We start from the raw sequence: 72,089 nt of genomic DNA on the forward strand, positions 1-72,089 counted from the left end.
CCCGGGGGCCATAGGTTTCACTAGTGGCTTCTCTCATGATAGCATGTACTACGGTGGGTGAACATATTACTGCCAAGCAATTGATAGAAAAGTGCATATTTATAAAGATACCTAAGGCAATGATCATGAATATAGGCATCACGTCTGTGCCAAGTAGATCGAAACGATTCTGCATCTACTACTATTACTCCACACATCGACCGCTATCCAGCATGCATCTAGAGTATTAAGTTCATAAGAACAGAGTACCGCTTTAAGCAAGATGACATGATGTAGAGGGATAAACTCAAGTAATATGATATAAACCCCATCTTTTTATCCTCGATGGAAACAATATAACACGTGCCTTGCTGCCCCTACTGTCACTTGGAAATGACACCGCCAGATTGAACCCAAAGCTAAGCACTTCTCCCATTGCAAGAAAGATCAATCTAGTAGGCCAAACTAAACCGATAATTCAAAGAGGCTTGCAAAGATATCAAATCATGCATATAAGAATTCAGAAAAGAACCAAATAATATTCATAGATAATCAAGTTCATAAACCCATAATTCATCGGATCTTGGCAAACACACCGCAAAAGAGTATTACATCGAATAGATCTCCAAGAATATTGAGGAGAACTTTGTATTGAAGATCAAAGAGAGAGAAGAAGCCATCTAGCTAATAACTATGGACCCGAAGGTCTGTGGTAAACTACTCACGCTTCATCGGAGAGGCTATGGTGTTGATGTAGAAGCCCTCCGTGATTGATTCCCCCTCCGGCAGATCACCGAAAAGGTCCCGAGATGAGATCTGACGGGTACACAAGGTTGCGGCGGTGGAGTAGTGGTTTTGTGGCTCCCCCTGATGTTTTTAGGGTATAAGAGTATATATAGGCGAAAGAAGCACGTCGGTGGAGCTCCGTGGGGCCCACGAGGGTGGGGGCACGCCTACCCCCTGGGCGCGCCTTCCTATCTCGTGGCCGCCTCACGGAGTTCCAGACTTCCACTCCAAGTCTCCTGGTTTGCTTTCGGTCCAAGAAAGATCATCGTGAAGGTTTCATTTCGTTTGGATTCTGTTTGGTATTCCTTTTCTGCGAAACATTGAAATAGGCAAAAAAAACTGGCACTGGGCCTCCGGTTTATAGGTTAGTCCCAAAAATAATATAAAAGAGCATATTAAAGCGCATTAATCATCCAAAATAGATAATATAATAGCATGGAACAATAAGAAATTATAGATACGTTGGAGACGTATCAAGCATCCCCAAGCTTAACCCCTGCTCGTCCTTGAGTAGGTAAATGATAAAAACAAAATTTTTGATGTGGAATGCTACTTAACATATTTATCAATGTAATTTTATTTAATATGGCATGAATGTTCATATCCGAAAGATTAAAGACAAAAGTTTATTGACATAAAAATAATAATACTTCAAGCATACTAACAAAGTAATTATATCGTCTCAAAATAACATGGCCAAAGAAAGCTCATCCCTACAAAATCATATAGTTTGGTCATGCCCCATCTTCGCCACACAAAATACTCAAATCATGCACAACCCCGATGACAAGCAAGCAATTGTTTCATACTTTAGTAATCTCAAACATTTTCAACTTTCACGCAATACATGAGCGTGAGCCATGGAATAGAGTGGTGGTTGTGGAGTGGACAAAAAGGAGGAAGATGGTCTCTCATCAACTAGGCGTATCAATGGGCTATGGATATGCCCATCAATAGATGTCAATGTGAGTGAGTAGGGATTTCCATGCAACGGATGCACTAGAGCTATAAATGTATGAAAGCTCAACAAAATAAACTAAGTGGGTGTGTGTAACATCCCAAAATTCTAAATTTTGGAATGTTGTATTAAATAGATAGTTTTGATTGTTCGTTTGATTGTGATGTGTGAAATTGATTGCAAATTGAAACTTTTTGAAAGTTAAATGAGAGGGAATGAAATGACTTTCCCAAACTTCCACCTTGCATTATGATCTCCATGAATTCAAATTCTTTTCATTACAAAACCCTCGAGAGAAGATAACATCACTTCTTCCATTTTTAAATAAATGAAAAAGGGGTTTTGAAAAGATTTGAATTTCATTTGGAAATATTTCAAATTCAGAAACTTTAAGCAACTCAATGATTTTCATGAGAGAAGATAAAATGACTTCTTCAAAACATATGAAATATGAGTTGGAACTTTAAAAAAATCAAATTTAAAGTCCCTTTGAAATTAATTTCCAATTTGGAGTTATTTGGTTTTTATTCAAATTATTTTTCTCCAAAAATAAAATATATGGAAAATAAGGTAAAATGATCCCTACATTAGAAAAATGGAGAGAAATAAATTTAAAATTATTTTGGTATTTTAAAATATTTTTATCTAGTTTTTAAATAAATTAGTGGCACCGTTTGCTTTATTTAAATTTTTGTGGATTTTATTTGATTCTAGAAAAATGGGCATGTTGTAGAAAATCTTTTTCTGAAAATTTTGATATATTATATGCCTATAGTATATTTTGTTTTTATTTCTCTTTGTTTTATTTCTTTGTTTGTCTGTTTTATAAAAAAAATCCTCCGCCGACTGGGCCGGCCCAGCTCCTCGCCCGCGTCGCCCCCGACCGCGAGGCGGTTTCCCGCCACTGCACGGCGGCCGCCGCCGACGCCGTGTCCGACCGGGACACGCGCCATCCCGTCGCCTTGCCCCCTCCTTCAAGGCCGCCGCACCTCCCCTGGCCCCCTTAAATATCGCGCCTGGCCTCTCTCTCCCCTTCGCATCGCATCGCCGCCGCCGCCGACGCCGACCATCGCAGTGCCTGGATCCGTCGTGCGCCGCTGCTGCTGCCTTGCCTAGTGTCGCGCCGCCTCGCAGCCGCCTTGCCCCGCGCCGCTCGCCTCCTCCCGCAGCCGCACACCGCATGCCAGAGCCGCCGCCGCCGTCCGCCGACTCGCCAGAATACGCCGACCTCGCCGGAGTATCGGTAAACCCTAGCCCCGACCCGTTTGTCGGATCGAGATCCGACGACGTTTACGCGTTTGCTGTTTTCCTAATCTAATGAACGTTCGTTTGTTAGTTCTGTTTAGCGAACTATTCGTTCGTTACGGCTCCATAGCGAGCGTTCGCTCGTTACACTTTTCATTTTTATTTTTATTTTCTGTCAGGGACCTATTTGTGAATAATTTATTCACAGATTAGCCCCTACCTTTCAAAACCCTCACAACTTTTTACTCACTTGTCCAAATACAACGAAACCAATGCCCACTTCTTTGTTATGATCTCCTTTATCCAGATAATCAACTTGAACATGTTTTTGAAAATTTAAAATTTGAATCCAAACAGTTTCGGATTTGAACTTCTTTTGTTCATAACTCGAGTTTTATAACTCTGATTCAGTTGATTCTTTTTGCAAATCGAAGCTCTTGACCTAAAATTTATGATAAGTACAAATTCACCCAATTTTGGTTATGTTAGAAAGTGTTTTCTGTTGCTAGAGTTAATTGCTTGTTTTCAAAGTTCTCCGAGATCTTTTCTTCGATTCTTTTGCATGATTGCTTATGTGTGGTTACTATTGCTTGCTTACGATAGATTGACCAGAGTGTGACGAGTAGAATTATCGGGAGTTATGAGTGTGAATCATCTTCATCAACAGTACAAGGCAAGTTCACACTTTGATCATACTTTTCATACCCAGTTTTTATGCATTAGTTTCAACCCTCAAACATTGCATGAGTAGGATTGGTACACAGCTGGGTATCGGGAAGTAGTTGATGAGGTAGAACATATTGTCTTGCATTCAAACCCTGGGTGTTGCTATGTTATGCTTATACTACTTTGCTATGCTCGTAGACGTGGATTGGTTTGTGAGATTCATAAAAGATGTGAGAGGTTTTAACTAAGAGAAACTTAAGGTGGTTACTTTAATACACATCTGGGTGGATTGGTTGGGGCACCCTGGAGAATCCAGTGGTTTGCCCAGGCACCTGGAGAACCCAGTGCTTGCCCAAGGGGATCCCGGAGTACCCGTGTGATCACCCTATGGAATGCCACCCAGGCTCAAAGAGATCATGAGATTATTCATGCTAGAAACTTCTGTGTGCAGCCACAAGCCATTATGGGCTCTGGCATAGTTGATTATGTTGTGTGACCTCTTTCAGTGGCAGGCTACCAGATGTAGGAGGAAAGTAGGTGGTACTGTCTACCCAGAGTAAAGAGTTAATGCTTCGGAAAGACTGTGTCTCAACCATCCGTTTCTCAAACAACATGTAGTGCGAGAAATTCAATGGAGGAGATCGAGTCTTGTGGGGAAAAGTGCGCAAACCTCTGCAGAGTGTACATACTAATCATGGTTAGCCGTGTCCTGGTTACGGACATCTTGAGTATCTGATACTTGAATTATTGGTTTGATCTCATCACTTTACTTAATAAACTTGTTGGGTTGTTACTGTTAACTTGGGATTGAATTGGAGGAACCTTCTCAATAATTTTTCAACCAACTTGGTAGTTAAATAAAAATATTCCTTTGTTGTAGGGAAAAATAGCTTTATGCAAATGTTAAACTTAGAGCCTCCACCAGCCAAATATGCATGTAGTGATAGCCATTTTTCAGCATTGCTCTATAGTGTGAGATTGCCAGTACATTCAATGTACTGACCTACATGGCTGCAACGTCTCATGTTGCAGGAATCTTACGACGAGTAAGTGATACGTTAGGGTTACGATATCTACACTCAACTTTGTCGTTGGTGTTGATGGGAAATCCACAACCTTGTTGTTACTTCCGTTATATGGATTGAGGTAATAGTATTTATGTTACTTTATACATGTGATTTACCTCTGTTATAAATCCTCGAGTACTGTGTGTGTCAGCATACCGATCCAGGGATGACACTTAATCACAGAGACTTCGATCCATTCGGGCCGGGTTGCTACAAGATGGTATCAGAGCACATGTTGACCGTAGGACGTGATCCCTAGAAACTGGCAAGCCCATAGGAAATATTTTCTCCAAAACTTATTTTTTTCAAAAGGATCTTTTACCTCTCTTCTCTTCTGAGATTTATCAGATATTCCCTTTTAGTTAGGCTATACCCCTTTTCTCTTTTGACCACACGAAGATTCGACTGATGAGACCAGTCCAAGAAGTATAAGATATCGGACAACTAAGACCACTTCGGAATGAAGAGGATTTTACCATGCATTATAATAATGGAAACTACAATAGTTGAAGACTTTCAAGACTAGGAGAATTTGAAGGCTCTAAAGAATTCCCTGAGTGAAGTAACTTGGAAGGATCTAAATAGGATCCACTTAAGTTATTCTCGTACCCTTCTGAATTTCTTTACTGAAGAACCCATGGCTTACATATTTTAGACGAAGAGCTTCACCCTGAACCAAAGACAACACTACGAAGACTTTTCCTATGATCCAACCTTATGGAATTTGTCAGACTGTTGAAGTTGCCGATAGCTGAGATGAAGGTGCGTTAAATACCGGAACATGGAGCGTTAAAACTCAAAGTTTTTGTCAAGAAAACCCCAAGACAGGAGATATCAACTATGTAATGATAGCTCATGACAGAGACATGGGCATAAACACGACTATCCATGATGTTATCGCCCGCTTATGCTATTGTCACCGTGCTAAGTTAAGCATACATTTCTTCGGAAGAATTGGATGACAAAAGGGCTAAAGGAGCACCTATCAGCAAAAGATGAAGTTTTAACCTTAGCTGGTGTATAGCCAGGATCTGGAGTATTACACCAAGAATTTTAAGATGGACCTTCAGGAAGCCATATTTGACAAGGAAGCATTTCATGAAGAACTTAGGAACTAGAAGCTAAAAGTAGCCAAGCTGGAGGATCAAAACCTCGAGATACAGGAGAGTCATCAGGAACTGAAGGACAGTCGGACCATGGTTCATGCCAAGGAAGTTGAAACCCAGAAGTTTGGAACGCAACTCCAGAAATATTAAAGGACGTCACGAGAAACTTCACGTCAACAGAGATGAACTGGCAAAAGAACTTGAGAAGGACAAGCACGACTGGAAGAAGCCATCAGAGACATAAACAAGACTTGAAGAGTTTGGCGACTTTGAAGATTTATTGACCTTTAGAAGACCAAACCCCTGTTATATACCTACGTTAGATGCGATGATTGTGAGCTATCATTTGTTTGATGTTTTTCTGGCATCCACAAAATAAAACTCTGTCTTTTCAAAACTATTGTTTGTATTGTGTGTACCCCTCTCTTTCTCTATTATCTCACCCCAAAACCCTTGGACCCAATAGAGGATGGATGGACATGAACTCATATCCGATGACTCAATTGGAGACGGACCGATGGATTCAGAACATGGAAGATCACATGAAGAATAACCCTATAGCCAGAAAGGATATGACCCAACATGCTCCTCAGTGCTTTGAAAGAGGTGCTGCTACTTGGTGGAGGATGTACCAAATCATCAATGGATGGCAAGGAGTAACCACTTGGGAAGAATTTAAGTTAACTCTGCTAAAGTCTCGTCTTGTGTCCCCGAGTTTGAAGCCTTATGGAAATGATATGAAGAAAGCTTGTGCATGCAAGCTCTATGGAGAAATAGGACACAACCATGAAGAACACAAGGATGAATGCTCTAATTGTGAAGAAAGTCACCCAACTGAAGAATGCCCAACTAGGCAGATTACTTATTTCTTATGTGAAGGGACTACCCACTACCCTGCTCAGTGTCACATTTACCCCATGGTACAAAGAACCATTCATTAGAAGAAAGAAGCAATGAAAGGAGCCCTCATGGAAATTTTAGAAGAACCTGTGATGAAGGAAGAGGTGGAGGACACACCCGAAGAAGACCCAATTAAACCCTGCACCAAGTCATGCTATTCATGTGGAGAAGAAGGACACCTTTTCCAAAATTGTCTGAATGGGTACCTAGTAGAATTACTGACAGAGGAAGTAGAGTATGACCCATAGGAAATAGAAGCCCTGATTGGAACGGAAAAATCCAGGAAGAGAAATAGATTGGATTTCAGGAAGGACCTGAGTCATATCACCTGTTTCAGGTGCAAGGACTCTCGGCACTACTTCAGCGGTTGCCCAAAAAGGAAGCCGAGGACCCAAGAAGGCTTTGAAATCACAAGGAAACCTCGAGACATGTTAGAAGTAATATGTTTCTGCTGTAATGAAGCAGAGCACTTTGCCAGAGATTGTCCCAATGAGGATTTGCGTGTTGAATAGTTGAGTCTGTGAGAAAGATAGTAGTAGTAGTGGGAACATTATTTTATATATTGAGGTGTTGAGTTGAGGCATGTAATGGAAATACAGGAGATTGTGATAATTTGAGAATCAATAAAGTTAGCATCATTGGTACTGATTTGGATTTTAAGAGTAGTTACTCTATGAAGAAAGATTTTAACTATTTTCGAGGATATGAGAAATATGGTCTATGGAAGATTTGTGCATTTTAAGGGTGGTAGTACCCTGTGAGGACACTTGACCCCTGGAAAGGATTATGATATTCCACGGAGTGGACTTTGGACACAATAAGTACGAGTTTTATCTCGATATGTGGGATATCCCAAGAGTATGAAGGGATGAAGTACTATTGGATATAAAGGAGGTATAATGTTGGTAATATGGAGCAAGTGTAACCCCACGATGAGTCTGAGTAATCACGTCTTAATTTGGTACAAATAGAAGGAAAGGAGACAGTACAATTGGATGGATTTAAGAATGCTAGGAAGCTGGATGTTGGGGTAATGATCAGTTGCCTCCAATGATGATTTCAAGGTTTGCAAGTGATGAGATGGGCCATAACCCACAGGCCCCAGGACCTGGCAAGAAGCAAGCACACTCTTGCTGAAGGAAAAAAAACCTGGAAGAGGATATGCCTTTATCAACAGACGATCTTATAGGAGTAACGCAAAACCTGAGAGTTGTGAAGGAACGATAGATGTTTGTTTGCCTTGCAGAATCCGTGGATTTATCCGAACTTAGTTCATCGACAAGAGAAATTCTGCAATGCTTGTGAGGATGACCGAGTGTTAGAATGCGAGATTCGCTAAACCATATACAGGGTAATGATTTGGGTGCGGGACGGATCGATCACCATACCGACTTACTCTTATTATTCGCCTTGCTATATGGGATGGTAACTCTGAGTGACTTACCCACAGTAGGGAGACGATGATCAAAACCTTGTTTAAACCTTAAAATGGTATGACAATTTTCCCCCTTGTACAAGGCAGATGTTGCCAACCGTAGGTCATACGGTGAGGTTCAACCTAGACCCGTTTTCTGCAGGGACCCAGTAAAAATGTTTGATAACCACCATGAGATATCAATAGTTGTTTAGTATTGGCGCCAGACCCGTCAGCTAAGAAGACCCAGTCATGGAATAACCTTGCCAAGATGAAGCGACAGGAGAACTGAGGAAAAGGTTATGCCACTACTGGAAGAGCCAGAGTAGGAATTTTCCCGAGAATCTGAGGAGACTGACACTGTCAAGAATAAGGATGTATGACCTGAGTTTTGATGGAACTGTAACCATGCTTCTAAGGGTGGTAGCACCCCAGACCCGTGTGACGATCGATGGATTTTGAGAAGACCCCCGAACCTAACCTATTTCTTGCTAGCCTCTCTGAATCTCGAGGACGAGATTCATTTTAAGGGTGGTAGGTTTGTAACATTCCAAAATTCTAAATTTTGGAATGTTATATTAAATAGATAGTTTTGATTGTTCGTTTGATTGTGATGTGTGAAATTGATCGCAAATTGAAACTTTTTGAAAGTTAAATGAGAGGGAATGAAATGACTTTCCCGAACTTTCACCTTGCATTATGATCTCCATGAATTCAAATTCTTTTCATCACAAAACCCTGGAGAGAAGATAACATGACTTCTTCCATTTTTAAATAAATGAAAAAGGGTTTTTTAGAAGATTTGAATTTCATTTGGAAATATTTCAAATTCAGAAACTTTAAGCAATTCAATGATTTTCATGAGAGAAGATAAAATGACTTCTTCAAAACATATGAAATACGAGTTGGAAGTTAAAAAAAAAAATCAAATTTAAAGTCCCTTTGAAATTATTTTCAAATTTGGAGTTATTTGGTTTTTATTCAAATTATTTTTCTCCAAAAATAAAATATATGGAAAATAGGGTAAAATGATTCCCTACATTAGAAAAATGGAGAGAAATAAATTTAAAATTATTTTGGTATTTTAAAATATTTTTATTTGGTTTTTAAATAAATCAGTGGCACTGTTTACTTTATCTAGATTTTTGTGTATTTTATTTGATGCTAGAAAAATGTACATGTTGTAGAAAATCTTTTTCTGGAAATTTTGATATATTATATGCCTATAGTATATTTTGTTTTTATTTCTATTTGTTTTATTTCTTTGTCTGTCTCTTTTATTAAAAAAAAACTCCTCCGCCGACTGGGTCAACCCAGCCCCAGCAGGCCGCGGCCCAGCTCCTCGCCCGCATCGCCCCCGATCGCGAGGCGGTCTCCCGCCGCCGCACGGCAGCCGCCGCCGACGCCGTGTCCGACCGAGACACGCGCCACCCCGCTGCCTTGCCCCCACCTCCAAGGCCGCCGCACCTTCCCTGGCCCCCTTAAATATCGCGCCCGGCTTCTCTCTCCCCTTCGCATCGCATCGCCGCCGCCGCTGCTTCTCCGCCGCCAATGACGCTGACCGCCGCCGTGCTTGGATCCGCCGTTCGCTGCCGCTGCTGCCTCGCCTAGTGTCGCGCCGCCTCGCTGCCGCCTTGCCCCGCGCCGCTCGCTGCCTCCCGCAGCCGCATGCCGCACGCCAGAGCCGCCACCGCCGTCCACCGACTCGCCGGAATACGCCGACCTCGCCGGAGTATTGGTAAACCCTAGCCCCGATCCCTCGATCCGATGACGTTTACGCATTCGCTGTTTTTCCTAATCTAACAAACGTTCATTTGTTAGTTCTGGTTAGCGAACAGTTCGTTCATTAGGGTTCCATAGCGAGCGTTCGCTCGTTAGACTTTTCGTTTTTATTTTATTTATTTTTCTGCTAGGGACCTGTTTGTGAATAATTTATTCACACATTAGCCCCTGCTTTTCAAACCCTCACAACTTTTTACTCAATTGTCCAAATCCAAGGAAACCAACACCCACTTCTTCGTTATGATCTGCTCTATCCAGATAATCAACTTGAACATGTTTTTGAAAATTTAAAATTTGAATTCAAACAGTTTTGGATTTGAACTTCTTTTGTTCATAACTCGAGTTTTATAACTCCGATTCAGTTGATTCTTTTTGCAAATCGAAGCTCTTGGCCTAGACTTTCTGATAAGACCAAATTCACCCAATTTTGGTACTGTTAGAAAGTGTTTTCTGTTGCTAGAGTAAATTGCTTGTTTTCGAAGTTTTCCGAGATCTTTTCTTCGATTCTTTTGCATGATTGCTTATGTGTGGTTACTATGGCTTGATTACGATAGATTGACCGGAGTGTGATGAGTAGAACTGTCAAGAGTTATGACCGCGAATAATCTTCATCAACAATACAAGGCAAGTTCACACTTTGACCATACTTTTCGTACCCAGTTTTTATGCATTAGTTTCAACCCTCAAACATTGCATGAGTAGGATTGGTACACAGGTGGGTATCGGGAAGTAGTTTATGAGGTAGAACCTATTATCTTGCATTCAAACCCTGGGTATTACTACGTTATGCTTATAATGCTTCGCTATGCTCGTAGACGTGGATTGGTTTGTGAGATTCATGAAAGATGTGAGAGGTTTTAACTAAGGGAAACTTAAGGTGCTTACTTTAATACACATCTGTGTGGATTGGCTGGGGAACCCTAGAGAACCCAGTGGTTTGCCCAAGCACCTGGAGAACCCAGTGCTTGCCCAAGGGGATCCCGGAGTACCCGTGTGATCACCCTATGGAATGCCTCCTAGGCTCAAAGGGATCATAAGATTATTCATGCTAGAAACTTCCGTGTGCAGCCACAAGCCATTATGGGCTTTGACATAGTTGAGTATGTTGTGTGACCTCTTCAAGTGGTAGGCTAGCAAATGTAGGAGGAAAGTAGATGGTACTGTCTACCCAGAGTAAAGAGTTAATGCTTCGGAAAGACTGTGTCTCGATCATCTGTTTCTCAAACAACATGTAGTGCGAGAAATTCAACGGACGAGATCGAGTCTTGTGGGGAAAAGTGCGTAAACCTCTATAGAGTGTACTAATCATGGTTAGCCATGTCCCCGGTTACGGACATCTTGAGTATCTGGTACTTGAATTATTGGTTTGATCTCATCACTTTACTTAATAAACTTGTTGGGTTGTTACTGTTAACTTGGGATTGAGTTGGAGGAACCTTCTCAATAATTTTTCAACCAACTTGGTAGTTAAATAAAAATATTCCTTTGTTGTAGGGAAAAAATAGCTTTATGCAAATGTTAAACTTAGAGCCTCCACCAGCCAAATATGCATGTAGTGATAGCCATTTTTCAGCATTGCTCTATAGTGTGAGATTGCCAGTACATTCAATGTACTGACCTACATGGCTGCAACGTCTCATGTTGCAGGAATCTTACGACGAGTAAGTGATACGTTAGGGTTACGATATCTACACTCAACTTTGTCGTTGGTGTTGATGGGAAATCCACAACCTTGTTGTTACTTCCGTTATATGGATTGAGGTAATAGTATTTATGTTACTTTATACATGTGATTTACCTCTGTTATAAATCCTCGAGTACTGTGTGTGTCAGCATACCGATCTAGGCATGACACTTAAGCACAGAGACTTCGATCCATTCGGGTCGGGTTGCTACAGTGTGCATCCAACTTGCTTGCTCACGAAGACCTAGGGCATTTGAGGATCCCCATCGTTGGAATATATAAGCCAAGTTCTATAATGAAAATTTCCCACTAGTATATGAAAGTGACAAAATAAGAGACTCTCTATCATGAAGATCATGGTGCTACTTTGAAGCACAAGTGTGGAAAAAGGATAGTAGCATTGTCCCTTGTCACTTTTTCTCTTTTTTGGGCCTTCCTTTTTTTATTTGTCCTTTCTCTTTTTTTCCTCACATGGGACAATGCTCTAATTACGATGATCATCACACTTCTATTTATTTACAACTCAAAGATTAAAACTCGATGCTTAGAACAAAAATATGATTATATGCGTGCCTCCGGCGGTGTACTGGGATGTGCAATGAATCAAGAGTGACATGTATAAAAAAATATGAACGATGGCTTTGCCACAAATACGATGTCAACTACATGATCATGCAAGGCAATATGACAATGATGGATCGTGTCATAATAAACGGAACGGTGGAAAGTTGCATGGCAATATATCTCGGATTGGCTATGGAAATGCCATAATAGGTAGGTATGGTGGCTGTTTTGAGGAAGGTAAATGGTGGGTTTATGATACCGGTGAAAGTTGCGTGGTACTAGAGAGGCTAGCAATGGTGGAAGGGTGAGAGTGCGTATAATCCATGGACTCAACATTAGTCATAAAGAACTCACATACTTATTGCAAAAATCTACAAGTCATCAAATACCAAGCACTACGCGCATGCTGCTAGGGGGATAGATTGGTAGGAAAATACCATCGCTCGTCCCCGACCGACACTCATAAGGAAGACAATCAAAGAAATACCTCACGCTTCAAATTTGTTACACAATGGCTACCATACGTGCATGCTACGAGACTTGCAAACCTCAACACAAGTATTTCTCAAATTCACAACTACTCAACTAGCATGACTCTATTATCACCATCCTCATGTCTCAAAACAATCATCAAGTATCAAACTTCTCCTACTATTCAACACATTTTATATGAAAGTTTTTATTATACCCATCTTGGATGCCGATCATATTAGGACTAGTTTTATAACCAAAGCAAATTACCATGCTGTTCTAAAATACTCTCAAAATAATATAAGTGAATCATGAGAGATCAATAATTTCTATAAAATAAAACCACCACCGTGCTCTAAAAAGATATAAGTGAAGCACTAGAGCAAAATCGTATAGCTCAAAAGATATAAGTGAAGCACATAGAGTATTCTAATAAATTCTGATTCATGCGTGTCTCTTCCAAAAGGTGTGTACAACAAGGATGATTGTGGTAAACTAAAAATCAAAGACTCAAATCATACAAGACGCTCCAAGCAAAACACATATCATGTGGTGAATAAAAATATAGCCTCAAGTAAAGTTATCGGTAGACGAAGATGAAAGAGGGGATGCCTTCCGGGACATCCCCAAGCTTAGGCCTTTGGTTGTCCTTGAATTTTACCTTGGGGTGCCTTGGGAATCCCCATGCTTAGGATCTTGCCACTCCTTGTTCCAAAATCCATCAAATCTTTACCCAAAACTTGAAAACTTCACAACACAAAACTCAACAGAAAATCTCATGAGCTCCGTTAGTATAAGAAAATAAACCACCACTTTAAGGTACTGTAATTAACTCATTATTTATTTATATTTATGTTAAACCTACTGTATTCCAACTTCTCTATGGTTCATACCCCCTGATACTAGCCATAGATGCATCAAAATAAGCAAACAACATGCGAAAAACAGAATCTGTCAAAAACAGAACAGTCTGTAGCAATCTGGATATTCCGAATACTTCTGTAACTCCAAACATTCTGAAAAATTAGGATGATCAGGACAGTTTGTATATTGATCTACTGCAGTTGGAATTGGTATTTTATTGCTCTCTAGTAAAAAATGAAAATTATTTTCGTGAGCGCATACTTTCTGTTTTTATCAGCAAGATCAAACAATAATCACCCAAGAAGATCCTAAAGGCTTTACTTGGCACAAATACTTATTTAAACATAAAAACACAATCATAACAGAGGCTAGATAAATTATTTATTACTAAACAGGAACAAAAGGTAAAGAACAAAAATAAAATTGGGTTGCCTCCCAACAAGCGCTATCGTTCAACGCCCCTAGCTAGGCATAAAAGCAAGAATAGATCTAGGTGTTGCCATCTTTGGTATTTATCTTTTTAATGGGGTTATGCTCAAATCCGGGAGGTTCCTTATGTTTCCCTTCATAGTTGGAGATTTTTAGATCTAGAGCATGCAACCGTTTATTGCAAAGAGTGATCAACATATTCATGCGGTTAAGGTTCCCACTAACATTTCTAAGAGGTTCAAGAGATTTTTTATATTTTGCAAAGTTTCTCAAAAACTTGGGTTCCTTCCTGAGTATGATGTAGTCCCTTTTGTGGGGGTAGTACTCCTACTATTCCCTCTATAATCTCATGTGCAATACTGGGATCAATTTCGATAAAATTCCCTTTGGCGGCAAAATCCAAGAGTTGTCTATGGGACATGGTTAGCCCAACATAAAAATTACAAAGTAAAATCTTGAAATCTCCCTCTATAGTGCAATTACGATAAGATCCTATCATCCTGTACCAAGCATCTTTTAGGTTTTCTCCTTGTCTTTGTTTGAAGTGAAGAACTTCAAAATCGGGAGACAAAGGAAGGCTAGCCGTGAGGGCAAACAAACGATCTAACACACAAGCACACAAGAAGCAGGAGAAAAGAGACAAATAGAAGAGGAAGAATAAAACGGCAAAGGTGAAGTGGGGGAGAGGAAAACGAGAGGCAAATGTGTAGGATCGAAAGTATGTCTAGAGGGGGGGTGATTAGACTACTTGACCAAATAAAAGCTTAACCTTTTCCCAATTTTAGTTCTTGGCAGATTTTAGCTATTTTAGGACAAGTCAAGCAATCATCACATAATTCAAGCAAGCATGCAAAGAGTATATAGGCAGCGGAAAGTAAAGCATGCAACTTGCAAGAATGTAAAGGGAAGGGTTTGGAGAATTCAAACGCAATTGGAGACACGAATGTTTTTCCCGTGGTTCGGATAGGTGGTGCTATCCTACATCCACGTTGATGGAGACTTCAACCCACGAAGGGTAACGGTTGCGCGAGTCCACACAGGGCTCCACCCAAGGGTAACGGTTGCGCGAGTCCACACAGGGCTCCACCCACGAAGGGTCCACGAAGAAGCAACCACCCACAAAGGGTCCACGAAGAAGCAACCTTGTCTATCCCACCATGGCCATCGCCCACACAGGACTTACCTCACTAGCGGTAGATCTTCACGAAGTAGGCGATCTCCTTGCCCTTACAAACTCCTTGGTTCAACTCCACAATCTTGTCGGAGGCTCCCAAGTGACACCTAGCCAATCTAGGAGACACCACTCTCCAAGAAGTAACAAATGGTGTGTAGGTAATGAACTCCTTGCTCTTGTGCTTCAAATGATAGTCTCCCCAACACTCAACTCTCTCTCATAGGATTTGGATTTAGTGAAAAGAAGATTTGAGTGGAAAGCAACTTGGGAAGGCTAGAGATAAAGATTCATATGGTAGGAATGGAATATCTTGGTCTCAACACATGAGTAGGTGGTTCTCTCTCAGAACATATGAGTTGGAATGGTGTGTGTGTTCTGATGGCTCTCTCACCGAATGAGAGGGAGGTGGAGGGATATATATAGCCTCCACACAAAATCCAACCGTTACACAGTTTCCCAATCTCGGTGGGACCGAATCAATAAACTCGGTCGGACCGAAAATGTAAACCTAGTGGCCGTTAGAGATTTTCGGTGGGACTGACATGCAACTCGGTAGGACCGATATGGTTAGGGTTTGGGCATAACATAATCTCGGTGAGACCGATTACACAAACTCGGTGAGACCGAATTTGGTAATTAGCTAACCAGAGAGTTGGTCAAACAAACTCGGTGGGACCGATTTGCTCTTTCGGTGAGACCGAAAAGTTACAAAGGGGAAACACTGAGTTTACATTGCAATCTCGGTGGGACCGATTCGCTCTTTCGGTGAGACCGAAAAGTTATGAAAGGGAAACAGAGAGTTTGCAACCTCATCTCGGTGAGACCGAGATCCCTATCGGTAGAACCGAATTGCTAGGGTTTGGCAGTGGCTAATGACGAGTGAAACTTGGTGGCGCCGGATAGGAAGAATCGGTAGGACCGAGTTTGGCTTAGGGTTTAGGTCATATGTGGATATGGGAAAGTAGTTGAGGGTTTTGGAGCATATCACTAAGCACATGGAGCAAGAGGCTCATTAAGCAACACCTCATCCCTCCTTGATAGTATTGGCTTTTCCTAAAGACTCAATGTGATCTTGGATCACTAAAATATAAAATGAAGAGTCTTGAGCTTTTGAGCTTGAGCCAATCCTTTGTCCTTAGCATTTTGAGGGTTCCACTTTCACATCCATGCCATGCCAATCATTGAGCTTTCCTGAAATAATCATCTTGGAATAGCATTAGCTCAATGAGCTATATGTTGTTATGAATTACCAAAACCACCTAGGGATAGTTGCACTTTCAATCTCCCCCTTTTTGGTAATTGATGACAACATATAGATCAAAGCTTCGACAAATGATAATAAGCATGAAATATATCGTCGCTTTGAGAAGTATGTGATAAGTAAGAGCTCCCCCTAAATTTGTGCATATTTAAAATTTGCTTTGGACTGCAAATGCACAAGGAGTTAGAGTCATGGGTTACTCTTCCATGTCACATACATCTTGGTGGAGCGCTTAAAATGATAAGAATGAAATACATGCACTCATCACCAAGAATAGTGAATGATCACATAAGATAGATAAGATACGAGCATTAAGCAAACATTAAGTGTAGCTTATGATCAAACACATGATCATCAATGTCTCACAAGCATAGTATCTCAAGCACTCAAAAGCAAACAAGTTTGAAAAACCACCAAATAAAGCAAGAGAGAAAAGCAACTCTCTCTCTCTCTCGAAGCCTATGATCTATACATCTTTTCCCCCTTTGGCAACAAGTTACCAAAAAGTTCCTAGAAAATGCATAGCACTAGATCGAGGCTCAGGCTTGATCTTCAGGTGGTGGTGGAGTTCGGATCACTCCAAGGACGAAGGCTTCGGTAGACGCTGAAGTAGACGCTGGAGTTGGAGCTGAAGTAGATGCTGGAGCTGGTGGAACTGAGGCTGTGGCTGGTGCTGAGGTGGTGGCTCTTGTGTCAGCAACTGGCACGGCAGAAGACCTCGGACCTCTTGGCACTCTGGCAAAGGCATGAGTGGTAGTCCTGCCTCTCCTCTCCTGCATGTCCTCCTGGAGCTGCTCCACTGCAGACTGAACTTCCGTTACTTTGACATCCAAGTCATAGAACTTCTGTTCCATGATTATCTCTAGGCTCTGCTGATTTTGAGTGTGGGTGGCCAGACTTTGCTCAATCCTCAGCGTGGATGCAATCAAGTAACCAAGCTGCTCTTGTTTGGTCTTCAAGAAGTACTCAGATGCCTCCTCTTGAGTTGGCATCTTGGCAGCTTTCTCCTTCCTCGCCTTCTCCTTCTTCGCGTATGCTTGGGCAGATGATGGCTCGTTCTCAGTCATGACCACTTGGTTGTCCTCGAAATCTGGACGGATGGGCAGGTGTTCCTTGTCCAATAAATATATGCCCGTGCCCATCTTGGAGTTGATGAGCTCCTGAATCTGAGGGGCATATCTGCAACTCCTCTTCTGGTCTGCTGCAGTCCTCTTGATTGTTTCCACTATGAGGCTCATCACTTTGAACTTCTGGGGCACATCAAACACATGCAGCAAGTTGATAGCATGGCCTCTGATCATCTTGTGATCACCTGACTTGGGCAACAAGGTGTGCCTCAAGATCCAATTGATAGTTGGGAGCCCTGACAGAAGGTAATGTACTGAGCCAAACTTGAAGGTATCAAGTGCTTCATTTGGGATCTCCTTGTACATATTGGACATTGAGTTGTGGTCCATCTTCTTCTTGGCATATATGTCCATGTCATCATCATGCTCCTCTGGGGCATTAATGATCTGTGCCCACTCAGCAACTGTGGATTGGTACCTTGTACCCTCAGACATCCATGTGATCCTCCCATCTGGGTAGAAGTGTGCCGTGGAGTAGAACTGCATGATAAGCTCCTCATTCCACTTTGTGAGCTTCTGCCCAACAAAGTCAGCTACTCCACAAGCTATGAAGCTGTCTTGCACTCCAGGATAGTGCTGTTCGTTTTCCTTGATATATTCCCAGTCGACCCATCTCATATCACATACAATGGGCTTCTTATCTAGCAGCACAGTCTCATAGAAATCTTGCTGCTCCTTGGTGTGAAATCTGTAGTCAACTGCTGTCCTTCTCCTTGAAGCATACGGGTCTGCTTCTCTCCACTTCCTCAGCCCTGAATCTCTCCTGAGCTTCATATCCTCAGCCACAGGATGAGCATCGTTGTGGTCTGGGATCTTGGGCTTTAGCTTCCTTAGGACATTCTCTTCCTCTTCTTCTGCAACAGTCTCAGGCACTGGGGCCTTGTTCTTCTCAGCTGCAGGAATGCTCCTTGTATTCCTCTTTGGTTTTGGCTTTGGAGCTGGCTTGGCCTTGGAAGCAGCTCCCCCTGATTTTATGGCATCTCCCATTAGCTTGGGTGCCTTGGGTGCTGGTGCAGCTACTTCTTCTTCTTCCTCTTCCATGATGGAAGCTTTGCCAAGCACTCTAGCCACAGTCTTTTTCACCCTTTCCTTTCTTTTCTTGACCTCAGCTGCAACTGGCTCTATGGGCTTCTCAGTTGACATTCTGGCCTTTGACATTGGCTGCCTGCCTGCTGGCCTTTTGATTTTCAGGCCTGGCTTAGTGCCTTGAGCTGGCTCAACTCTCTTGGAAGTGGCCTCTTCCTCTGCCACATAGTCCTCATCTTCAGAATCTGAAGTCCTCTTCTTCCTCTGTCTCGTGGCAGCCTTTGGCAAATTGCTAGGGGTGCTCCTGCTGCCTTCATCAGAAGAACTGGAAGGACTAGTGCCCTCACTCATCACCACTTGCTGTTCTGACACATTCTGGCTATCACTTTGATCAGACATGCTGCAGACTGACTGCTGACCTTGTGAACAGTTTATAGATGAGGTAGAAAAGAATGAGCTTCACAAAATGCAGAGATTTTTGCAAAAGAATGATCCAAAAACTTAGTTTTAGTTTCCCACTGAAATCATCTCGGATCTACCGATTTTCAAACTCGGTGATACCGAAGCTGTTTTGGAACCTAAACTAGTGAACTCGGTAGGACCGAGTCACAGTTCGGTGGCACCGAGACTGCTAGGGTTTCACAAAGTTCCAAAATCGGTCACACCGATAAGTAATTCTCGGTCAGACCGAGTTTCACTTGTGCAATGGCATAAGCCAAATCGGTGGGACCGAGTTTTTCAACTCGGTGGGTCCGAGATGGTTTCGGCGGAAACCTAAACCTAGAATTTTCGAATCAAAGCTAATCTACGGGCGTTTTGACTAGATAGGAGTGTTTCAATCGTGGCAAGAGTCATGAAGAACACAATGTGCTAGAAATCAGATTGGAGAATAGCACAAGGATCAAGTCCATACCCTAGTTCGGCGGGGACTTGCTACGGCGGCAACAGCGGGGCAGAATTCCCATTGACGGCGACAGAGACCAGCTACCGGAGGCGGCTGGCGGCGAGAAGACGATCTAGAAACCACGAGGGCAAAGCAGGCTATCGCGCGGGCGAAGGGGTTCGGAGAAATTTCCAAAATTTTGCCCGTGACTATATATAGCCCGACCCTGTCGGTGTGACCGAGTGGAACAACTCGGTGGCACCGAGATTCATAACTGCAGGCAGTTACTGAAACTCGGTGTGACCGAAAGGTTCAAATCGGTTGCACCGAGATCGAAAACCTAGATCAACTTAGTGATCTCGGTAGGACCGAAAGTGGGGTATCGGTCAGACCGAGAACCAAAAAGAGGCTTTGGAAGTTTAAGTCTATGACGAATCGAGGACTCCGAGCGCTCCTCACACAGAGTGGTTCGAATCTGACTTGATCAAATTTTGTGATGCAGCATGAATAGATTTTGAGACGAGAAAAGCATAGATAGCTAGAGGAGGTACTTAGGCATTCTTGTCCATCCACTTGGCAAAAGAAAGATAAAACCAAACAATCAAAACAACAAGTGGATGTCCTCGAATGAGTAAAATATGCAACCAGCATGCTCACACAATAAGATGGCAAATGAAATATGTGGCAAGGCATGCACAACCAATTCTAGCATCTACCAAGCAATTTGCGATGACTAGGTCATCTATATATGAGTATATTGACTTAGGAGTCAAGTGAGAGCACTTGATCATAGGTCATACTCATCGTTTAAGCTCAAGTGGGGTTACCACTTTTACATAAAGCATTGTTGTGTTCACATCTTTAGAGTTGCTTTGGCTCAAGTCTTAGAGTAGAGCTCCCCCTAGATGTGATATCCCCCCTAAGAGGGATGAACTAACCTTGGGTTTTGTCGATGATGACTTCATGTAGATGTTGAAGATGTGGATGCTCAATGTTGATGTAGATCACTTGGAGCTATCCATTTGAGTGAATTTGCACTTTCAATACCTACATGGGTTAGTCCCACAAGGAATAAACAAGGATATCCATAGACATAGAGTGATGCACACAAAGGATGATGTCCATGAAAACTTTTAGGTTACCTTGTCCCTTGTCTTACCAACAAGAGGGTTTGTGACTCCTTGAACTAGTGCAAGATGTGGAAGTTGATTGCACTTGTTCTTGCCAACATGATAAGAGTGAGGTATGTTGGCGGAGTCACCCTCAAGAACTCTCTAGTTCTTCTTCTTTTGGATCCACATCATCTTGATGGGAATCCTTGGAGTTGTAGTCGTACTCGATGAAGTGGAACTTGAAGTAGTCTTGGGAATCCACTTGACTAAGGTCTTAGGAGCTTGTTCAAATGCATCAATTTCCTCTTGAAGCTTGTCCTTGCCTTTTTGCTTGTAGTCTTGTGGTGGAAGATCATCTTGAGCTTGTGTCCCCTTGAAAGAAGCATCATACTTCTCTTGCTGAGGGACAAACTTTGTCTTGGGGTATTGATCTTCTTCCCACTCAACTCCATTGGCATTGAACTTTCGTTCAAAACCAACACCTTGATTCTTCCGGTGCATTCCTTGCTTGCGCACAATTTCCTCGAATTGCTTACTCCCGGTAAGGCTTTTGTACACTCCTTTCTCTATAATTCCCTTCAATAAGCTATTTTCTTGCTCAAGTGTAACTTGGCTAAGAGAATCATTAGTGGAATCAAGAGAACTACTAGAAGCAACAATATTGGATTTAACATGATCATTGTTACTGCTAGAGGAAGAATCTTTCTTGTTCTTGTTACTAGACTTGACTTGAGGCATGTAAGTGGATAAGAGTAAACGCTTGGCAATGTAAGAAGAGCTTTTCTTGCGGAGATCATCATTGATTGCTTTTAAGAACTCATGCTCTTGCTCAAGATTAAGCTTTTCAAAGCGTAATTTCTCATGAGCTCTTAAAAGTTCTCGATGATCTTCGAAGATAGTTTCATGAGCTAACTTAAGAGTGTTTAGTTCTTTAGTTAGAGCCTCAATCTTCTCCTTATCATTGTCATACGTTTTATCTTGAATAGCATGTTTAATTGACGTTTCATCATAGTATTCATCACTAGAGTTGTCAACAAGCAAATCATCACCTAACAAGTCATCTTCATCACTATTGAAATCAACATACTCGGGGTGTGTTACCTTAGGACCTTTGGCCATGAAGCATCTTCCAATTCCTTCATTTGGCGAGTTAAATATGTCATAGGAGTTGGTTGACACAAGTGCTAGACCGGCAACACCTTCATCTTGAGTATCTTCGGAGTCGGAGTGATAACTTCTCTCGGAGTGGCTGTCGGAGTCGGAGCCGGATACCCATTCACCAACATGAGCTTGATGTCTTCGTCTTGTGTAGCTCCTTGATGATTTTTCCTTTCTTTCCGAATCCTTGCTTCTCCATGAGTATCTTCGTTCATAACGATCATCTCTACTCCTTATCTCTCTTGGTGGTGATTCTTTGCTTCTTCTTCTTGGAGAATCTTCTCTTCTCTTGTAGGGAGCCGTACACTCATTGGAATAGTGTCCGGGTCTTCCACAATTGTAGCAGTTTCACTCTCGACTAGAAGATCTTTTGTCATTGTAGGACCTTGACTTGAAGCTTCTATCTTTGCTTCTACTCTTGTAGAACTTGTTGAAGTTCTTCACCATTAAGCTCAATTCTTCATTGAAGTCTTGTTTCTCACTTGATGATGTAGGGGCTTCACATGAGGCTTTATAGGCACCACTTGATTTGTTGTGAAGTTCCTCTTTATCCTTAAGTGACATCTCATGAGCAACAATTCTTCTAATCACCTCCGTTGGCTTGAGATCTTTGTAATTGGGCATCATTTGGATCAATGTGCACACGGTATCATATTTTCCATCCAAGGCTCTTAGAACCTTCTTGATGATGAATCTGTCGGTCATCTCTTCACTTCCTAAGCCGGCAATCTCATTTGTGATGAGAGCAAGCCTAGAGTACATTTCAGCGACACCTTCACCATCCTTCATCTTGAACTTGTCAAGTTGGCTTTGAAGCACATCCAACTTGGATTCCTTGACGGAGTCGGTACCTTCGTACATATCAATCAAAGTGTCCCAAATTTTCTTCGCATTGTATTGCAACATCTTCAACTCATCCGCGGTAGCTTCACGGTTTGGTTCTCTCCCATCAAAGAAGTCACCTTGCAAGCCAACACACACAATAGCCCAAACAGCGGGGTTATGTCCAAGAATATGCATTTTCATTTTATGCTTCCAACTAGCAAAATTAGTACCATCAAAGTAAGGACCTCTACGGTGATAATTTCCCTCGCTAGACGCCATACTCTCCTAGGTTGTGAAACCAAGGCTATGACCACCAAAAGCTACGGAGATCAAAGCAAATGGAGACCAAGGCTCTGATACCACTTGTAGGATCGAAAGTATGTCTAGAGGGGGGGTGATTAGACTACTTGACCAAATAAAAGCTTAACCTTTTCCCAATTTTAGTTCTTGGCAGATTTTAGCTATTTTAGGACAAGTCAAGCAATCATCACATAATTCAAGCAAGCATGCAAAGAGTATATAGGCAGCGGAAAGTAAAGCATGCAACTTGCAAGAATGTAAAGGGAAGGGTTTGGAGAATTCAAACGCAATTGGAGACACGGATGTTTTTCCCGTGGTTCGGATAGGTGGTGCTATCCTACATCCAGTTGATGGAGACTTCAACCCATGAAGGGTAACGGTTGCGCGAGTCCACACAGGGCTCCACCCACGAAGGGTCCACGAAGAAGCAACCACCCACAAAGGGTCCACAAAGAAGCAACCTTGTCTATCCCACCATGGCCATTGCCCACACAGGACTTGCCTCACTAGCGGTAGATCTTCACGAAGTAGGCGATCTCCTTGCCCTTACAAACTCCTTGGTTCAACTCCACAATCTTGTCGGAGGCTCCCAAGTGACACCTAGCCAATCTAGGAGACACCACTCTCCAAGAAGTAACAAATGGTGTGTAGGTAATGAACTCCTTGCTCTTGTGCTTCAAATGATAGTCTCCCCAACACTCAACTCTCTCTCATAGGATTTGGATTTAGTGGAAAGAAGATTTGAGTGGAAAGCAACTTGGGAAGGCTAGAGATCAAGATTCATATGGTAGGAATGGAATATCTTGATCTCAACACATGAGTAGGTGGTTCTCTCTCAGAACATATGAGTTGGAATGGTGTGTGTGTTCTGATGGCTCTCTCATCGAATGAGAGGGAGGTGGAGGGATATATATAGCCTCCACACAAAATCCAACCATTACACAGTTTCCCAATCTCGGTGGGACCGAATCAATAAACTCGGTCGGACCGAAAATGTAAACCTAGTGACCGTTAGGGATTTTCGGTGGGACTGACATGCAACTCGGTAGGACCGATATGGTTAGGGTTTGGGCATAACGTAATCTCGGTGAGACCGATTATACAAACTCGGTGAGACCGAATTTGGTAATTAGCTAACCAGAGAGTTGGTCAGACAAACTCGGTGGGACCTATTTGCTCTTTCGGTGAGACCGAGTGGAACTCGGTGAGACCGAAAAGTTACAAAGGGGAAACACTGAGTTTACATTGCAATCTCGGTGGGACCGATTCGCTCTTTCGGTGAGACCGAAAAGTTACGAAAGGGAAACAGAGAGTTTGCAACCTCATCTCGGTGAGACCGAGATCCCTATCGGTAGAACCGAATTGCTAGGGTTTGGCAGTGGCTAATGACGAGTGAAACTCGGTGGCGCCGGATAGGAAGAATCGGTAGGACCGAGTTTGGCTTAGGGTTTAGGTCATATGTGGATATGGGAAAGTAGTTGAGGGTTTTGGAGCATATCACTAAGCACATGAAGCAAGAGGCTCATTAAGCAACACCTCATCCCTCCTTGATAGTATTGGCTTTTCCTAAAGACTCAATGTGATCTTGGATCACTAAAATATAAAATGAAGAGTCTTGAAATTTTGAGCTTGAGCCAATCCTTTGTCCTTAGCATTTTGAGGGTTCCACTTTCACATCCATGCCATGCCAATCATTGAGCTTTCCTGAAATAATCATCTTGGAATAGCATTAGCTCAATGAGCTATATGTTGTTATGAATACCAAAACCACCTAGGGATAGTTGCACTTTCAAAATGGCAAATAATGTAATGCGAGGGAGAAGAGTTTATGATGGGTACTTGGTATGTCTTGAATTGTCGTAGATCTCCCCGGCAACGGCGCCAGAAATCCTTCTTGCTACCTCTTGAGCATGCGTTGGTTTTCCCTTGAAGAGGAAAGGGTGATGTAGCAAAGTAGCGTAAGTATTTCCCTCAGTTTTTGAGAACCAAGGTATCAATCCAGTAGGAGACTACAAACAAGTCACCTAGTACCTGCACAAACAATCAAGAACCTCGCAACCAACATGATAAAGGGGTTGTCAATCCCTTCACGGTCACTTGTGAAAGTGAGATCTGATAGAGATAATAAGATAAATATTTTTGGTATTTTGTTGTATAGATGGGAAAATAAAGATTGCAAAATAGTAAACGAGATGCGATAATAAAAGAGATGCAATATGGTAAGAAAGAGACCTGGGGGCCATAGGTTTCACTAGTGGCTTCTCTCATGATAGCTTGTATTACGGTGGGTGAACAAATTACTGCCGAACAATTGATAGAAAAGTGCAAAGTTATGAAGATATCTAAGGCAATGATCATGAATATAGGCATCATGTCCGTGTCAAGTAGATCGAAACGATTCTGCATCTACTACTATTACCGCACACATCAACCGCTATCCAGCATGCATCTAGAGTATTAAGTTCATAATAATAGAGTAATGCTTTAAGCAAGATGACATGATGTAGAGGGATAAACTCAAGCAATATGATATAAACCCCATCTTTTTATCCTCGATGACAGCAATACAATACGTGGCTTGCTGCCCCTGCTGTCACTGGGAAAGGACACCGCAAGATTGAACCCAAAGCTAAGCACTTCTCCCATTGCAAGAAAGATCAATCTAGTAGGCCAAACTAAACCGATAATTCAAAGAGACTTGCAAAGATTTCAAATCATGCATATAAGAATTCAGAGAAGAACCAGATAATATTCATAGATAATCAAGTTCATAAACCCACAATTCATCGGATCTCGGCAAACACACCGCAAAAGAGTATTACATCGAATAGATCTCCAAAACATCAAGGAGAACTTTGTATGGATATCAAAGAGAGAGAATAAGCCATCTAGCTAATAACTATGGACCCGAAGGTCTGTGGTAAACTACTCACGCTTCATCGGAGAGGCTATGGTGTTGATCTAGAAGCCCTCCGTGATTGATTCCCCCTCTGGCAGATCACCAGAAAAGGTCCCCAGATGGGATCTCATGGGCACAGAAGGTGGCGGCGGTGGAAAAGTGGTTTCGTGGCTCCCCCTGGTGTTTTTAGGGTATAAGAGTATATATAGGCGAAAGAAGTACGTCGGTGGAACTCCATGGGGCGCACGAGGGTGGGGGGCGCGCCTACCCCCACTAGGCACGCCCTCCTATCTCGTGGCCGCCTCACGGAGTTCCAGACTTCCACACCAAGTCTCCTGGTTTGCTTTCGGTCCAAGAAAGATCATCATGAAGGTTTCATTCCGTTTGGATTCCGTTTGGTATTCCTTTTCTGCGAAACACTGAAATAGGCAAAAACCAGAAACTGGCACTGGGCCTCCAGTTAATAGGTTAGTCCAAAAAATAATATAAAAGAGCATATTAAAGCCCATTAATCATCCAAAATAGACAATATAATAGCATGGAACAATAAAAAATTATAGATACGTTGGAGACGTATCACCTTCCTCCCTCACCTATACATGGCACGGGGCGTGGCTTGGGGCAGGACCCCAAGTGGGATTCGGCCCCACTTGGGGCGCCTCCACGCTGCCCCCTCCTTCTCCCACCTATATATATGTGGGAGGGGGCGCCACACATAACCACGACAATTTCTTAGCCGTGTGCGGCGCCCCCCTCCATAGTTTAGTCCCTCGGTCATATTTTCGTAGTGCTTAGGCGAAGCCCTGCGGAGATAGCTTCACTATCATCGTCACCACGCCGTTGTGCTACCAAAACTCATCCACTACTTCGCCGTCTTGCTGGATCAATAAGGCGAGGCCGTCATCGATCTGAATGTGTGCTGAACACGGAGGTGTCGTACGTTCGGTACTCGATCGGTTGGATCGCGAAGAAGTTCGACTACATCAACCGCGTTACTAAATGCTTCCGCTTACAGTCTACGAGGGTACGTAGACACACTCTCCCCTTTGTTGCTATGCATCTCCATGGATAGATCTTGCGTGTGCGTAGAATCTTTTTATTTTCCATGCAACGTTTCCCAACAGTGGTATCAGAGCCAGGTGTATGCATAGATGATATACACGAGTAGAACACAAAGAGTTGTGGGCGGTGATAGTCATATTGCTTACCACTGATGTCTTATTTTGATTCGGCGGTATTGTGGGATGAAGCGGCCCGGACCAACCTTACATGTCCACGCACATGAGACCGGTTCCACCAATTGACATGCAACTTGTTTTGCATAAAAGGTGGCTGGCGGGTGTCTGTTTCTCCTACTCTAGTTGAATCAAATTTGACTACGGCCGGTCCTTGAAGAAGGTTAAAACAGCAAACTTGATAATCATCGTTGTGGTTTTTGTGTAGTTAAGAATGGTTCTTTCTATAAGCCCGTAGCAGCCACATAAAACTTGCAACAACAAAGTAGAAGACGTCTAACTTGTTTTTGCAGGGCATGTTGTGATGTGATATGGTCAAGATATGGTGTGATATATGTTGATGTATGAGATGATCATCTTTTGTAATATAGACAACCGACAGGAGCCTTAGGGTTGTCTCTTAATTATTGTATGAAATGCAAGCGCCATGTAATTGCTTTACTTTATCGCTATGCATTACCAATAGTTGTAGAAGCAATAGTTGGCGAGACGATCCCGACGCAACGATGGAGATCATGGTGTCGAGCCGGTGGCGATGGAGATCATGACGGTGCTTTGGAGATGGATATCAAAAGCATAAGATGATGATGGCCATATCATGTCACATGTTTTGTTTGCATGTGATGTTTATCCTTTATGCATCTTATTTTGCTTAGAATGGCGGTAGAATTATAATATGATCCCTTCACTAAATTTCAAGATAAAAGTGTTCTCCCCGAGTATGCACCGTTGCCAAAGTCTGTCATTTTGAAGCACCTTGTGATGATCGGGTGTGATAGACTCTACGTTCACATACAATGGATGTAAGACAGTTTTGCACATGCAGAATACTTGGGTTAAACTTGACGAGCCTAGCATGTACATACATGGTCTTGGAAGACTGGAGACCAAAAGGTCGAACGTGAGTCATATAGTAGATATGATCAACATAGAGATGTTCGCCATTGATGACTACTCCATCTCACGTGATGATCGGACATGGGTTAGTTGATTTGGATCATGTATCACTTAGATAACTTGAGGGATGTTTATTTAAGTGGGAGTTCATTTGTAATTTGATTAATTGAACTTAATTTATCGTGAACTTAGTCTTATAGTTTTGCATATCTATGATCAATGGCCCGAGCTACCGTTCCCCTGAATTTTAACGCGTTCGTAGAGAAAGCTAAGTTGAAAGATGATGGTAGCAACTACATTGACTGGGTCGGTAACTTGAGAATTATCCTCATTGCTGCACAAAAGAATTATGTCCTTGATGCACCGCTAGGTGACAAGCCCACTCCCTCTAATCTAGACATTGTGAACATCTGGCAAACGCGGTCTGATGGCTACTCAATAGTTCGGTGTGCCATGCTTTACGGCTTAGAACCGGGACTTCAAAGACGTTTTGAACATCATGGAGCATATGAGATGTTCCAAGAGTTGAAGTTAATATTTCAAGAAAATGCCCAGGTTGAGAGATATGAAGTCTCCAACAAGTTCTATAGCTACAAGATGGAGGAGAACAGTTCCGTCAATGAACACATACTCAAAATGTCTGGGTATCATAACCACTTGACTCAGCTGGGAGTTGATCTTCCAGTTGATAGTGTTATTGACAGAGTTCTTCAAACACTGCCGCCAAGCTACAAAGGTTTCATGATGAACTATAGTATGCAAGGGATGAATAAAACGATTCCTGAGCTCTTAGCAATGCTTAAGGCTGCAGAGGTAGTAATCAATAAGGAGCATCAAGTGTTGATGGTTAATAAGACCACTAGTTTCAACAAAAAAGGCAAGGGAAAGAAAGGGAACTTCAAGAAGAATGGCAAGCAAGTTGCCACTCCCGGGAAGAAACCCAAAGCTAGACCCAAGCCTGAAACTTAGTGCTTCTACTGCAAAGGGAATGGTCACTAGAAGAGGAACAGTCCCAAATACTTGGCGGATAATAAGGATGGCAAAGTGAACAAAGGTATATTTGATATACATGTTATTGATGTGTACCTTACTAATTCTCGTAGTAGCGCTTGGGTATTTGATACTGGTTTGGTTTCTCATATTTGTAACTCGAAACAAGAGCTGCGGAATAACCGAAGATTGACTAAGGACGAGGTGACGATGCGCGTCGGGAATGGTTCCAAGGTCGATGTGATCGCCGTCGGCACGCTACCTCTACATCTACCTTCGGGATTAGTTTTAGACCTCAATAATTGTTATTTGGTGCCCGCGTTGAGCATGAACATTATATCTGGATCTTGTTTATTGTGAGATGGTTATTCATTTAAATCGGAGAATAATGGTTGTTCTATTTATATGAGTAATATCTTTTATGGTCATGCACCCTTTATGAATGGTCTATTATTATTGAATCTCGATCGTAGTGATACACATATTCATAATATTGATGCCAAAAGATGCAAAGTTGATAATGATAGTGCAACATACTTGTGGCACTGTCGTTTAGGTCATATTGGTGTAAAGCGCATGAAGAAACTCCATGCGGATGGACTTTTGGAATCACTTGATTATGAATCATTTGATACTTGTGAACCATGCCTCATGGGCAAGATGACTAAAACTTCGTTCTCCAAAACAATGGAGCGAGCTAATGACTTATGGAAATAATACATATCAATGTATGCGGTCCGATGAGTGTTGAGGCACACGACGGGTATCATTATTTTCCGAGCTTCACAGATGATTTGAGTAGGTATGGGTATATCTACTTTATGGAACACAAGTATGAAACATTTGAAAAAGTTCATAGAATTTCAGAGTGAAATGGAGAATCATCGTAACAAGAAAATAAAGTTTCTACAATCTGATCGCGGAGGCGAATATTTGAGTTACGATTTTGGCCTTAATTTAAAACAATGTGGAATTGTTTCACAAGTCACGCCACCTGGAACACCACAACGTAATGGCGTGTCTGAACGTCGTAACCGTACTTTATTGGATAAGGTGCGTTCCATGATGTCTCTTACCGATTACCACTATCATTTTGGGGTTATGCGTTAGAGACAACTACATTCACATTAAATAGGGCACCGTCTAAATCCATTGAGACGATATCGTATGAACCATGGTTGGCAAGAAACCTAACCTATCATTTTTAAAGTTTGGGGTTGCTACACTTATGTCAAAAGGCTTCTCCTGATAAGCTCGAACCCAAATAGGAGAAATGCGTCTTCATAGGATACCCTAAGGAAACAATTGGGTACACCTTCTACCGCAGATCCGAAGGCAAGATCTTTGTTGCCAAGAATGGAACCTTTCTAGAGAAGGAGTTTCTCTCGAAAGAAGTGAGTGGGAGGAAAGTAAAACTTGATGAAGTAATTGTACCTTCTCTAAATTTGGAGAGTAGCACATCAGAGAAATCCGTTCCCATGATGCCTACACCAACTAGAGAGGAAGCTATTAATGATGATCATGAAAGTTCAGATCAAGTTACTACCGGACCTCGTAGGTCGAACAGAGCATGTTCCACACCAGAGTGGTACGATAATCCTGTCCTGGAAGTCATGTTATTAGACCATGGCGAACCTAAGAACTATGAAGAAGCTATGATGAGCCTAGATTCCAATAAGTGGCTTAAGGCCATGAAATCTGAGATAGGGTCCATATATGAGAACAAAGTGTGGACTTTTGGTGGACTTGCCCGATGATCGGCAAGCCATTGAGAATAAATGGATCTTCAAGAAGAAGACATACATTGATGGTGATGTCACCATCTACAAAGCTCGACTTGTCGCGAAAGGTTTTCAACAAGTTCAAGGGGTTGGCTACGATGAGACCTTGTCACCCGTAGCGATGCTTAACTCAGTCCAAATCATGTTAGCAATTGACACATTTTATAATTATGAAATCTGGCAAATGGACGTCAAAGCTGCATTCCTTAATGGATTTCTTAAAGAAGAGTTGTATATGATGCAACCAGAAGGTTTGTCGATTCTAAAGGTGCTAACAAAGTGTGCAAGCTCCAGCGATCCATCTATGGACTGGTGCAAGCATCTCAGAGTTGGAATATACGCTTTGATGAGGTGATCAAAGCATATGGTTTTATACAGACTTATGGTGAAGCCTGTATTTACAAGAAAGTGAGTGGGAGCTCTGTAGCATTTCTGATATTATATGTGGTTGACATATTATTGATCGGGAATGATATAGAATTTCCGGGTATCGTAAAAGGATACTTGAATAAGAATTTTTCAATGAAAGACCTCGGTGAAGCTGCTTATATATTGGGCATCAAGTTCTATAGGGATATAGACTGAGACGCTTAATAGGACTTTCACAAAGCATACCTTGATAAAGTTTTGAATAAGTTCAAAATGGACCAGTCAAAGAAAGGGTTCTTACCCGTGTTACAAGGTGTGAAATTGAGTCAGACTCAAAGCCCGACCACTGCAGAAGATAGAGAGAAAATGAAAGTCATTCCCCATGCCTCAGCCATAGGTTCTATCATGTATGCTATGTTCTGCACTAGACCTGATGTGTGCCTTGCCATAAGTTTTGCAGGGAGGTACCAAAGTATTACAGGAGTGGATCACTAGATAACAGTCAAGAACATCCTGAAATACCTGAAGAGGACTAAGGATATGTTCTCATTTATGGAGGTGACGAAGAGCTCGTCGTAAATGGTTACGTCGATGCTAGCTTTAACACTGATCCAGATGACCCTAAGTCACAAACCGGATACGTATTTATATTGAATGGTGGAGCTATCAATTGGTGCAGTTCCAAGCAGAGCGTCGTGGCGGGATCTACGTGTGAAGCAAAGTACATAGCTGCTTCGGAAGCAGCACATGAAGGAGTCTGGATGAAGGAGTTCATATCCGATTTGGGTGTAATACCGAGTGCATCCGGTCCAATGAAAATCTTTTGTGACAACACTGGAGCAGTTGCCTTGGCGAAAGAATCCAGGTTTCACAAGAGAACCAAACACATCAAGAGACGCTTGAACTCCATTCGTGAAAAGGTCAAGGATGGAGGCATAGAGATTTGCCAAATACATACGGATCTGAATGTGGTAGACCCGTCGACTAAGCCTCTTCCGTGAGAAAACATGACCAGCACCAAGACTCCATGGGTGTTAGATTCATTACAATGTAATCTACATTATTGAGTCTAGTGCAAGTGGGAGACTGAAGGAAATATGCCCTAGAGGCAATAATAAAGTTGTTATTCTATATTTCCTTATTCATGATAAAGGTTTATTATTCTTGCTAGAATTGTATTGATCGAAAACTTAAATACATGTGTGAATACATAAATAAATACTATGTCCCAAGTAAGCCTCTACTAGACTAGTTCGTTGATCAAAGATGGTGAAGGTTTCCTAACCATAGACACGTGTTGTCATTTGATAACAGGATCACATCATTAGGAGAATGATGTGATGGACAAGACCCATCCGTTAGCTTTGCATATTAATCGTTTATTTTATTGCTATTGCTCTCTTAATTCAAATACATATTCCTTAGACTACCTGGATGGCAAAGGAATACCTTGTGTGCTATAAAATGGCACAATGTAACTGGGTGATCATAAAGATGCTCTACAGGTATGTCCAAAGGCGTTTGTTGAGTAGGCATTGATCAAGATTAGTATTTGTCACTCCGAGTATCAGAGAGGTATCTCTCGGCCCTCTCGGTAATACACATCATAAGAAGCCTTGCAAGCAAAGTGACGAAGAAGTTAGTTGTTGGATGATGTATTACGTAACGAGTAAAGAGACTTGTCGGTAACAAGATTGAACTAGGTATGATGATACCGATGATCGAATCTCAGGCAAGTAACATACCGATGGATAAAGGGAATTACGTATGTTGTCATAAGGTTCGACCGATAAAGATCTTCGTAGAATATGTAGGATCTAATATGGGCATCCAGGTTCCGCTATTGGTTATTGACCGGAGAGGTGTCTCGGTCATGTCTACATAGTTCTCGAACCCGTAGGGTCTGCACTCTTAATGTTCGTTGACGATATATTGTTATTTGAGTTATATGGATTTGGTGACCGAATGTAGTTCAGAGTCCAAGATGAGATCATGGACATGACGAGGAGCTCCAAAATGGTCCGGAGGTAAAGATTGATATATAGGACGATGATATTCGGACACCAGAAGAGTTTCGGAGAGCACCGGGTAGTCATCGGATCGCCGGAAGGGGTTCCAGACACCCCATGTAGTTGTATCGGCCTAATGGGCCAAAGGTGGGGACAGAACAACCCACAAGGGGGCTGGTGTGCCCCTTCCCTGGCCGACCGTCCCTAGGGGAAGGAAAGGGGAGGGGTGGCCCCTCCTGCCTTTCCCTCCTCATGTGAGAAAGGAAGGGGGGACGCCACCCTCCCATGCCTTCGTCCCACACCTATACATGGCAGGGGGTGCGACTTGGGGCAGGACCCCAAGTGGTATTCGGCCCCACTTGGGGGGCGCCTCCAGGCTGCCTCATCCCTCCCCCACCTATATATATGTGGGAGGGGGCGCCACACATAACCACGACAATTGCTTAGCCGTGTGCGGCGCCCCCTCCACAGTTTAGTCCCTCGGTCATATTTTCGTAGTGCTTAGGCGAAGCCCTACGGAGATAGCTTCACCATCACCGTCACCACGTCGTCGTGCTGCCGGAACTCATCCACTACTTCGCCATCTTGCTAGATCAAGAAGGCGAGGACGTCATCGAGCTGAACGTGTGTTGAACGCGGAGGTGTCGTACGTTTGGTACTCGATCGGTTGGACCGCGAAGAAGTTCGACTACATCAACCGCGTTACTAAACGCTTCCGCTTACGGTCTATGAGGATACATAGACACACTCTCCCCTTTGTTTCTATGCATCTCCATGGATAGATCTTGCGTGTGCGTAGAATTTTTTTTGCTTTCCATGCAACGTTTCCCAACACAATGTACTCGATCGTTGCAATCGGGGTTAAGGTACCGAAGATATCAGATATCCAGTTTCACTCCAAGAGGCCGTCGTAGACTAGGTGTGTATGCCTTTCTTCCCCGTTTGACCATGGTGGCAATCGGCGGAGCAATATCTGAGATAGAGTGCTAATGTCTACTTCACAACTTGTTCTTGTAGACTCGTGTTGGGCCTCCAAGCGCAGAGTTTTGTAGGACAGTAGCAAATTTCCCTCAAGTGGATTACCTAAGGTTTATCAATCCATGGGAGGCGTAGTATGAAGATGGTCTCTCTAAAACAACCCTGCAACCAAATAACAAAGAGTCTCTTGTGTACCCAGCACACCGAATACAATGGTAAATTGTATAGGTGCACTTGTTCGGCGAAGAGATGGTGATACAAGTGTAGTAATCATAATAGATATTGATTTTTGTAATAGTAACAATAAAAAAAGCAAGGTAACAAGTAACATAAGTGAGCACAAACGATATTGCAATGCTTGAAAATGAGGCCTAGGGTTCATACTTTCACTACTGCAATCTCTCAACAATGCTCATATAATTGGATCATATAACCATCCCTCAACGTGCAATGAAGAGTCACTCCAAAGTTCTTATCTAGCAGAGAACATAATATAGAAATTGTTTGTAGGGTACGAAACCACCTCAAAATTATCCTTTCCGATCGATCTATCGAGCTATCCCTATAAGTGTCACAAACAACCCAAGAGTTCGTACTAAAATAACACCATATGATACACAGCAACCAACTCTAATGTCACCTAGATACTCCAATGTCACCACGAGTACCCGTGAGTTGATTATATGATATGCATCAAACATTTTCAGATTCATAATACTCAATCCAACACAAAGAACTTCAAAGAGTGCCCCAAGATTTCTACTGGAGAAACGAGGACGAAAATGTGCATCAACCCCCATGCATAGATTATCCCAATGTCACCTTGTGAATCCGCGAGTTGAGTGCCAAGACATACATCAAGTGCTCTCAAATCCAACAAAGTATTCAATTTAATAAAAGTGAAATATCAAAGGTAGAACTCAATTCATCACAACAAGATAGAGAGGGAAAAACACCATATGATCCAACTATATTGACAAAGCTCGTGATACATCAAGATCATGCCAAATCAAGAACACGAGAGAGAGATCAAACACATAGCTACTAGTACAAACCCTCAGCCCCGAGGGTGGACTACTCCCTCCTCAACATGGTGGCCACCAGGATGATGAAGATGGCCTCCGATGATGATTTCCCCCTCCGGCAGGGTGCCGGAACAGGGTCTAGATTGGTTTTTCGTTGCTATAGAGGCTTGCGGCAGCGGAACTTCCGATCTAGGGTTATTTCTGGGGGTTTCTATATTTATAGGATTTTTTGGTGTCGGTCTCACGCTGAGATGGGCCACGAGGTGCCCACTACCCACCAGCCCACGACCAAGGCCCCTGGCGCGCCCTGGTGGGCAGTGGCCACCTTCTTCACCTTCTAGTCCTCCCATGAAGCTTCTAGTGCCTCTTTTGTTCCAAAAAAATCCTCAAAAAGTTTCGTAGCATTTGGAGAACTTTTATTTCTGCACAAAAAACAACACCACGGTAGTTCTACTAAAAACAGCGTCAGTCTGGGTTAGTTCTAATAGTCCCTAGTTGATAAGGTTATGCGAACACATATCCTTGACTAGTATATGACTCGGTTGATGACTATGTTTCGCAAGTCATGTGCATGGAGATGCTAAACCGGTAGTATGGACTCGGGGATGGAGATCACCGAGTCGGACAGACCCACTTTGAGACGCAGCGAGATATAGTCATCTATTAGTCTCAAGTACAATGTCTATGCCATGTCCTAGACCTGAGGTCCTCACATGTTCTTCGGATGAGGATCGACTCACTTAGGTTCTATCAAACGCTACTCCGTAACTGGGTAGTTATAAAGGTAGCTTTCGGGTGAGTCGTGAGACATGCCACGAGACATGGTTGACCAAGATGGGATTTCCCCCTCCTATTTGGAGAGATATTCTCTGGGCCCTCTCAAGTGATCAGATTCAGAAAGCATGGCCATGTGACTTGGATTAAGTGTTAACCCAGTTCGGGAATCTGTATCACGATTTCGAGAAGAGAGGTCAAGCTATCACAAGGGTGACAAGTACTCGCCTTGAGCTCGACAACAAATATCGCGAGGCAAAAGGAATGTTGCATATGACACATTGTCGAGGTTCGTCAAATGACTATACACACACATGGGAGTTGGCACGTTCTGCTAGGATCCGCTACCAACTATCGACTTGGTCGTGTCCATGCACACGTGAACCTATAGGGTCGCACACTTAAGGGACTTCATCCCATTCGGATTGGATCCGAGTGGAAAATGGATGTGGACCCCTAGTGGGCTCAAGTGTTAATCCCACCTCGGAGGTCTATATAAAGGGGAGTGGGCACACCACTTAGGGTTAATCTTTTCTCACCCTGGTTAGCCACCGCCACTCCCCACGCCCATGCCGCGCGACCGGACCTAGCAGTCCGCCGCTCGACGTTGCTCCCCGTACGTGTGGATACCTTGGAGGCATCGCATCTGCGGTGCTTGGATGAACCGTTCGTGGGAACCGTGAGGTGCCGTTCGCGGGAGATCACCGTTCGTGGGTCTTCGCTGTTCATGGGAGATCGGCAACACGAGGAGGAGACGGGCCGAGAGATCGACTACACGCATCACCATCACTATGCGTCTAGTGGTAAACTCGATCACGTAATCTATGTCCAGCAGCAAGATCTTGGGTGCGCAGTAGAAAATTTTATTTGGCGCTAGCATAGCTTTCCGCGTGTTCACTGTTACGCGTCGGTGCTATACAAACGGTTTTTAACCCCTTTCCGCAACGGCATTTGGAACCGTCGCCTAGTGAGTGACGGTGATAGGGGGGTCCTTCCCACACAACCCAAAAACCATCGGGGATATGCCCTCCTGGCACACACGCTCGGCAAAATGAGTTCGTGTGCGACCGACGAGCGCTCAAATACGGAAATACGTACAACAGAGCTAAAAAAATATACAATTATACAAGCGAAATTGTTTCCAGTCGCAAGTACATCCCACACAGGCAGTCCCCGCTAAACGTTTCCGTTCATATCTACATCCCACACAGTCGCTCCAAGGAAAACGTTTTCGCTCACAGGTACATCACACACAATTTTTCCCGTTAAATCATTTGTGATAGCGTTGCCATTGCAGACGATATTAACAATTTTATCGTTTGCGTTATTGAATGTATCACACACGGTCCGTAGAAGAAACTGTGTGGCAAAGGCTGTCCATCACACATAGTTTCTATGTGGTAAACGTTTGTGCAAGGTGGCCTAATGCAAACAGTTTTCAAGAGAAAGTCGTGTGTGATTGTTCATTGATCCAACATGGTTTATTCCTAGAAACTGTGTGCGTTGCCTAAGGTCATCGCCCACGGTATTTTTTCAATAACCGTTTGCAATAGCAAAACCCAATTAGCAGGCTAATTGCCCTATTATTAATAATCCATTTATTAATATAATTGACATTCATATTAAGCACATAATATATTTCATTTCCATATTAAGGAAGCATAATTTCATAATTGAAATACATCAGAGTACAACATGATATAGCTTCAGCACTCAGCTACCCCATTACACAACTGCACCAGCACCAAGTTTCACATGCAACATGTAGAACCTTTCAAAATTAGCATCATAGACGGTATATAGATAGATGCATCTCATCTGGAAAACTGCTGAAGCGGAAGGCGAATATTGATCCTTCATTCATGTTGAAGGTCTTTACAACTTTAGGCCAGTGTCTGTGGATGATTGACCGTCCTTCCTTCGTCCTCTTCAGAAACACTTCAATATTGAACCGTGGGTGTTGTATGAAAACCTTCCTCGCCTCCTGACCATAGAGGTGGTTTGAGAGGTAATCATCAGTGAACTGCTTTGGAAAGGCCTGAAAATAAGGATGTGCATAAATATCCTCTCTATATTGGAAATGGTGCAAAGGAATAAAAAAGGCAAGGTATAATAGTTAGTACCATCTTGTAGTGAACTGATGTCTTCTTCATTGTGAAGACAAAGATCTTGTTGTTTTTTGTCGCTAATTTCATTATCCTAACAATCTTTTTGAGTTTCTTGACTTGATTGATATTCATGGACAACTCATTTCCCCATATGCAAAAAGGGTCAAATAGTGGGTCAAAACCTCTAACAGCAAGACCTACACGTGCAAGACCAAATTGTTAAAAACCTAAATATTAGATTGGTTCCTGCAATTGCACAATAATGTGCTATTAGACAACGAACCATGCACATGCAGTTAACTAAACACCACAACAAATGAACCAAACGTTAACTGGGCACCACATTGCACAATATAACATACTCCTAATAGAAGATCAGATAGTTAACCAAACCAAGCATGCTTAACAACTTGGAAATATATCAATTGTATTTGTTTCTCATGTATTTAGTATAGCCAAATTCGATTTATTTCTCACATGGTATATAATAACAGAATGCAGCCACAACAATTGAACATCGCATTGCAGAATTGAACCAAACAGTTAACTAAACACAACAACAAATGAACCAAACGTTAACTGAGCACCACATTGCACAATATAACATGCTCCTAATAGAAGATCAGATAGTTAACCAAACCAAGCATGCTTAACAACTTGGAAATATAGCAATTGTATTTGTTTCTCATGTATTTAGTACATCCAAATTCGATTTATTTCTCACATGGTATACAATAATAGAATGCACCCACAACAATTGAACATCGCATTGCAGAATTGAACCAAACAGTTAACTAAACACCACAACAAATGAACCAAATGTTAACTGAGCACCACATTGCACAATATAACATACTCCTAATAGAAGATCAGACAGTTAACCAAACCAAGCATGCTAGGCAACTTGGAAAAATTGCACCCTGAAGAATAGAACATCACATTTGCAGAATTGAACCAAACAGTTAACTGAACACCACATTGCACGACATATAGAACATATACTCTAGAGCAAAAGATTGCATGGTAAAAGTAGATAGCACAATTCACTAGAATTTGTGAAGTAAAGGCAGTAGCTAGCAAACTGAACATGGATCCTTATAGTGAGCTAATAAGACAAGCTACTCCTCATTGTCAAATATATCGATGACGATTGGCTCCTTGGACAGGGAAGAGGGTGAGGCCTCCGCTTCATGGATTCCCTTGTCGTAGTGGTGAGTTGCCTAAGCCGCTCCGGGCACCAACCTGCTGGCTCTCTAGATGAGGTAAGCACGTGCACGCTGAGAAAACACCTCGTAGTCTTCGTCGAAGGCACCGAAAGTGGCCTTGAGAAAACTCCACGAACTGTCGTTTAAAGTAGCCAATCGCGTTGCAGCGTCAGTGCACGAGGCGTCGACGATGGCCTCGACAGCGAGGTGCTCCTCCAAGATCTGGAGGTTGGCACGAATGGCAGCCATCACAACCTCATCCACGCGTGCGGCCGCGATTTGCTTCTCCGCTGCCAAATGCTCCTTGAGATCCTGGCTATACTGCGTGCACCATGGCTTAGGGCGGCGCTTATTTGGTGAAGGGGTCGGTGATTTGGGTGGAAGGTGTCACGCTCGCACCGGCGGTTGGGGACGTGGGATGTGGAAGGAGGAGGAGGATGGGGGTCAGGTGTGGATTACCTGCCTGGATAGGCGAGGCCGAGCATCGTTAAGGAGGGTCACCGACGAGGAGGCGGCACTGCAAGCAAGGAGTGAATGTTTCAACTTGGAAAGGAAGGCAGAAACAGGGGAAATGTGGCTTTGGGTAAGGGGGAGGGGGTGGGGAGGTAGATATTTCTGCGGAAGCCAAAAATTTGGAATTGCTTCAGTGAAAAAATTGGTGCGCAAAATGTCATCAGACACGGTCCCTTATTCAGAAATGTGTATGATATGTGAACATCACAAACGATCCAGATAGCTTAACAGTGGTCATCCATGTCATTGCATAATTTGGGTACACAAAGGAGACTACAACACACCCACACTTCTTAATCGAGCAAGTCCAGCAATTAAACAGAGCTAGCTGACCTAAACATTACTCTAACAAATTAAAGACCGACGCTCTTAATTAAACAAAACAAAGAGTACTACTACGGCTCGTGCTCATCGATCTCCGCCGCAGCCTCCATGTCCAGCTCACGCCCGACGGTCTCCTGGGAAGGGGCTCCATGGCATCCATTGCACCATACTCGACAAGCATCTCGCCATCCGCGTCCGCCATCTCTTTGGAAAAGGCCGCCACGAGCTGGGCGTGGGTGGCCGCGATCTGGGCTTGGATGGGCTCCGTCGTCACAAGGTATGCGGCAGAGGAACGAACGGCTGCTCAAACGCTCTCGGCGATTGCCAACTCTTCGGCCGTGGGTTGCCGACCGTTGTCGGAGAAGCTTCGTTCGATTTGTGCGGTGACCGCCAGGAGCTAGGCGTGGGCGGCCTCCATCAGGGCTAAGGCCACCGCTGCGGAATGGACAACTGCTGTGCCGCTCTCGCCAGTTGCTATCACCGAGGCAGATGTTGCTGCCGCCACCTGAGAAGCAACAACAGCCGTTTGGGCTGCCTTGGCCGCCCGGTCACAGATTGCGGCCGCGCTCATGCACCTTGTTAGCACGTGCATGGCGGCTGCGGCTGCGCTCTCACCAGAGTGGGTCACCGAAGTTGCCCTCACGACACGGGTCCACGTTCCCATCTTTCACCGGCGATGATTGAACAGTGAAATGATATTTGGGGAGCGAGCTAGTGTGCTTGAGACGCCGGCTGTGGACTGTAGCCGACACGCCTTCTCACGTAAGCCATAGGCGTACTATACACCGACGGTGCTCCAGGATATTTTGTGCTGCATCTCACATAGTTGGTGATAATAAACTGTGTGCGATCTACTTGATTTTTCATCTTGATTTGAATTACATAATGGGGTCACAGCGGCAATGGACGGTGTTTGAATTGCTAGACCTTTTATCTGTAGTGAACATGCAACAATATGTGTGTCATAAAAGAATTGGAATTAACTGAGTTTTCTATGCATTCATGTGCATAATTCAAATTTGAACTATAGGCACATGCTCTAATGCATATAAATTAGTTGAAAATTCAAATCTATGTCCTCGGTTGCCTGCTTAGGTCCCATGCAAGAAATGGGAATGAATGTCAAACACCCTGCCACGGTCACTCGGCCGGAAACATTGAGATACCTCGTTTTCAAATTCTAGTAAATCCAAAGCTCATCTAAAATTCATGAAACTTGGCATGCTATCATGGAGCGGCATCAACATGCCGTGGTAAATTTTTTGTCCCATTTGGGGCAGGTTTGGGGATATGCTTCTCACAAACCAGAGCTTCTCACAACAAGCGTGATGGTTTCGGTAGGGAACGTCCCACCTTTGGGGATGAAACGATATCCATTGCTTATTGCTTTCAAAAAATTTCTCGTGTGAACATAGAACAACAGGAGTGTTGTGTCAATTTTTGGGATTTTTCGGGGTTCATTTGGACATTTTTATTCATTAATTGAGTTTTCAATGCATTTATGTGCATAATTCAAATTTGAACTACATGCACATGCTCTAATGCATATAAATTGGTTGAAAAATCAAATATGTGTCCTTGGGTGCATGCTTAGGTCCCATGCAAGAAATGAGAATGAATGTCAAACACCCTTCCACGGTCACTCGGCCGCAAACATTGAGATACCTGGTTTTCAAATTCTAGTAAATCCAAAGCTCGTCCAAAATTCATGAAACTTGGCATGCTATCATGGAGCGGCATCAAGATGCCGTGGTAAAATTTTTGTCCCATTTGGGGCAGGTGTGGGGATACGCTTCTCACAAACCAGAGCTTCTCACAACAAGCGTGATGGTTTCGGTAGGGAATGTCCCACCTTTGGGGACGAAACGATATCCATTGCCTCTTATTGCTTTCAAATTTTTTCTCGTGTGAACATAGAACAATAGGAGTGTTGTGTCAATTTTTGGGATTTTTCGGGGTTCGTTTGGACATTTTTATGCATTAATTGAGTTTTCAATGCATTTATGTGCATAATTCAAATTTGAACTACATGCACATGCTCTAATGCATATAAATTGGTTGAAAAATCAAATATGTGTCCTTGGGTGCATGCTTAGGTCCCATGCAAGAAATGAGAATGAATGTCAAACACCCTTCCACGGTCACTCGGCCGCAAACATTGAGATACCTGGTTTTCAAATTCTAGTAAATCCAAAGCTCGTCCAAAATTCATGAAACTTGGCATGCTATCATGGAGCGGCATCAAGATGCCGTGGTAAAATTTTTGTCCCATTTGGGGCAGGTGTGGGGATACGCTTCTCACAAACCAGAGCTTCTCACAACAAGCGTGATGGTTTCGGTAGGGAATGTCCCACCTTTGGGGACGAAACGATATCCATTGCCTCTTATTGCTTTCAAATTTTTTCTCGTGTGAACATAGAACAATAGGAGTGTTGTGTCAATTTTTGGGATTTTTCGGGGTTCGTTTGGACATTTTTATGCATTAATTGAGTTTTCAATGCATTTATGTGCATAATTCAAATTTGAACTACATGCACATGCTCTAATGCATATAAATTGGTTGAAAAATAAAATTTGTCTCCTTGGGTGCATGCTTAGGTCCCATGCAAGAAATAGGAATGAATTTCAAACACTAGGGTACCGTTGATTGCCGGCAAAACGTTGAGATACTTTGTTTTTAAATTCTAGTAAATCCAAAACTCGTCTGAAATTCATGAAACTTGGCATGCTTTCATGGAATGGCACCCGACATGCTGTGGTATTTTTCGCGTCCATTTTGAGAGAAGGCACACTCGAATAACAACCAACAAAGGCATTTTGAAGAAATAGCTGCCACTTTAATATCTCAAACGGTTGTATAATTCAAATCGTGTGCATTCTGTTAACCATTCACGTGACGCCACGTGTCTTCGTTTTAATGGCTATAGGAGGTGCCGTGCGGACATCTGCTTGACCTTGACTGAACGGGAGGCGTGCGAGCGGAGTCTGGTGCACATGCTAACCGAGAGGCGTGCAAGCTGTCCTCCAATGCGTAGGCTCATTAGGAAGCGTGTGAGCTGTACGTTGCGCAGGCTCACTGGAGAGAGCCCTTTGACTTCCATGGCCGCCCGCCTTCCTCTCCATTAATGGCGCCCGAGTCGCTGTTTAATACGGGTGGCCTTATTGTTCGCCTCGCATTCCCCTCCCTCCCATTGACCTCCACCAACGCCATGGCGTAGAATGATCATCTGCCACTAGTCTTCAAGTTTGGTGAAGTCGACTTCGAGCCGGAGGAGATAGAAAATAAGGAGGAATGGGGCCTCATGGACATGGCCTAGAACGAGCTGGCTGCGGTAGTTGCTGCCCTCGCTCCCGTCCCAGCTTACATCCCCGCGCCCACGCTAGCGACCATCCCCGTAGCATTGACGGACTGGTCGACGAGCACTATTGTAGAGCTGGAAGCCGCGGGCGTCAGCGAGGTCTCTGCGGACCCGCGCGAGCTTGTGTACATGCCAGCGCCAGCGCCCGTGCCCGTGTGCGCCCCTCCACCCACCATGGCGCTGCCCCCCACGCATTTGGCTGCACCCGCCATGCCCGTGCCCCTGCCCGTGCGCGCCCCTCCACCCACCATGGCACCGGTCCCCATGCATTTAGCTACACTCACCGCGCCCGTGCCCATGCGCGCGCCCCTCACAGCGGCATGGGATGCTGCCGTCGACCACTACCTCTCAGCGGTGCCAGTTGCCGTCCTCCCGCGCCCCGCCCGTTGATCGCACGATGACATGATGTTTGATTTACAACTGAAGAACATTTTGTGCTGCCTTGAAGACTTCGACAACAGCGTCCCAGAGGACGACAACGACAAGGACGGCGCGGCATGCCGCCTCCGTCGCCGCTGGAAATAGTTTTTTGGGGTTTAATACTGTATCTCGAATTCTCAATCATATGAATATAAATTCATAGTGTGACCGAATGAAAGATATGGTTTGAATGAACTTGCATTTTTCTCTCTTAATGTACAAACTTATTAAACAATTTTCTTTTGAAAAAAACGTCAATGGTATTTAAATATAAAACACTCATCACAAACGTTTTAGTTCGAACACCCATATGCAAACTGACAGCTTCCCCAAGAAGCCAAGGGAAAATGTGCCGAACATGATTTCTGCAGCTCTTGATCGCAAATGTTTTAGATAGAACACCCGTATGCAAAGTAAGAGCTATAGTATTCCCTCGCAGTGCGAGTGCACCCCTTCAACACAAACGATTGTTTTGCATGACCCGTGTGCAACCACATAGAAACGTTTGGGTAAGATTTGCATATGTCATTTTGGGTATGTTGCCATTTGTCAAACTGGAAAGATTGACATTTGTTTATCTAGTAACACTGCCATTTGTCAACCTTGTAACACTTCGATTTGTCAAAATATGCAGCTAAAAATCACTAGCACCATCTAATTTTTGCAACTAAAATCACCAGCACTGTTCATATGGACACCACTAGCAGGCGTGAGTTGATGGACGCATATGCAAATGTACCATTGATTACATAAAACAAGTCATCAACCCACAACGACAACGAGGATACACGTTGGATTATAGATCATTTCCAACAAAACATTCTAGTAAAGTAAAGTTTTTCTCACACAACAAATAAAAAAGCTATGAAATGAACTCCAGCTCAACCACTCGTCGGCATTGGAAACGCTTGCTTTGAACCAAAAGTGATTCTCTAGGAAGGGCCAGCTACTGTCAATCTTGAGACCAACGCAGGACTGATCATCCAGGCTGAAGCGGGCTATGTCAGGACCCGTATTGTGATGGTAGGGAAGCATAGCAATGACCGAGGTATAGATACATTTGCTTCTCATAAATGTAAGTAACGTTGTGTCAACAGTAGCTGGATCGCCTTTCACTATCATTGGATAGTTTTGTCCAAGGAAGAGCGACTTTCCTCCAAGACTTTTAATACTGAACCAGGGAGAAGGTGTTGGCGCTAGTACACTAGTATCCATCCCGAATACCCTGCAGCGAATGTTGGAATAGATCCGGAGAGTGCTACCATGCAAGACAACACCTACTTCCTTAGTAACATCAGCAGTGCCCTATATATAGACAAGAAGAGGTGATCCATCGGAATAAGTTGCCAAGCGCCACCGAGTATATGGGTCATGCTTGTCCTCATGCTCATGAACATCAGCATCGTGATCTCCCCCTTGGTTATAATTTTTTTCAAGTATAGGTGGTGGAATGTTCACAGGACCTTGGAAACACAAGAAGGTTAATTAGTAAAGGGAAACTAGCTAACCCGCATGCATGTGGATGAAACAATTATAATTACGGTGGAAGAAAAACGTACCGAAAGCATGATGATTGCATGCAAAAACAGTGCCACAAGTGGTGGCAGCAAACACAAGACCCTCGTATTGAATTGCATCACAGTACTCATCCGTGTACGGAAATTGATTTTTGAGCAATATCCATCGAGGCGTGGAAGTAAGGAAGGCAACAAGCTTGTCGAAGATAGAAACGACTTCGTAGTTCGTGTAATCCCAAGAGCGGTTGGGAACTCAACAAATTGCTATCTTCCGTAGACGACAATCACCATGATCGTATTTGAACTCACATAGATCATTTGTGTGCTCAACCTCTGGGTAGTCTGAGATTTTTGGAAGTGGAACCCGGTGACGAGTTACACATTCACAAGTTCCCACTCACAGTTGTACCTAATATAAACAACCCAATCTTCATTTGCACTTGCCCAAGCCTTGCCCTCAAGCGATGGCATCTTAACATCACACATATGATTATCAAGCGGTATCAACTTGCACAAGGTGAGGCTTCCGTCGTTCCCGCGCCAGTCAGTAGGGTCACGACGAAGAAGATAGGGGAGATCAAACCGCTCCTGGACCCTTGGGTTGCTTGTAATGATGTTATTAGTTGACTTGAGAATGGTCTTGAACAAACCTGCCATGCTAGCCGAGGTGATGACGTCGCACCGATCAATGAGTTCCTCCACCACGTCATCTTTCAGATTGGGGCAAGAATAACGGGGTCGTTTTCGGACTATTCCCTCCATGGAGAAGATGATCAAACAATGGCAGAAGGAAGGGTGAAGGCAAATGGAGGGAGGAAGAGCGTGCGATAGCAGTTCCAAATCGAGAGGGAAAGGCGAAGAGGCGGTGGATGGTTTCCACGGTACAAGAAGAGGCTACTGGGGAGCGAACGGTTGCCGTAGAGGTCACATACTGACGACAAGGCCGAGTGAACCACATGCTGAATATCGCACACACCTTGATCTGGCTGACCGTTTCTTTTGTGTTGCCTAATCACAAACAGTTCATCTGAGTGAATCGTATGCTGTACATCGCACACACCTTCATCTGGCTGCCCGTTTCTTTTGTGTTGCCTAATCACAAACTGTTCATCCGAGTGAACCGTATGCTGTATATCACACACACCTTCATCTGGCTGCCCGTTTCTTTTGTTCCTCCTCACCGCAAATAGTTAACTGAACTGAACCGTATGCCCTGCATCGCACATGCAACTAAAATCTGAACCATGTTTGATGCATCCGTCATCGCAAACGTTTTGCACCTTTTTGACGGTTTTTACACCACAGTCTGTGATTATTGCATCGCACACAGTTTTGTCGAAAGGTCTCTGATCGTAGTGTCACGTTAGCAGCATCCTGAAGTAGTGGTTCCAACAAGTTCAATTCAAATCATACCAAAACCATATATAATTTTTTTAAATATATGAATACTTCATAAATTATGGATATGTCGGAGATGTATCAGCATCCCCAAGCTTAATTCCTACCCGTCCTCGAGTAGGTAAATGATAAAAGAAATAATTTATGAAGTGTGAATGCTAGCATAGTGCGTAAGTTTGATTAATGATAATTTCAATCACTTTTCCTAGCATCATAGCAGCACCTCTTTCTCATAAAACTCATCATGATAAAGTAGCAATTTAAAACAGAATTTTTGTTGTGGAATGCTACCTATCATATTCAACATATACACTTTTCTTTTATAGCATGGACATTTGGACTTGAATGATTCAAAGCAATAGTCTATAATTTGACATGAGGACATGAATACTTAAGCATATCAACAAGCAACCATGCCTTTCAAAATATCAACACTAAAGAAAGCTATCCCTAGCCCATTATGCCCAATCATTGATCCATTCATGAAATACACTTGAATATTAACTATGCCCAACGCACAAGTATGACAATAGTGTTCCCTAGTTGGTGCTTTATAAGAGAAGATGGAGAATCAATAAAAAAATTGCAAAAAGTAAATAGGTAAGCCCTTCGTAGAGGGAAACATAGATTTGTAGAGGTGCCAGATCTCAAAGCTTAAATTTAGAGGTAAAATTGTTTTGAGAGGCATGCTTTTCCTGTCAACGAAAACGATCGAGAATTCCCAATACTTTCCATGCAAGATACATCATAGGTGGTTCCCAAACATAAAATAAAGTTTATTCCTTTTTCCACCATTCTTTCACAATCCATGGCTAGCCGTATCCACGGGTGCCTTCCATACCAACACTTCCAAGGAATTTATTATTAACAACATAAATAAAATTTCTTTTCATTTCGGGATTGGGCATCCCTATTACCTGCCACACTCTCGTGCAATGATAAGTGAATAAACACTCATCTTGAGAATAACACATCTAGCATGGAAAATATTGGCCACCCCCTGCCGCTTCATGAGCGGTAGGGGCACACAAAAAGGAAATTCATTTTGAAAATTAGAGTTGACACATACAAATTTACTTGGAACGGCATGGAAATATCGCATATAGGTAGGTATGGTGGACTCATTTGGTGCGCCCCCTGAGCTTGTCGCCTCCTCGTGGCCCATCTGGACTCCTCCTGAAGCTTCCAGGGTGTCTTTTGGTCCAAGAAAAATCGTCAAAAAGTTTCGTTCCATTTGGACTCCGTTCGATATTGATTTTCTATAAAGACAAAAACAAAGAAAAAACAACAACTGGCACTGGGCACTAGGTTAATAGATTTGTCGGCGCTCTGGGAATGGGGGTCCCCAGACTTGCCTGCCTGCGGCCTGCGGCGTCGCTCAAAAGGGGGCCCAACGCGGCCCATCTTCATCAACACAGACCCAAGACCCTCGCGAGGGGCCAAGCCTCGCGGGGCGGACGACACGGAGCTTCCTCAAGCACGGCCTCGTCAGGCTGGCTCGCGAGGAGGCAGAGAGATCAAGGCGGGGTACCTCACGAGGTGCCCGTGACGCAAGCCATGACGACCAAGGGTGCCAGGCGGGCGCCAGCCCGCGCAGTGTCCTCCTTTCCTCTTTGGTGCAAAGGGAGCAAGCGCAGGCGAGAGCATCAAGCAAAGGCACCCGTTTCGGTCCAACGAGACCAAGACCAGTCCAACGGCAGGGAGGAAGTCATTGTGGAGCCCAAGCCAGCGTCACCACCAGAGCCTTTGGCAGGCGAGGACCAACTTTAGTCAGGATAAGTGTACCAGATGTTCCCCTTCAAAATGGCCAATTGTTGGCGCCCTTCCCGCTCAATATTTGGGAAGAGGCCTAGGGCCTTTGCCTATAAATAGGACTAGCCACCCCCAGGGTAGGAGGATCGGAATCAAGAAGGGAGAATCTAGAAGCCAAGAGAGAAACTAGCTAGGATCGAGATCGGAGAGAGAATCGAGAACAGAGAGAGAGAGAACGGTGACTGAACTCCTCCTAGCAGTTCATCCCCCCAGCCAAGAATAGACCCTCGCGAGGCTGTTCTTCCTTGTATTGCTCATCATCATCAGCCCAAGAGGCAATCCACCACACCACACACTGGAGTAGGGTATTACACCACAACGGTGGCCCGAACCAGTATAAACCCTGTGTCTCTTGTGCTGTTCTTTCCATAGCTTAGATCTTAGCGAGGCGGAGGGGCGCAGGTAGGTAGAAGGCGAAATCTCCGTGTGCACCCGAGTGTTTGAACCTCAAGGGTCTGCCGGAACCCGAAATCCGACATTTGGCGCGCCAGGTAGGGGTGCGCCGGAATTCGTCTTCCACCACCCCGTTCTCCTCCGACCATCGCGTCCATGTCTGACGCTCGTCGGGCCCGCGCCGAGCGCCGGGCCGCTCTCGCTTCCCGCGTTGCCCAGACGGCTCCTGTCGGCGGGCGTCCTCGCCGTTCCCCATCACCTGCCGTCAATGCCGCCACCGGCCCGGCGGGGGATGAGCAGCAAGCATCGTCTCAGCATCCGTCCGTGCGGCAAGACGGCCGCACCGCTACTCCCTCGCTCACCCCAGCTGGTTCTTCGTCCCGCGCGCTCCGCGCACCCATGGAGGCTCGAGCTACGCTCATCGCGGCAAACGAGCTCCTGCGCTACTGTCCCGTCGACGACATCTACGAAGAATGGCTCGACCGCATCGCCGAGCTTGTCCGCACCGCACCCCGCCCCGCGCGGGCGACGAAGCTCCGGCGGCGCCCCAGCCGCCTCCTCCTCAAGAAGGTGCCATGGCTCCAAGGCGCGTGGCCCCTGGGCGGAACCCGCTCCGTCAAGTGCCAGCGCGGCAAGAGCAGAGCTGCCAAGAAGTCCCTCGCCGGCAAGAAGCTGCCCGGGCGCTCCCTGCTCCAGCACGTCGCGACCATGCTCCTGCTCCCGCGCATCAAGACCCCGCGCTGCTCCCAGCTGCAGGGCGTGGGGACATGCAAGACCAAGCTCTTCGCCACCCAAGGCCTCCCGTGGCCACAGCAGGCTGCCGTGCCTTCACCACCGAGCTACGCAGCGTCGCGTGGCCCGGCAAGTTCAAGCCAGACCTTCCTCCTTGTTACGACGGCATGGCCGACCCTGCGGAGTTCCTCCAGCTCTATGAGCTGGGCATCAAAGCTGCCAACGGAGACGAGAAGGTCATGGCGAACTGGTTTCCCATGGCGCTCAAGGACGGGGCCCGCACCTGGCTCATGAACCTGGCTCCAGGCACGATCTCCTCCTGGGACGAGATGCGCACCCGCTTCATCGCCAACTTCCAAGGTACTCACGACCGGCCACCCGCCGTGAGCGACATGCGCCGCATCAAGCAACAACCCGGAGAGACCTTGAAGAAGTACATCCAGCGCTTCAACAACGCACGCCTCAAGATTCCCAAGGTGACCGAGGAGGCCATCATCTCAGCCTTCTCCGATGGCGTGCGCGATGTCAAGATGAAGGAGGAGCTGGCGATGCATGAAGACCTGTGCACTTCCTTGGAGCTGTTCAACTTGGCAACCAAGTGCGTCAGGGCTGAGGAAGGGCGTCTCTCCCTCCTCGAGCTGCCTGCCGCAGACCCAGAAGAGAAGAAGCCCAAGGCCAGGGATGTGAAGCGCAAGGGGGCTGCCATGCTCGCGGCAGAACCAGACACCAAGCGGGGCAGAGATCAGCCCGAATCTCCCAAGGGCAGTCGGTACTGTGTGTACCACGACCTCCACACCCACAACACCAATGAATGTCAAGAGCTCCGAGCCGTGCGAGAAGGAAGGATCGGCCGTCGCCCCGACCGCGGTGACCGGGGCTACGGTCGAGGAGGAGGAAGGAACGCAGGGCGCTGGGAAGACCGCTGCCCACGCCAAGGGTGGCGCGATCGACCTCACGAGGATCGCTGGCAAGACCCGCCTTGCAAGGGAGACTAGAGGGATCAGCCTCGCGAGGATCGCCCACAAGGCAACGCAGGCCTCCCTCCGCTGTCGCCGCAGCCAAGGAGAAACGAGGACCGCCATCAGGACGAGGGGGCTGGGGGCTTCCAGGAGCCGCGTGCGATTGCCTGCATCCTGGGCGGGGCTCAAGCCCCAGCCTCTCAATGCATCTTCAAGCAGTTCGCCCACGAAGTGAATGCAGTCCTCCCCAAGGTCAAAGCCACGCGCCCTCTCAGGTGGTCGGCATGCGCCATCACGTTTAGCTCAGCAGATCAGCTCAAGTGTGCGGCTACAGTCGGAGTCCTCCCGCTGCTTTGTTCCCCAATCATCAGCAACGTGGTGGTCACCAGGACCCTCATCGATGGCGGGGCAGGGCTCAACCTCCTGTCCGTGGAAACATTCAACAATCTCCAAGTGCCCTACAACCAGCTTCAGCCAACCAAGCCTTTCTCCGGAGTCACCGACGGCTCCACGGTCCCGATTGGGCATGTCCACCTCCCTGTCACCTTCGGGGCACGCGACAACTACCGCACCGAGCTCATCGACTTCGACGTCGCTCACATTCGCCTGCCGTACAACGCCATCCTTGGGTACCCAGTGCTGGCCAAGTTCATGGCCATAACTCACCACAGCTACAACGTCCTCAAGATGCCAGGAAGTGGCGGAGTCATGACGGTGCCCTGTGAAGAGAAGGACGTGGTGTGTTCCCTGGAACGAGCCTTTCAGGCCGCGTCACTGGAAGACCCGGATCGCGGAAGCAGGAGGCTTCCCGAGACCACCCCCAAGAAGAAGAAGACATCATCCGGCCCGGCCCCTCAGGAGGCAAGCCCCTCAGGGCCCGCGCCTGCCCAGGGGGAACCTCCTTCCATCGCATAGGAAAGCACGCCCGGTGCCCTCCTCAGGCAGGGCTCGGGGGCTCTCCCCTGGAGGGCCACCGACCTGGCTAAGGTCACGAGGGAGGTGCTTGGGAACCACATGGAGGCGTGTTTCGAAGCACGTTTCCCTCAAGGAGTAAGGCAAGGAGAGCCATACCCTCAGGAGTTCGTCAGCAAGGCCATTCAGGAGCTACAGGAGTCAAGAGTCATGAAAGGCGGCCGCCGCCTACCAGCTGTGGCTCCCCATCCAGGCGAGGATGGTGGGCTGTGCGTCTGCATCGACATACCAGGGCTCAATTGAGTCGCCTCTCTGGAGCGCCTCTGGCCCTCACGAGTGGGGCGCTGCGAAGGTCCTCGCCATAGCTACGTTCGCATGCCTTATGGCTTGCCGAACGCGGCTGCCATGTACCAGCGCCTCATGAGTGGTATCATGGAGGCTCAAGAGGCCAGGCGTTCCGCAGCCCTGGCGGAGATGGAGATGGTCCGCGAGGAGCCACCAGCGCCTCCGGAGCCTCCCGAGGCCCCTGGGCCTGGGGGCTCGTGAGGATCGGCTTCCGCAGCCCACCGAGTCTGCTACACCAACACTCCTTCGTCCTCAACATCATCAGGTGACATCTTTCAAGTTTCATTTCCAGCTGGGAGCGCCCCCCAGGGCTGCATTATTCCCAGGCCGTGTGGGTCCGTCCCTGCGGCATGTACCCCTTTTGTGTCATGTTGTTAGCTTACTTTGTTGGGGGCGCCCCACGGGCCGCATCATCCCCAAGTCGCTCGGGCCAGACCCAGCGACATGTATCCATTTTGCGTTTATTTCCGGCTATGCGTTCGACCCACCATGCTTGATTATTTGATGCCTGTCCATGGCACCTCTTCTTCTCCGTGCCGACCACTTGCACATTAAAGGGGGGGTACCTGAGCATCGCGACTCAGGGCTCTTACTGGCTCTCCAGCCCTCACCCTCTAGCCTTGTCCACGGCATCGCGACCTGGCATACCAGCGACGGCTGAGACCAGCTCGAGGGCCAGGACCCGAGGACGTAGAGTGCCGGCATCTAACCAAATTTGCAGGGACACATCACAAGATAAGGCCCAGTGCTAGACGCAACCCGCCTAGAGGTAGGGCCCCGTGAGTCCCGCGCTGGCTCACGGGTGCCCAGATACACCTCGCCAGGCCCTACCGTGCCAGACACGTGTCAGGGCGGGGCTATACACGCCCCGGGGGCTCCTCCCGGAGGGGAGCCCCCTCCCACGTACCAGTGGAAGCACCATGCTCCGCGCTGGCTGACGACACTGCCGAGGAGCGGCTATGCCCGTACACATACGGAAGCGATATGCTCCGCACTGGTGATAAACAACTGAGGGCGGCCCCCGGGCCGCATCAACCTCAGGGAGCCCAGAGCTCAGTGTCTAGCCTCATCGTAACGCCTCCCCCCAGGAGTGCCGCGCGAGGGGGCTGGGCATGGGGGCTGCGCCTGGGTCACGCCCAGATGCACGCCACCCAGCCAGGCCCCCATGGGCCTGGTTCGTCGCGCGTCTCTCCCTGAGCGGAGCCAAGGTACGAAGGCCGTTTGAGCGTCAAGGGGGACTCCTGAGCATCACGACTCAGGAGCCTAACTGGTCACATAGCCCCTCACTCCTTAGTTCCGAAAGGCTAACGGCGGTTGAGGTATGCGCGCGGCCGGGCTCTGCAGACGTAGAATGGTAGATCCACCCACATCACACCTCCCTACTTGATGTTCGTGTGCCAAGGGGGACTCCTGAGCATCGCGACCCAGGAGCCTAACTTGTCACGTAGCCCCTCACTCCTTGGTCCCGTCCCGGTTTCCGGTCGGGGCTAACGGCGGCTGAGGAATGCGCGGGGCCGGGCACTGCCGGCGTAGAACATAAGCAAGTAGGAAGGAAAAGCGTAAATTTCAAGGAATTGAAAAGAAAATATTACAGTCCACACTATTATCTCAATGCCAAACGCAAGTTTAAACGCCTCCCCGAGGCATGATACATGTGCAGGAATTAAAGGCAGGACAGGAGCCACAACAGAGTCACTTGTCGGCGGTGGAGCAGCGCGGAGTGGGTTCGCCTCATGGAGCAGCGGGGTCGGCAGCGCCTTGCTTCGGCTTGGTGCTGAAGGCCCGGAACTTCCCCAGCAGAGCCTCTGCGCGACCCTTCACGGCCTCGGCAGCGGCAGCAGCACGCTCGCCGCTTACTGGCTCCAGCAGGCTGTCGAGGTCGACGCCGGGATCACGAAGGTAGATGTGGGTGAGGACCAGCGTCAGCGCTGCAGAAGACAGGACACGCGCCTCGGCCTCGGCCGTGGGGCCAAGGCCAAGGGCAACATCTTCAAGAGCGCGAACCAGGAAGGGAAGCAGCTTGGCGGGGCCGTCCTCGGCGCCAGCCAGCGGGCTCTCCAGGCCGCTGTCGTAAAGCGTCCTCAGCGAGGAGCGAGCCTTCGCCTCCATCTCCATGAAGGCCCCGCGGTCCTCGGCAAGAACCTGGGCCTTGTCGTCCATCTCGACCTTCCTCGCCCCCAACTCCTGCTCCAGCGCGCCTAGGCGGTCACGGCGCCTCCTGAGCTTGACCTCCCTCTCCTTGACGGCCGCCCCGCGAGCCTTCACGCCTTCTTCCTGCTCTTGGCGAAGGCGGGCCTCTTTTGCGAGCTGGTCCCGCAGGCCTTGCAGCTCGTCCTCCAGCGCCTTGCAGCGACCACGGACGTCGACCACCTCCCCCAGGGCTACGTCACGAGCAGCCTTCGCCTCAAGGACGGCCTGCCTCTCCTCATCGCAAGCCGTCGAGGCCTGGACCAGCGCCGCCCTAATCAAAGCGTCGGAGTGAATCCATCCTGAAGCCAGCTCCAAGCGCCCGGCCACCAAGCGAGGGTCGGCGCCAAGAAGATCCAGCCGCAGCCAGTCCAGCTCAGCAGCAGCACGATCTAGAACGGCAGGAGGAGTCAGAGAGACAGCAGTCGGCGGAGTAGGAGGAGAAGGCGGCAGCGCGACCACAACATCTTGAGGCAGAGCCTGCTGCGCCCCAACGGCTGTAGTGGCGGCAGCAGGCAAAGGCACCTCGGGAGTCACTTGGGCCATGGGGGCTGAGCTCGCCCCAGCCGGCTCAGCCAGGCCTCGCGAGGACGACCGGGCAGGAGAAGCTCGTGCGTCGCGGTCACCTTCCTTCGCGGGCAGAGGCGCTGCCACGGATGGAACCTCAGGAGCTCCCTTCGGCTTCTTTGCTGCGGGCGCCAGCCTGTCCAAGAGATGTGGATGTCAAGCCTCCGCAGTAGAACAAGAAATAAAGACAAGAATCAAGCGCTTACGGGTCGTCGCCAGTGAGCTCAAGCAGCCTCCGGCCAAATTTGAAGCCTGAAAGCCGGCTGGAAGGGTCAACCTTGGGAAGCTCGGGAGCGGAAGGCGCGTCTGCGGTCCGCCTCGGGGCCGAGGCAGACCCGCGGGAGATCAGTGTAACGCCCCGGACACACCCGCCGGTGGTTGTTACTCCTGGCGGGATCTAGACTGGCCCCACATATCAATACTAGTCTTTTCTGCGCACTTTGTCCTCACTCATGCGCACCCGGGAGCAACTTCCCGGTCAGTCACCCATCCTGACACTACTCCAAGCTGAGCACGCTTAACTTTGGAGTTCTGTCCAAATGGGCTACCAGAAAAGAAGGAATTCCTTATTGATATGAGTAGTCTATCATCCCTAGTAAGCCAGGCCATCACATACACCCCCACTCAGAGGAACCGACGTCCTCGTCGGACCACAAGAACGTTCCCTCTTGGCACATACGTCTGTGCTTCCAGTCCAGTACATGTGCCATGCCGTGTGCCACGACGGGTCACAAATGTCATGAACAACATGACCACGCACCTGTCCGCAACCATCCGTGTAACCGCAAGGGTCGGCTCTGATACCAACTTGTAACGCCCCGGACACACCCGCCGGTGGTCGTTACTCCTGGCGGGATCTAGACTGGCCCCACATATCAATACTAGTCTTTTCTGCGCACTTTGTCCTCACTCTGCGCACCCGGGAGCAACTTCCCGGTCGGTCACCCATCCTGACACTACTCCAAGCTGAGCACACTTAACTTTGGAGTTCTGTCCAAATGGGCTACCGGAAAAGAAGGAATTCCTTATTGATATGAGTAGTCTATCATCCCTAGTAAGCCAGGCCATCACAATCAGCCCGGTCCTGTCCTTCTTCAGGATCGGGGGCAAGCTCCCGCCGCCCTGCTCGTCATCATCCTCGTCATCATCGCTCGGAAAGAGGCGGAGAGCGCGGGACCTGCGCCGAGGGAGGGGAGCCCTCGACTCTCCGTTAGTCGCCTCGGAGTCAAGCCCTTTTTCCCGCTCCCCTCCTTCCTCCTCTTCGCTGGAGTCGTCGGAGGACACGTCCACCGATTCCCCGGGAGTTTCCATGGGCACGGGCCCGTCCCCGTTGAAGACGGGCATGGACTCCACTACCTTCTCCCAGTCGTTACGGAGGAACAAGGGCGTAGGAGCACCCTCCAACCTCGCCACATCGCCCCCGACCAGAGATTGGAGGACCGCAACCAGATCTTCGTCGGCCAAGGCCGCGGGGCTCGGATGGGGCCTCCACATCGGAAGTGAGTACTGCCGAAGCGGAGCCAGCTGGTGCTCCAGGAATTCCCTCAGCAGCAACGCGCCGGTCAGCTTCGCCGCTGCCATGTTGGCCGGCCTCAGATCTGCGTCCATCTTCTCCAACACCAGCTTCGCGCGGGGGTCCGCGAGCTCCACTCGACCCCAATCGCTGGAGCTCGTGGGTTGCTCCATGGGCAAGATCAGCCGAGGGTGGATGCGCCCAGCATCTGCCAAGACCCACTTGCTCCTGAAGCCCTCAATCCTTTTCTCGGGGTTCGAAATGGCAATGGTGCCACCGTACGCGATGAAGCTCGCGCACGCGGAAGCAGGACCGCGAGAGGTCCGGAGGTAGAAGTAGTGGCGCAGCAAGGCCACTGAGGGCTGCACCCCTACGTGAGCCTCGCAGTAATAGGCAAAGATTGCCAGGAGAAGGACGGAGTTGGGGTGGAGATGCAGAGCCTGTAGCTTATAATGGCGGAGGACAGAGAAGAAGAACTCGAAGAAGGGAGGCACCAGGCCAGCAGCAATGGCGCTTACAAAGAACGGATAGAAGGTGCTCCCTTGGCCCTCAGGGGTGGCGGAGCCGGCCTTGAACACCTTCGCCCCGTCGATGCCCTGCGCTGCCGCCATCCGGCGCAACCGGGCGAGGCTCGCCTCCGACACGTTCGGCGAGTCCAGGGCAGACGAGTACCAAGCTCCGGCCGGGGACTGACGAGGCGCCATGGCTTCCTAGGTCACGCGGTCGGAGTAGATCTGGAAATTTTGGAGGAAGGAAGGAGAGGCGCAAGAAAGGGGATCTGAGCAGCAACCGGAGAAAGCAAAAAAGCAAAGCCTAGGCAGATGCTACTCCTTTATCAACTCGCGCGGTTGCTGAGGCGCTCACGTCCAATCAACCGCCACACGGCGCCCAAGGCCGCAGGCTGTTAGGGCCCGCGGTGCTTCGCCCTTGCCCTTTCGCCTCCTTGCACGGCCAAGTCCGGGCGCGCCTTGGGCTCGGGGGCTACTGTCGGTGCTCTGGGAACGGGGGTCCCCAGACTTGCCTGCCTGCGGCCTGCGGCGTGGCTCAAAAGGGGGCCCAGCACGGCCCATCTTCATCAACATAGACCCAAGACCCTCACGAGGGGCCAAGCCTCGCGGGGCGGATGACACGGAGCTTCCTCAGGCACGGCCTCGTCAGGATGGCTCGCGAGGAGGCGGAGAGATCAAGGCGGGGTACCTCACAAGGTGCCCGTGACGCAAGCCATGATGACCAAGGGTGCCAGGAGGGCGCCAGCCCGCGCAGTGTCCTCCTTTCCTCTTTGGTGCAAAGGGAGCAAGCGCAGGCGAGAGCATCAAGCAAAGGCACCCGTTTCGGTCCAATGAGACCAAGACCAGTCCAACGGCAGGGAGGAAGTCATTGTGGAGCCCAAGCCAGCGTCACCACCAGAGCCTTTGGCAGGCGAGGACGAACTTTAGTCAGGATAAGTGTACCAGATGTTCCCCTTCAAAATGGCCAATTGTTGGCGCCCTTCCCGCTCAATATTTGGGAAGAGGCCTAGGGCCTTTGCCTATAAATAGGACTAGCCACCCCCAGGGTAGGAGGATCGGAATCAAGAAGGGAGAATCTAGAAGCCAAGAGAGAAACTAGCTAGGATCGAGATCGGAGAGAGAATCGAGAACAGAGAGAGAGAGAAGGGTGACTGAACTCCTCCTAGTAGTTCATCCCCCCAGCCAAGAATAGACCCTCGCGAGGCTGTTCTTCCTTGTATTGCTCATCATCATCAGCCCAAGAGGCAATCCACACACCACACACTGGAGTAGGGTATTACACCACAACGGTGGCCCGAACCAGTATAAACCCTGTGTCTCTTGTGCTGTTCTTTCCATAGCTTAGATCTTAGCGAGGCGGAGGGGCGCAGGTAGGTAGAAGGCGAAATCTCCGCGCGCACCCGAGTGTTCGAACCTCAAGGGTCTGCCGGAACCCAAAATCCTACAAGATTAGTCCCCAAAAATGATATAAAATAGCATAATAATGCATATAAAACATCCAAGATTGATAATATAATATCATGGAACAATCAAAAATTATAGATATGTTGGAGACGTATCAAGCATCCCCAAGCTTAATTTCTGCTCGTCCTCAAGTAGGTAAATGATAAAAACAATTTTTTGATATGGAATGCTACCTAACATGTTTATCATGTCATCTTTCTTAATGTGGCATGAATATTCAGATCCATAATATTCAACAAAAAAGTTTAATATTGACATAAAGCAATAATATTTCAAGTATACTAAAAAGCAATCATGTCTTCTCAAAATATCATGGCTAAAGAAAGTTATCCCTACAAAATCATATAATCATGTCATGCTCTATCTTCTTAAGACAAAGTATTTATAATGCAAAGCTAGTGATAAGCCAAGCAATTGGTACATACTTTTTAACGCACTTCAGCCTTTTCAACTCTCATGCAATATATGAGCGTGAGCCATGGATATAACACTGTAGGTGGAATAGAATATGATGTTGGAGGTTGTGTGGAGAAAAAAAAGGTGAAAGTCTTGCATTGATGAGGCTAATCAATGGGCTATGGAGATTCCCATCAATTGATGTCAATGCAAGGAGTAGGGATTTCCATGCAACAGATGCACTAGAGTTATAAGTGTATGAATGCTCAAAAGAGAACTAAGTGGGTGTGCATCCAACTTGCTTGCTCATGAATACCTAGGGCATTTGAGGAAGCCCATCATTGGAATATCAAGCCAAGTTCTATAATGAAAAATTCCCACTAGTATATGAAAGTGACAAAGTAGGAGACTCTCTATCAAGAGGAACATGGTGCTACTTTGAAGAACAAGTGTGGAAATGGATAGTAACATTGTCCCTTATCTATTTTTCTCTCATTTTTCTTCTTCTTTTTCTCTCTTCTTTTTTCTTGGTCACTTTGGCCTTTTTTCACCTTTTTATTTAAGTCTGGAGTCTCATCCCGACTTGTGGGGGAACCATAGTCTCCATCATCCTTTCCTCACTGGGACAATGCTCTAATAATGAATATGATCATCACACTTCTTTTTACTTACAACACAAAATATTACAACCCAAAAATATGACTCTATATGAATGCCTTCGGCGGTGTACCGGGATGTGCAATGATCTAGCGTGACATGTATAAAAATATGAACAGTGGCGGAGCCACAAATACTATGTCAACTATATGATCATGCAAAGCAATATGACAATGATGATATGTGTCATAATAAAACGGAATGGTGGAAGTGGCATGGCAATATATCTCGGAATGGCTATGGAAATGCCAGAATAGGTAGGTATGGTGGCGGTTTTGTGGAAGATATAAGGAGTCTTATGTGTGATAGAGTGTATCAGTCTTATGTGTGATAGAGTGTATCATATCACAGGGTTTGGATGCACCGGCGAAGTTTGCACCACAACTCAAGGTGAGAAGAGGCAATGCACGGTACTGAAGAGGCTAGCAAATTGCGGAAAGGTAAGAGTACGTATAATCCATGGACTCACATTAGTCATAAAGAACTCACATACTTATTGCAAAAGTTTATTAGACCTCGAAGCAAAGTACTACTACACATTATAGGAACGAAGTATGTCTACAAGAGGGGGGGGGGGGGAATGGGAGTTTTAAAATTTTCTTTGGAAATGTCAAAACTCTCGGAACCTAGCAGCGGAGCGAATGAAAACACAGTATAGCGATCAAGTACGCGAATGAATGGAAACTAAAACATGCATCGAGACAAATCACATGATGAAACAGTTCGAATGTAAAGAGGAGAAGCAGATGTAACCAGTGATGCTCGATGGCGACAAGGAATTTGGTAGACCAGTTCGTCCTTCTGCACAAGGACTACGTCTGGTTGGAGGGCTTGTGACTTAAGAGCATCTCCAGCCGCGCCCCCAACAAGGCCCCCAGGCGATTTTTTGTCCGCCGGTGCCGAAAAATGAAAACATAGTATAGCGATCAAGTACAAGGGAACGAATGGAAACTAAAACATGCGTCAAGACAAATCACATGATGAAACAGTTCAAATGTAAAGAGGAGAAGCAGATGTAACCAGTGATGCTCGATGGCGACAAGGAATTTGGTAGACCAGTTCGTCCTTCTGCACAAGGACTACGTCTGGTTGGAGGGCTTGTGACTTAAGAGCATCTCCAGCCGCGCCCCCAACAAGGCCCCCAGGCGATTTTTTGTCCGCCGGTGCCGAAAAATGAAAACATAGTATAGCGATCAAGTACAAGGGAACGAATGGAAACTAAAACATGCGTCAAGACAAATCACATGATGAAACAGTTCAAATGTAAAGAGGAGAAGCAGATGTAACCAGTGATGCTCGATGGCGACAAGGAATTTGGTAGACCAGTTCGTCCTTCTGCACAAGGACTACGTCTGGTTGGAGGGCTTGTGACTTAAGAGCATCTCCAGCCGCGCCCCCAACAAGGCCCCCAGGCGATTTTTTGTCCGCCGGTGCCGAAAAATGAAAACATAGTATAGCGATCAAGTACAAGGGAACGAATGGAAACTAAAACATGCGTCAAGACAAATCACATGATGAAACAGTTCAAATGTAAAGAGGAGAAGCAGATGTAACCAGTGATGCTCGATGGCGACAAGGAATTTGGTAGACCAGTTCGTCCTTCTGCACAAGGACTACGTCTGGTTGGAGGGCTTGTGACTTAAGAGCATCTCCAATTGCGCCTCCAAAGGCCCTTTTTTGCCGGCTCAGGCCGAAATTGGCGCTGGCGGATCCAGGCCAAACCCGGCGCGCTGGGGGGCACTTGGGGGCGCTGGCCGAATCATTTTTGGCGTGAAAATCGGCGGCCCCTCCTTGGCGGCAACTCGGATGTTCTCGTCGCTTCGTCGTCCTCATCGCCTCGGTTTCCCACGGGGGAATCATTGCCAAAGCTGCCGCACGCTGCCGCGCTGATCAGCCTCCATTGATGCCTCACAGGCGGCACAGTGAAGGTGGGGCGACGCGTGTCCCTCGCCCGCCATGTGTACACACGACGGCCACGCGGGCGCCGCCTATATAAGCCGCCCCACCGCACCGGTGAGCCACGCACAGACCTTGCTCTCCACTGCTGACGCCCCCGTTCCTCCCTCTCTTCTCGCCTCACCCAATGGACGAGCGCTTCCCACGCGATGGCGCAGTGGCGAACGGCTTCGGCCGCCACCACCTTCGCGAGGACGAAGCTCGGCTTCTCTATGAGGCCGAGTACCCGGTCCCACCGGACATGTGGGTGCCCGGGGCGTGGTGGATAAGCGTCAGCAGGGTCCCGGTGCCGCCGCCACCCACCGAGGCGGCCAGGCGTTCAAAGATCACCCGTATCCGTTCCTCTCTGCTGCAGGTGGAGAGAGAAGGGTCGAGGTACACCCCGATAGCACGCTGTGGGAGCCGTACTTCCGTCGCCACCACGCCGAGCAGCTCGAGGCCACCAATGGCATCGTGCCCTCCGGGAAGCACAATGCCGACAGGCGCCGCTGATGGTGGGGCGTGCCCGGCCGCACGCTGGAGGCCATCCTCGAGTACATTGAGGGCGGCAACACGCCGAGGCTGGAGTACCCCGCTCCCCCACCTTCTCCCGCCGGTGTGGGAGCTCGTGGACGCCGAGACACATGGACCCGGCCTCCTCCTCCTTGTTCGGCGCTCGTTCGGCGCTCGTACGGCTCTCCCTCCCTCCTCCCCGTCAAGCCGGAGCCCCAGGACGCGCCGATCAGCCGGCGCACCCGCAACTGCGGCGTCCGCATTGGCGAGTCCTCCCCACCTCTGCCCAGCTCGTCAGACCGAAGGTGGAGTCTGGCCTCCCTGCGGAGTACGAGGCCATAGCCCGGTCTGGCTTCTTCGACAAGGCCTCCCTAAAGTGGGCGCAGGATGACTACCTCCACAACAAGATGGTCCGTCAGTGTCGAGCCCTGCAGGAGATAGCCGCCCACCAGCGTGGGCGCGAGAACGAGAACGGCGTGGTGATCCTCGACAGCGACAACAACGAGGACGCCCCCGGACCGTCCAACCCGCCGCGCGTCGGAGACCCTGGGCAGGGGAGCAGCAGGGACGACAGTCGTGGAGGAGGCGATGACGACGACATTGACAATGACGGCGGCGACTACACGTAGTTCTACAGGCTCCTCGGCATGTAGAGCTTCAGGGCGGCGGGCGGCGAGGAACGGTGAGGGCGACGGCGGGTCTAGTAGTGTATTTTTTCTTTTTTTGTAAAATATTTGATGAACTCACCGAAGTTTGGTTAAATTTGTGCCTTGTTTCTGCGCATGTGGGGCCGGATTTTGTTTTTAAAAAAACAAAATGCGACGTGTGGGCGGCGACTGGGGAGCATCACGCCCCCAACACGCGGTTTAGTGTCGGTTTGCCACCAGGCGATGATTTTACGCGCCCCTGGGGGGCCAACGGCTGGAGATGCTCTAACATAGGAGATAAACACTCTTTGCCATATTCTCCTCGACAATTGGTTCGTCAACCAATGTCGATCACTCGTGGTAGATACTTGAGGCGGTCTCCGAACCTTTACAGACTTCTTCGAGAACCACAATTACTCTTGGTCTCTGAAGAAATTGACACCTAACCGTCGAGAGAGTTTGCATCTCTCAAGAGTAATAGGCGGAGCGTACTGGACTTAGTTCGAGTGATGCTAAACCACTATCTAATTTTTCGGCTCTAGGGGTTTTCTATCGGTGGATTTTAAACTCAAATCACTCTAGAGAGGGGGTTGCTCAATAATCTTCTCACAATCTAATGGAGTAGGCACCGGACAACGCTGGTGCGGGGTGGCTATTTATAGCCGCAACCTTCCCTGGTGGAAAATGACCATTTTGGACACGCGGTCCAGCCAATGGCCAACCGACAAGTTCACAACGGTCCGATTTTGGAGCAATGGTAACATTACTTGAAGGCTAAGTAATGCTAACTCCTCGGTCTAAGACAAATCTCTCGCAGCGAAGAAGATCACCGTCTCTTGCTGGGAAGTATTTCCTCATAACACAAAGAGATTTCTCTCACAGCTTTCATAGGATATGGGTTTAGCATCAGAGAATTAAAGCTTCCAACGCTACACCCCTCTTAATAGTGCGGTGGTCCTATGACTCAATAAAGAGAAGAGAAACAATGAAATAAATGTTATGTCTTCAATTCATCTTCAAACTTCTCGGTCATAGTCACTTCCTTTGGACGAGCACCGAACTAATTGCTTTGCGTCAGCAATTTGTTGAGGAGTCATTCTTGTTATCATAATCTTCGGTGATAACCTTCACTGCTATGCAAGGGATTATCTTCATCGTTTGAATTAAACTCCTCTTGATTCTAGGGACCTGTTACTCTGTGTGTACTAGCAAACAAATAAGTCCCATACTGTTTATGTCAACAAGCTCCAAAACATATGGAGGCAAATTATTGCACCAACAATCTCCCCCTTTTTGGACAATTGTTGACAAAACAGATAATCATCAAAGTGAAGATAGATAAGTGAACAATAATTCGAACAAGAGTGAATATAAGTGTTACTTTGCTCGATGATGAAATAGACTCCCCTAGATGTATGCAGGGAAAAAATATATGAGACTAATTCTCCTGCAAATATTGAAGTATATAGAGGAAATTTCACTCATTCGAGACAATGATTCACATTGATGACATATAATCCATCGAGATCGTAGTGCTATCATTCATAACTTCCGATAACAATCCACCTGCAAAACAAATGCTTTGAGAGAAATCATGCAGCAGGTGGGGTTATTAACATTACAACACATGAGTTTTACAGCATTGAGCAGATAGGCTGAAATCTGAAGCTTCAACAGACACGAAACCAAACCAAGGGAAAACAGAAATAAAATCTATCGGGACTAGATGTAATTCCCCCTTGTTGTCAACTAGTGTCAAAAGGTGACAAATAACATGAGTGCAAAGCGCATAACTAGGTTCACTTAGCGGCATCTCCAAAAGAATTGTCCGAGGTCATTTCATCTTTGGAAGTGACTGGAATGGCTTCGTCTTCAGCAGACACAGATTTTCCTTCAGGAATAGCAACTTGGGATTGAGAGGACGAGGGCATATTTGGGTCAGCCACATGAGGAACATAGGATAGCACATTGCCTTCGGTAAGTTTCTTTGTTGGTGAGGTGGCTTGATACGTCTCCAACGTATCTATAATTTTTGATTGTTCCATGCTATTATATTATCTATTTTGGATGTTTTATATGCATTAATACGATATTTTATATTATTTTTGGTACTAACTTATTAACCTAGAGCCCAGTGCCAGCTTCTGTTTTTCCTTGTTTTTGACTTCTATAGAAAAGGAATACCAAATGGAGTCCAAACGGAATAAAACTTTCACGATGATTTTTCTCGGACCATAAGACACACATAGGACTTGGAGAGGAAGGCAAAAGAGTCCCGAGGAATCCACAAGCCACAAGGGCGCGCCCTGAGGGCTTGTGGGCCCCACGAGAGTCCTCCAACCCTAATCTTTGGCCTATAAATTCAAAAATATCTCCAAACCAACAGAAGCGTCCACCAAAATACTTTTTCGCTACCGTAACCTTCTATTCTCGTGAGATCCCATCTTGGGGCCTTTTTCGGCATCCTTCTGGAGGGGGATTCGATCACGAGGGGCATCTACATCAACTCTATTGCCCTTCCGATGAAGCGTGGGTAGTTTACCATAGACCTACAGGTCCATAGCTAGTAGCTTGATGGCTTCTTCTCTCTTTTTGATTCTCAATACCATGTTCTCCTCGATGTTCTTGGAGATCTATCCGATGTAATATTCTTTTGTGATGTGTTTGTTGAGATCCAGTGAATTGTGGATTTATGATCAGTTTATCTATAGATATTATTTGAATCTTCTATGAATTCTTATATGCATGATTTCATATCTTTATTTCTCTTCGAATTATCGGTTTGGTTTGGCCAACTAGATTAGTTCTTCTTGCAATGGGAGAGGTGCTTAGTTTTGGGTTCAATCTTGCGGTGTTCTCACCTAGTGACAAAGTAGGGGTAGCGAGGCACGTATTGCATTTTTGCCATCAAGGGTAAAAAGATGGGGTTTTCGTCATATTGCTTGAGTTTATCCCTCTACATCATGTCATCTTGCTTAACGCGTTACTCTGTTCTTATGAACCTAATACTCTAGATGCATGCTGGATAGCGGTCGATGTGTAGAGTAATAGTAGTAGATGCAGGCAGGAGTCGGTCTACTTGACATGAACGTGATGCCTATATTCATGATCATTGCCTTGAATATCATCATAACTTTGCGCTTTTCTATCAATTGCTCGATAGTAATTTGTTCACCCACCATATTATTTGCCTGCAAGAGAGGAGCCTCTAGTGAAACCTATGGCCCCGGGTCTATTTTTCATCATATATTTTCAGATCTACAAACCAAAAATCCCCAAAATACCTTTCTGCAATTTATTTACTTTTACTTTGTTTTACGTTTTAGTAATCATTTATATCTATCTCTATCAGATCTCACCTTTGCAAGTGACCATGAAGGGATTGAAAACCCCTTTAACGCGTTGGGTGCAAGTGTTTGATTGTTTGTGCAGGTTGCAGGATCGAAAGTATGTCTAGGGGGGTGATTAGACTACTTGACCAAATAAAAATCTAGCCTTTTCCCAATTTTAGTTCTTGGCAGATTTTGGCAACATAGCACAAGTCAAGCAATCAACCTACACATGCAATTCTAAGAGTATAGAAGCGGAATGTAAAACAATTGCATATGAAGGTAAAGGGATGAGTTTGAGGGAGCTAACGCAATGTTGACACGGAGATTTTTCATCCGTGGTTCCGATAGGTTGTGCTATCATACATCCACGTTGATGGAGACTTCAACCCACGAAGGGTAACACTTGCGCGAGTCCATGGAGGGCTCCACCCACGAAGGGTCCACGAAGAAGCAACCTTGTCTATCCCACCATGGCCGTCGCCCACGAAGGAATTGCCTCACTAGGGTAGATCTTCACAAAGTAGGCGATCTCCTTGCCCTTACAAACTCCTTGGTTCAACTCCACAATCTTGTCGGAGGCTCCCAAGTGACACCTAGCCAATCTAGGAGACACCACTCTCCAAGAAGTAACAAATGGTGTATTGATGATGAACTCCTTGCTCTTGTGCTTCAAATGATAGTCTCCCCAACACTCAACTCTCTCTCATAGGATTGGATTTGGTTGAAAGAAGATTTGAGTGGAAAGCAACTTGGGGAAGGCTAGAGATCAAGATTTATGTAGTTGGAATGGAAAATCTTGACCTCAACACAAGTCTAGGTGGTTCTCTCTCAGAAAATATGTATTGAAAATGTAGGCATGTTCTGATGGCTCTCTCCACGAATGAAGAGTGGGTGGAGGGGTATAAATAGCCTCCACACAAAATCTAACCGTGACACACAAATCACCAAACTCGGTGGGACCGAATCATGAAACTCAGTTAGACCGATTTAGTTCAAAATGTGAACGTTAGGATTCTCGGTGGGACCGATTTCGTTAGGGTTAGGGCATAACGTAATCTCAGTGAGACCGATTACACAAACTCGGTGAGACCGATTTTGGTAATGGACTAACAGAGAGTTGGTCAGGCAAACTTAGTGGGACTGATTCGCTCATCTCGGTTGGACCGAAGTGTTACGAAAGGGAAACAGAGAGTTTACATTGCAATCTCGGTGGGACCGATCGCTCATCTCGGTTTGACCGAAACGTTACTAAGGGAAACAGAGAGATTACAATCCCATCTCGGTGAGACCGAGATCCCTATCGGTGAGACCGAAAAGACTAGGGTTTCTGGCAGTGGCTATGTGAACTGAACTCGATGGCGCCGGATAGAAAATTTTGGTGGGGCCGAGTTTGACTTTTGGTTTGGGACATATGTGGATGTGAGAAAGTAGTGGAGGGTTTTGGAGCATATCACTAAACATTTTGAGCAAGCACCTCATTAAGCAACACCTCATCCCTTCTTAATAGTATTGGCTTTTCCTATAGACTCAATGTGATCTTGGATCACTAAAATAGAAAATGTAGAGTCTTGTGCTTTGAGCTTGAGCCAATCTGTTATCCTTAGCATTTTGAAGGGTTCACTTTCTAATCCATGCCATGCCAACCATTGAGCTTTCCTGAAATATTCATCTTGGAATAGCATTAGCTCAATGAGCTGTATGTTGTTAGGAATTACCAAAACCACCCAGGGATAGTTGCACTTTCAATCTCCCCCTTTTTGGTAGTTGATGACAATATATATATATCAAAGCTTCGACAAATGATAAATAAGATTGAAAAGACATCGTAGCTTTGAGAAGTATGTGATAAGCAAGAGCTCCCCCTAAATTTGTGCATTATTTAGAATTTGCTTTTGAATGCAAATGCACAATCGATTAGGATCATGGGTTACTATTCCATGTCACATACATCTTGGTGGAGTGCTCAAAATGATCGAGATTAAAAGCATGCACTCATCACCAATCAAGTGGATGATCATATAAGAGATATAAAAGATAGCATTATTCAACCAAACATTAAGGGACATGCCATCAACTTGCTGCAGATATTTGATGTCCCACAGGTGACCAAACTTCTGTGGGACATCAAATATGTGCAGCAAGTTGATGGCATGTCCTATGATCATCTTGTGATCACCTGACTTGGGTAGCAGTGTGTGCCTTAATATCCAGTTGATTGTTGGCAGACCAGACAACAGGTAATGGACAGATCCAAACTTATGTGTATCCAAGGCAGCATCTGGGATCTCCTTGTACATCTTGGCCCTTGTGTTGTGGTCTTTCTTCTTCTCAGCATATACATCCAAGTCATCCTCACTTTCTTTTGGGCATTGATCAACTGAGCCCATTCATCAACAGACGACTGGTACCTGGTACCCTCAGACATCCAAATGATCTTCCCATCTACACAGATATGGGCAGTGGAGTAGAACTGCATGATCAGCTCATCATTCCACTTGGTGAGCTTTTATGCAATGAATTCATCAACTCCACATGCCTTAAAACTGTCACACTCCAGGATAGTGATCTTCATTCTTCTGGATGTACTCCAGTCTACCCATCTCATATCACACACAATGGGCTTCTTGTCAAGCAACACTGTCTCATAGAAGTCCTGCTGTTCCTTAGTGTGAAACCTGTAGTCCACAGCAGTTCTTCTCCTGATAGCATATGGATCAGACTCTCTCCATAGTCTCAATCCTGCATCCTTCCTGATTTTCATGTTTTCTGCAACTGGATGTGCATCATTGTGGTCAGGGATCTTGGGTTTCAGCTTCCTTAGCACTTGAGTTTCATCTTCTTCAGCAGCTTCAGGCACTGGGGCCTTGTTCTTTTCCTCAGCAGAAATGTTTCTAGTGCTTCTCTTGGGCTTCTGAGCTGGAGCAGCTGCCTTGGGAGCAGCTTTGGTCTTAGATGGAGTAGCCCCTACTTTGATTGCATCTCCCATGAGCTTTTGAGCTTTGGGTGCTGGTGCAGCATCCTCTTCCTCTTCATCACCATCTCTCATAATTGATGATCTGCCAAGCACTCTGGCAGTGGTCTTCCTGACCCTTTCCTTCCTTTTCTTGCCTTCTCCAACTGCCTCTTCAGATGGCTTGGAGGTTTTAGCAGTGGATGCTCTGGCCTTAGACATGGGGACTCTCTTTGCCGGTGCCTTCTTATGCATCCCTGGCTTGACTGTAGCAGCTGAGCCATACTCCTTTTCAGCACCTTTTTCTTGGAGCTGACTTCTTCCTCAATAGCCACATAATCCTCATCCTCTGAATCTGAGGTCTTCTTCTTTCTTGTTCTGGTGGCTGCCTTTGGCAAGTTACTTGGTGTGCTCCTGCTGCCATCATCAGATGAACTGGAGGGACTAGTGCCCTCACTCAGTTGAACCTGCTCCTCAGAGTTGTTTTGTCTGTCACTTTGGTCAGACATCATCTAGGCAAACTGCCAACAGACCCCGTGAATAGATTATAGATGAGGTAGAGTAGATGAGCATCACAAAGTACAGGAGTTTTGCAAAACAATTGACTCAAAAACTTAGTTTTATTTCTTCACAGAAAGCATTTCAGATCTACCGATTTGTAAACTCGGTGATACCGAAGCAGTTTTTTGGACCTAAACTAGTGAACTCGGTCAGACCGCGTCACAGTTTGGTGGCACCGAGACTGCTAGGGTTTCACAGAGAATTGAACTCGGTCACACCGATTTGCAATTTTTGGTTAGACCGAAAACGCGTGTGCTGTGGCTTAAGCCAAAACCGGTGAGACCAATTTCTACAACTCGGTCGGTCCGAGATGAATTCCACGGAGACCTAACCCTAAATTTTCAAATCAAAACTAATCTACGAGATGTTTTCGCTGGACAAGATGATTTCAATCAAGGCAAAGATCATGGCAAAGCAATGTGCTAAGAATCGGAGTTAAGGATTAGCACAATGATCAAGTTCGTACCCTAGTTCAGCGACGAACTTGCTACGGCAGCAACGACAGTGAAGATTTCCGTTGACGGCGGCGGAGACCAGCGGCGGGAGGTCGCTGGCGATGAGAGGACAATCCGGAGACCCGAGGAGGCAGAGTAGGTTATGCGTGGGCTAGGAGGTTTGGAAAATTTTCCAAATTTTGGTCGTCAGTATATATAACCTGACCCTATAGGTGTGACCGAGTGGAACAACTCGGTGGCACCGAGATGCAAAACTGCAAGCAGTTACTGCAACTCGGTGTGACCGAAGGTTCTAATCGGTTGCACCGAGATTGAAAAACCCTAGATCAACTTAGTGACTCGGTAGGACCGAAAAGGATGAATCGGTCAGACCGAGATGCACAAAGAGGTTTTGGAGGTTTAAGTCTATGACAAATCGGGAACTCCGAGTGCTCCTCACACAGAGTGGTTCGAATCTGACTTGATCAAACTTTGTGATGTAGCATGAATAGAGTTTGAGACGAGGAAATCATAGATAGCTAGAGGGAGTTCTTAGGCATTCTTGTCCATCCATTTGGCAAAAGAGAAAGAGCCAAACAATCAAAACAACAAATGGATGTCCTCCAATGAGTAAAATATGCAACCAACATGCTCACACAATAAAATGGCAAATGAAATATGTGACAAAGCATGCACAAACACTCTAGCATCTATCAAGCAATTTGGCGATGACTAGGTCATCTATATATGAGTATATTGACTTAGGAGTCAAATGAGAACATTTGATCATAGGTCATACTCATCGTTTAAGCACAAGTGGGGTCACCACTTTTACATAAAGCATTGTTGTGTTCACACCATTAGAGTTGCTTTTAGCTCAATTGGTTAGAGTAAAGCTCCCCCTATATGTGATATCCCCCCTAAGAGGGATGAACTAACCTTGGGTTTTGTCGATGATGACTTCATGTAGGTGTTGAAGATGTAGATGCTCAATGTTGATGTAGATCATTTGGAGCAATCCTTTGGAGTGAGTTGCACTTTCAAAACCTACACGGGTTAGTCCCACAAGGAACAAACAAGGATATCCATAGACATAGAGTGATGCATACACAAGATGATGTCCATGAAGGCATTAGGTTACCTTGTTCCTTATCTTACCAACAAGAGGGTTTGTGACTCCTTGAACTAGTGCAAGATATGGAAGTTGTTTGCACTTGTCCTCGCCAAAATGATAAGAGTGAAGTATGTTGGCGGAGTCACCCTCAAGAACTCTCTAGTTCTTCTTTTTTTGGATCCACACCATCTTGATGGGCACCCTTGGAGTTGTAGTTGTACTTGATGAAGTAGAACTTAATGTGGTCTTGGGAACCCACTTGACCAAGGCCTTGGGTGCTTCTTCAAATGCATCAATCTCCTCTTGAAGCTTGTCCTCGCCTTTTTTGCTTGTGGTCTTGTGGTGGAAGATCATCTTGAGCTTGTGTTCCTTTGAAAGAAGTAGGATCATACTTCTCTTGTTGAGGAACAAACTTCGTCTTGGGGTATTGATCTTCTTCCCACTCAACTCCATTGGCATTGAACTTCCGTTCAAAACCAACACCTTGATTCTTCTGGTGTCTTCCTTGCTTGCGTACAATTTCCTCAAATTGCCTACTCCTGGCAAGGCTCTTGTAAACACCTTTCTCTATAATTCCCTTCAATAAGATATTTTCTTGCTCAAGTGTAACTTGGCTAAGAGAATCATTGGTGGAATCAAGAGAACTACTAGAAGCAACGATATTGGATTTAGCATGATTGTTGTTACTACTAGATGAAGAATCTTTCTTGCTCTTGTTGCTAGATTTAACTTGTGGCATGTAAGTAGACAAGAGTAAACGCTTGGCAATGTAAGAAGAACTTTTCTCGTGAAGATCATCATTGATTGCCTTTAAAAGCTCATGATCTTGCTCAAGGTTGAGCTTTTCAAATCATAGCTTATCATGAGTCTTCAAAAGTTCTCGATGATTTTCCAAGGTAGTTTCATGAGCTAACTTAAGAGTGTTTAGTTCTTTAGTTAGACACTCAATCTCCTTCTTATCATCATCATTCGTTTTATCTTGATTAGCATTATTAATTGATGTTTCATCATAGTTTTCATCACTAGGGTTGTCAACAAGTAAATCATCATCACCTAGCAAATCATCTTCATCATTATTGAAATCAACATACTCGGGGTGTGTTACCTTTGGACCTTTGGCCGTGAAGCACCTTCCAATTCCTTCATTTGGTGAGTCAAATATGTTGTAGGAGTTGGTTGACACAAGTGCTAGACCGGCAACACGTTCATCTTGAGTATATTCGGAGTCAGAGTGATAACTTCTTTCGGAGTGATTGTCGGAGTCGGAGCCGGGTACCCATTCACCAACATGAGCTTGATGTATTCTTTTTGTGTACCTCCTTGATAACTTTTCTTTCCTTTCCGAATCCTTGCTTCTCCGAGAGGGTTTTCGTTCATAACGATCATCTCTACTCCTCCTTTCTCTTGGTGGCGATTCTTCTCTTCTACTTCTTCTTTTGGGAGAATCTTCTCTTCTTTTGTAGGGAGTCGTACACTCATTGGAGTAGTGTCTGGGTCTTCCACAATTGTAGCAATTACGCTCACGACTAGAAGATCTTTTGTCATTATAGGACCTTGACTTGGAACTTCTTTCTT

The sequence above is a fragment of the Triticum urartu genome, chromosome 3, assembly GCF_003073215.2.
Source record: "Triticum urartu cultivar G1812 chromosome 3, Tu2.1, whole genome shotgun sequence".
In the NCBI taxonomy this organism is placed as follows: domain Eukaryota; kingdom Viridiplantae; phylum Streptophyta; class Magnoliopsida; order Poales; family Poaceae; genus Triticum; species Triticum urartu.